General features: G+C 35.6%; 4 protein-coding genes across 7 annotated transcripts; all 4 read right to left on the bottom strand.

Moving 5' to 3' along the window:
- Nucleotides 1-23151: 23151 nt before the first annotated feature.
- On the bottom strand, nt 23152-24392 carry LOC127802356 (uncharacterized). The gene is made up of 3 exons (XM_052338113.1): nt 24237-24392; nt 24073-24134; nt 23152-23479 (listed from the first exon to the last, which is right to left on the bottom strand). Exons 1-3 carry the CDS (start codon nt 24292-24294, stop codon nt 23354-23356), a joined length of 246 nt encoding a protein of 81 aa, XP_052194073.1. The 5' UTR covers nt 24295-24392; the 3' UTR covers nt 23152-23353.
- A 2647-nt stretch (nt 24393-27039) lies between these two features.
- Nucleotides 27040-33462, bottom strand: LOC127802049 (elicitor-responsive protein 3-like). The gene is made up of 5 exons (XM_052337701.1): nt 33228-33462; nt 31914-31979; nt 30123-30249; nt 27606-27720; nt 27040-27253 (listed from the first exon to the last, which is right to left on the bottom strand). Exons 1-5 carry the CDS (start codon nt 33292-33294, stop codon nt 27185-27187), a joined length of 444 nt encoding a protein of 147 aa, XP_052193661.1. The 5' UTR covers nt 33295-33462; the 3' UTR covers nt 27040-27184.
- Nucleotides 33463-34105: 643 nt separating this feature from the next.
- Nucleotides 34106-47629, bottom strand: LOC127802048 (cell division protein FtsY homolog, chloroplastic). Of its 4 annotated transcripts, XR_008023256.1 has the most exons (14): nt 47303-47626; nt 46471-46575; nt 46128-46201; nt 45964-46022; nt 44738-44775; nt 38129-38249; nt 37932-38000; nt 37767-37849; nt 36752-36820; nt 35273-35335; nt 35051-35186; nt 34749-34850; nt 34542-34626; nt 34106-34430 (listed from the first exon to the last, which is right to left on the bottom strand). XR_008023256.1 is itself a non-coding variant. In XM_052337700.1 (12 exons), exons 1-11 carry the CDS (start codon nt 47588-47590, stop codon nt 35073-35075), a joined length of 1083 nt encoding a protein of 360 aa, XP_052193660.1. In that variant the 5' UTR covers nt 47591-47625; the 3' UTR covers nt 34106-34430; nt 35051-35072. The 4 variants fall into 4 exon arrangements, 1 of the variants encoding a protein (XP_052193660.1); XR_008023255.1 differs by lacking the exon at nt 34542-34626; XR_008023257.1 differs by lacking the exons at nt 34542-34626; nt 37932-38000 and having other exon boundaries at nt 47303-47629.
- A 15169-nt stretch (nt 47630-62798) lies between these two features.
- On the bottom strand, nt 62799-67697 carry LOC127802115 (uncharacterized). The gene is given in 5 exon segments (XM_052337807.1): nt 62799-63439; nt 63812-64194; nt 64345-64580; nt 64583-67073; nt 67209-67697. Coding segments are annotated over 5 exon segments (4086 nt in total). The 3' UTR covers nt 62799-62952.
- Nucleotides 67698-72089: the final 4392 nt, after the last annotated feature.

The following is a 72089-nucleotide window of genomic DNA, read 5'->3' as shown; positions in this document are numbered from 1 at the left end:
AAATTTTCCCAAGTCTTAAGCAATTTTCCGATAAGTCCTTCCCTGGTGAGCCTTCGGGACAATAGCTTCCCGAGCCACCTAATAGGTCTCTTGGGATTGGTCTAGCCAAATTCATTTTGCATAAGTTCAAAAATCATTCGAGGTCTCCCAAACCAAAGTCATCTGGTGGCCTTGAAGCCCTCTTTGAGACCATCCGGAGATAGCCATCGGGGTCTCACCTTAAAGACGTTTCCAGGCCCTCTGGCCTCTCTATGCATGCACCTTCCCGGAATAGTCTCCCGACTTGACCGTGGGTCCCATATGTCTATATATAAATATTAGCCTCTTCGAATGCAAATGAATCTTTTGGATCTTTTTTTACCTTTCTCCCAAGAACTCATCCATTACTACTATTCGGGACACTTGGAAGACGCCACCTACATACATACATTGGACACTTACATACTTGTACATTTATCATACTTCTCGGACTATTGTCTGACTTAGGCATCGGAAGGCCCATGTGGGGGAGTCTCTCGCATGCCTTTCTAATGTCCTTTGTGTTCGCAGGCTAAGACAAAGTTGTGATCCTTGAATACTTTTTGGGTTATCCCTCCGTCTTCACCCTGAAGGCCGCATCCGAGCGAGCTATCTTGAAGGCCTTGAAGACCCCTTCCAAGATCTAGTTGTTTTGTCCTTCTTGGACTGTAGCTTCGACTCGATTCGAACCTGATTGACCACACCGATAACATCTCAGACCCTCAGCTCCGGTGAAGGACTCTGTTTTGGCTTATCGCAAACAAATAAATTTAATTGTTGTAGTTTGGAAATCACAATTCGGAGTCATTTGTGGGAAATCAAGCAAAAATTCATCCCTGCTCGATTGCTTTAAGAGTCAGTTGTGCAAAGATGTTGCACTCCCCCTTCATCCTATTGCCTCCTAATAAGCCACACTTTGAATCCTCCAAGAAGGCATTGAGAGCTTTTTACGAGACTTTTCTCCTACTATTATGAGCCTTCCAAGGTTTTTCTCTTGCTATTATGCCAGCCCTCGGGATAAGAACACACCTTCCCACCCTATATCTCTACTAGGTGTCCATGTTGTTCATCAAGGCAGGGATTTCGGCTAGGCAAGTGGGAAGTGAGGAGGATGGTCCCCCTATTGATGAAGGCTAAGTTCAGGAGCACGTCAATTCCCGAACTTGAATTTGATGTCGAAGGGATCATCTTCCCTAGCAATGTCGACCTTGTGGGAAGAGTAATTCCAAAAGGCCAGAATTATGAAGACCTCCCCCACGAGGAAAGTCCTCCTAGGATGTGTCTGCAAAAGCATTCTATGAATCCAAGAGGTGCCTCCCTAAACTTCCTAGCTTCCTTGGGTATATTTATTAGCGTTTTTTGCAGTGGCTCTGCAAAGGCCAAACTATTGATCCAAGAAGACACCTCTATAGCAGCCTTTTTTGCAACCACTCCTGCCACAGTCACAACCCCCTCTTGCCAAAAGTTCCACCTTGGCTCACTTAAGGCCCTATATGAGACAAGCCAGGTGATCGAAAGACTAAGAAGGCCATAAGTGCTTTAAAAACAGAAGGCCTCTCAGCATTATGTCAATCGTTCTAGGAACACCACCCAAGTTATTCCAAGATCAGAAGTAAAAGTTGTCAAGCCACAAGCAGAAGCTATCAAGAGAGGAAACCACTAACTTAAAACTAACTTCTTGTAAACTGCAGACGTAGGTGCCTGTACCGAACCTCAAAAATAAAATGCTACTATGATGTTAAAAAATGTATATAGGGTAACATATATATGTGTGTATCCTTTATTTTGTAGCAACTCGGTGAAAGACTAAGATAAGATTTGGATTAGGGAGATAAAAGGATGGAAACCTTTAGGCCCAACCCAATACTCATCTCTTGTAGTCTCGAATTCAAAGATAGACAGTTGTGAATAAAAAAATATTACAAAATAGAAATATTCCAACAACACCACAAGTCATACAGTATTTTGATAACGATGACAACTCTGTCAAATACTCAACCTAATACAATAATTCCTAAGGGTGGACGTAGGCAAATGGTTGAATCGCCATAACAAAAATTGTTCAACTATCACCACAGTGAAAGGCACTTTGACAGGTAATTATCACTAGAATATTGTCTTTACAAACCATTATAGTTATAATAGAGGATGTAGGCACCAGGCTGAACCGCCAAACTAAACATATTTATTCGATCTTTTAAACATTGGGCACAAAAGTCGTGCCGTGATACATCTCTACATGCAAATGTAGGTGACCGCTAAAATAATAGTGTTTGCCTTTTTACATGGTAACGAAAGTAGGCACCCTGTTGAACCATTTAAAAAAACATATTATAATAACGAAAGTAAGTGCCTCGCCAAATCGCTTCAACAAAACATTATAATTGCAGAAGTAGGCACTCCGTCGAACCGCTTCGACAAAAAAATGATATTTTGATTGTGGACGTAAGTGGCTTAGGAAAAATCCTACTGAACCGCCAAAACAAAATTAGTTGATGTAGATTATCGAACCACATCAACAAAATAGAGCACCTCTTGGTGCACTCTGTGCCACTAAGGCCCATGTCCTCTCCACTCAGAATTCTTTTTATGGGCCCAACGTATTCACATCCTCTCGAACAATTCTATTGTCTTTAGACGCAAAGACTAGGGTCGCTCCCTTAAGAGACTATTCCACTGGCCCTGTGCATCCACACACTAATTAGTGAAAGGAACGGAGTTTTAGAGAATTGTATTTCCTCCTTGCAGGTTGTGGCGCCCCTCCCTCAGGGCCCGAAATTAATTTGGATGAGGTTCAAATAAACTCATTTTTTTCTAATTGTAAGAAAATATAACCATACATTCAAATTACTAAATAAATAAATACCCAAAATATCATTTGTCTCACAATTTTATTACGATCACACAAAAATTATAATTTAAAATAATTTATAAATAAATAAGAGACTTATCATGGCTCGTCACTTGTTCCCAATGGTGATTCCTCCACCAACACCGCATTTCCTTTTGTAGACCCCGAGCTATCTGTATGGTTGGTTGAGAGAGAGGGGGTGAGTCTTAAGACCCAATAAAGGCAATATATATAAAATAGCAAATCATAGTTTATAACAAACATAAAAAATAAAACATGAAGTGATGCATGCATCCAAGCCTGTCCATCTCATCGATCCTGGACTCTTGGTGGCCCCATATGATATTTCCATGGACCTTAACACGAGCTCTATTTAGTCTCCACAATTTATAGTCTCATGCCTAAGCACTTCTCTCTTCTCACATGCAAGCTATGATCACAAATTTTGCATATAAAATATATATTGACCCTTACCGTTTGTTGTTAATGTCTTAATAGGCCTCTTCAAACGTATTTGTTCAAAGTGCACGTCCCCAAAATTCTTCTATAATAAATCCAATAAAAAATTATTTACATAAATAAATTGAAATCAATTTTCATCAAATTTTTATTTATTTCACACCTACCTAAATCCTTAATCACACTTACTTCTTGTCTCTCCCAACTACCACTTCCACATATTCTGATTTATTTTCTAGCTCCTCCTATTTATAATCGTTCCTTCCTTCATGCCCACGTTTAAATCTCTTAAGTCGGATATTTGAGGTACTATCATCATTTATCCCGCCTACTCTGTCTAATCAATTAATTGCTTAATCTCTCCATTATTTCAGAGTTTATTCCATTTGTTGGCTACATGGCTTTAATTTACCTTCAATTGTTATACAATGTGCTGCCTTATCTATTTAATTAATGCTCTCATTCTTGTATTTAATGCTTCACAACCTTCACATGGGTTTAGCACAAGAGCTTCTAATTTACTAACAAGTGGTGCATCAGGGGCATTCACTGTTTCCATTTTCAATCCCCAGTCTCCATGCCAATCCCTACATTAATTGATATAATATTGTGCACACATGGCTACCTCATTCAATTCCTTCTCCTTCAATTTAATAATTATGTATTATATATGTATGCCTTCTCCAATTCTTTCTCCTTAAAGTTTTAATAATATTATTGTTGTTTGTGATACCAAACATCCCAAGGCTATGATGATCATGTGGGCCACTTTTGTGTGGATACAACCCAATGTGCAGGTCACCAAATAGAGAAGCAAGCCCAAAGGGCCTTTGAGGAGGCAGGGCCAATTTTAGCCCAGCAGCTCAGGCCCAAATTGAAGCCCAGCTCGGCCAGCCCTCTCCCAGGTATATAATACTTGTTTCTCGTTTTGTGACCTACTTCTTCTCTGGCCGTTTGCAACTCCGTCCAAAACCCTAGCTTATCCTCTCCTCCTATCTCGCCATTTCTATCTTCTCCGAAAGCCTGGTTCCTTTATCCTCTTTTGACGGATTTTTTGCTGGTTTCGGTTTATCTCTTGATGGCTATAAAACCTATGTGGGTTCGATGGGACGATAGTGTGAAAAAGAAGAGAAACCTAGTTGAACTCGTTGGGTCTCTGTGTGAACCATTTCTGTGTGATCTTCTTGCTGTGTGCTGGTACCGAGCTGGGCCGATTGGACTTCGGTTTGGGAGAGCTTCTCGTTGGTTTGCTGTAGGTGATGATATACAGATCTGAGCCTTGAATAAGCTGCAACCTTCATTGGTATTTTTTAAAAGGGAAGTTTAACTTTCTGTTCTTGTGTTTGTTGCTATCACTTGTGATTCGATTTGTTCGCTACTAACAGAAAGTGTTTTGGCTTTGTGCGAGATTATTTTCCCAACAATTATATATTATATACGCCTCCTCAATTCCACTTGCTTCAACTTTATTATAAATTATACTTAATTTTCAAATTTTCCACAAATCACTATTAATTACTTTTCACAATAAATTTTTAATTTCTCCACTTAAATCCTCAAATTCATCAATTGCCAATAATTCATAAATAAGGCATCTAAATTATAGAAATTATTTTTTCTCAAAATATCGGGTTGTTACATAGGTCCATTGATACTATTCCCTTTCACTGCACTAGGGCACCTAGGATCATGTACCGCTTCTTACGGCCAAACCTTTCCACAAAGGGACTTTATGGGTCTGCATCCTCCCTCCCGCATGGCCCAGGGGCACAGTGGCGACATCACCGATTATGGACAAGACCGCCGAGTCTAAGGCGGTTGGTGGACTCGAGCACACGTCTCACCCTTAGTTGCAAGTGACAACAATGGTACTCTTAGTTGATGTCAGATGCGAGATGATCTGACATTTCTCCTAATATCCATTTGGGAATTCTATATTATGTCTCAGGGCCGGATATTTCATATTGCACTGACATGTATATCGATACCCTTGAGATTATTTTACTCTTTTTAGAAATTTATATATACAACTGTTTTACCCTCCATAACTTGGAGGAGATCAGTACCCTCGTTACACTGGGGAGCCGGATTCTCTTTGTTCCCATGTATATGCAGGAATATAGGTACTCGGACCATGGTCAAAGAAAAGACCCATCCTTATTGGTAATGATTAAATTATTTTTATTTATGCTCCATGCATTCATGTAGTTCATGCACACGTTAAACTCTTGTGTAGCTAACCAAGTTCCAAATCACTACCCAAAAAGAATGCTCATTGTATTTGTGTCTATTCAATTCTCAAAAGTACAAAAAGTATAATGAGTCGAAAACATGGAAAAAGGGGGCAAGGGTAAATCTATCCTAGATCAAGGCCCCAAGAAATCCATCCTCATGTGCAGGGGCTCCCTCTGCAAATCCAAGTCTATGAATTCAATATCTTGTAAAGCCTTTATTGCCTCTATCCCCTAGGGACCCCCTTGATCGGTCGGTGTCTCCAGCTCTGTCACGTATGGGCTCCACAAACCTGCAGGTTTGGCAAGTACCTCTTCATTCAAAAATGCCTCTGGCTCCATGGGGCCGGGATTGCCATATTCTCGCTAGTCATGAATGCCCATGATCATGTTGCTCGAAAAGATAACATAAAAACAAATTGGTGTACGAGCGCATTATTTCCAAGTACCCCTTAGCCAAGTAAAACCCATACTTCATGACACTTAAGGCATGCCTTTCTTTCTCCTTGTGGCACACTCGGGACAACCGATACTCCTTTACTGCCTCAACCTTGATGGCCTCGATGCTCATCCCTCTGAGCTGATCAGATAGCTCATCGGCTCCCATTTTTTCCTTTAGAAATTGGGAGTAGGTGTAATACCCCTGATTTCCTAAGCATTAAATAACTTATGATTTTAGGAATTTTTTTTTTTCCCACAACACATCCACTTATGTACAACATACAATTCCTAAAAATCTCAATTTCACCTTCTCAGCCTATCAAATCTAATGATCGAATGGCTAAGACAGGTGATATTATTATAAATGCAGAAGCTAGATTGAACCTGACATGGTACATAACCATAATGCTTTATTTATCATATAAGAAACTATTTAAGACGTCTACAAAATGAATTACATGGATATCATCTTTCAAAATGATAATCGAATGTCTCAAATATAACCAAAAATATACTCAGGTTTGCATAGGTTTCGTATATAATTTAAGACATGATACACACGACGAAATAAACTTATTCTTCATCTATCTCCTTTCCCTTAGAGCCACTTGTCGAACCTGGAACGTTTGAATATTTTATGAACATAGTCTAATTAGAAGATAAATCTTCTATTGAGAACCCTAAAACAATTTATATACATACATGAATAGGTATAAAATGTATAAGGAAACAACGATCACTATTTCGAAGTGTCTCGTGAACATGTCAACCTTCTCCAACAAGAGCTTTCTCAATAGTGCACGCATAGCGCCTTTCCGAAAGTCCCTAATCATGTCACCTTGGCCCGACCTCATAGAATTCATGCAAACACCACATCTGTTGTCCCTTAGGCTCACAATCTTTCCCACGAGAGCTTTCTCAATGATACACGCATAACACCTCTCGGGAGATATCCAAACTTTTACTTTTAGGCAACAACAAATAGGTACAACAATATGACCACATGGATTTTATAAATGCAACAATTTAAAGCCAACAACATATATTTTCAAGAAAACACGTTTCATATGTGCAATATAATTTCATGCAAGAGAACAATGGGAGTTTGCGTACAGGGATTGTTGGAGTCTCACATAAGAGAAAAATATAGGATTTGGAGTCTAAAAGCCTCTCACCTCGAACGTAGTTAGGATTCCTTGAAATTCATGTCTGATCTCGATTCTCATGCCAGAAGTACTATTGCCCAACCTCGAGTCTCAACGATCCCTAGCCATCATATTTATTCAAAGTAATATCAATATCTATTTTTCCTAATTTTTCCATAATTTTTCTCTATTTCTTCTTATTTTCTCATCAAAAATTCTAAAATAAATACCTCATTAAGGTTTTTCCTAAATTTTTCTCCACCATAAATCATAAATTATTTTTCTAAAAATATGAAAAAAAAATCAGAGAAATACCTAATCCCACGCGCTTGCGCTTGGACTACACATGTAACTTACGCGATAGTCATATTCTTCCTTACTCTGGTGGTCGGCGATTACTTCGATCACAGAACTTCTTGCACCACCTCAAAGCCCTCCTCAAGTCGATCACCTTGGCACCCTTGGGTGCCCAAAACAAGCATCGTAGAAGCCCCAAATTGACCAAAAACAGTTCAGCTCTAGCGATGCTACCTGATTTTCCAGCCACCTTCTCAACCCACTCAAACCTTCATGAAAACACTCCAAATTCTCCATAAATTATGGAAAGACCTCTAGAGAAAAATCCCTATATCAAATATCTCAAAAACACACCAAAACTCAAGCAATATGATGCTCCATAATTGGCCGAAATCCTTTCCTATTTATAGGAAAAATTCGACCACTCCTTGGCTAATAATCGGTCATACCTTCACCCACACGCCTCTTAGGCCAGAGATGGCCATACCCTAGTAAGATATTTTCATCTCATCACCGAATTTTGGCCCATGTGCGATGGCAAGTCTGGCCACCTGCTTCAGTAGTTTTAAAATTTACATTTTTCCCCTTTGCAAATTTCTTGTGCATTTTGGCCGTCTTCCTCAAGTCCTTAAACTTCGATATTTTACCACATGAACCCCTAAGTTCCATGCTTCTCAATTGGCTCGAAAAATTTGAAAAAATATCATTTTCACCCTTTTTTCATCTATAATTGAAAATTACACTTAGGCCGCAAATGCATGTTTTAACCGCAAACCCTTTTGTTTTATCCCGAAACCACTTAAGGGTTCTTCTATTCACAAAATTAGAGCCTCTACAGGGTTTCGTGGATTTCCTGGAAGTCCCTTACCATCATTCGATTTTTCATGCTATAACTTAGTTGTACCAAAAATCGTCTTGAATTTGATTTATTTAGGCATCATAAATCTCATCTTGTGACGCTCGTCGATGTCATACCCTTTTCTTTAGACATCTAAGTTCCGAGGCATTTCCTCCCTTCGATTCGGCGATTTGTTTTACTATCATGTCAATTTTTCGATATTCCCAACTCGTTTAAATTACATGGCAACCTCACAAAAATATGGGGTATTACAGTGGGCGTTGTCCTTCTCCTACACAACTTGTTTTGGCTCAGCAGACAGGGTGGAATTTACCCCTACTAGCATTGCTTCAATTTTTTATATCACTCGACATAGCCTTTTAAGGAGTTTTTCTCCCTCTTTACCTCATCGATTTCATGCTCAAGTCAAAAAATCTACCCCTTGTACTCTTTGAGGTCTCGAACCTTATGTTCAAGCCACCTTATTGCATCTTTTTGGTGAAGGTCGCGGTAGACCTGGCTCTATCTGCCTCAGCCTTGGTCAGGTCTGCCTGAGCATTTGTCGTGGCCATTGCTTGGTGCTATATCCCTTGTTAACCCAATAAAATCCCAAGCATCAGAAGTTGAAATAAATATTAGGGAAGCATTAAAAAGAAATTAGAAGTCTCTCATACCTCAGCCAATATTGTTCCACCATATCCAATTAGCTCTTAGTGCTCCCTGTATACCTCGCCTCATTACGCGACATTATTGAGGTGTACATAAGCCTTACAGCGATGCTTAACTCCAAAATAGAATCAGTGTCCAAGAGCCCTGAGCGAACAAAAAATTCTCGCCTACTTAGGTTTTGTCCCTTTGCTAGCACCACTTTCTGGTGAATTGGGCTCAGGTCGAGAAATAGAGACGGATGAGCCATAGTCTCCGAAGCCAACTCCCTTCGCCTAGGCCACTCAGTTGGTTGCTGAAAAGGTAAATTACTGACAACCCGATTTTGGCCATGGTGCCTCTTTAGCTCATCTTGGTCTCAGCCTCCTCATCGCTTCCCACTCGGTTCGACCAACCGTTATAATAGCCTAAGCCCCTAGACTCAACGACGATGCCAGTGGAATCTCCATTCCTCAATGATCTCGCAAGTAGTAGGAGGAGACGATTGGATATCTGTATAAGAAAATAAAAAAATCATCCGAAAGTGGGTCCATGAAAGTTCCCACTGAGTTGGGACCTACACTTTCTATTTTGGCCCTCTTTCTCCTTTAGGTCCATGAAATCTCTTCTATTCAGCTTCTTTTAATAAATGAGGGGCTTGAGTAGTTTATAGTTGAGTCCTCTGAAGAGACTTCTATGCCCATTGCTCCAATTCATGCTACCTATTCTGGGCAATCACTACAAAAAATCAATGTTTTAATGACGAGTACCTTTCGTCGCAAAAAAGGGCGTTGCTAAAATTTAGCGACGGGATTAACGACAATTTTTTTTAGCGACGGGTATAACCCCATCGCTAAATAGCAGCGGTATAACCCCTGTCACTAATTAGCGACGTAAAACAATTTCGTCGCTAAATTTAGCACATGCCTGCAAAATCAACGCGCACCAGCCCTCGCACGTGACTGCCCTCCCCTCATGCACGCATCGCATGGCAGCACTAGGACAATAATCCCATCAATAATCCCAAGTGCTATACCTTGGAATCAAACCCCCAAGGACCAAGCACCTATATGCGTGCACGCGAGCCAACCGATCTGAAAGCCTCCTTGATTATTAATGTACATAAATTATGTTTATAGTATTTACTTCCAAACTTTTCAGAATTATATTTGCAATCCAAAATTTTCTAAACTTATTTAATGAATATTAATTTTAATATTAATATTAGTAGAGGGAAATGAATATTAATTTTAATTTTAATTTTAATTATAATATTATGAATTTTAGTCCATTAATAATTCAAATAGAACTTTATAAATTATTATATTAGTAGCAAAAAATTATGCTCTTATTTTGATTTTAATTTGTAATTTCATATTTTATTAATTTTGCAACTTAACAACGAAATTTTTCATCACTAATTTTGAATTTAGTTGGAATTTATATAAATTTTACATTTAACTATGAAAAATTCTGTTACCAAATCAAATTTTAAATTTAATTTCAATATTTTATGAATTTCACATTAAAATTTTAATTTATTTTTCTTTTAGTTTTAGCAATGGATCTATTTTGTAGCTAAAGTTTAAAATTTTTTATTTAAATTTAAAATTTAAAATTTTAATTTTTAATTTTTAATTTTAAATTTAATTATTTTTGGTTTTTAGCGATGGATTTGTTCCGTCGCTAAATTTTTAAATTTTAATTTTAACTTTTTTTTTAGCTACAAATTTGTTCATTATCTAAATTTTGATTTTTTTTTTTTTAGCAACGAATATAACCCCGTTGATAAAGTTATATATTTTTAATTTTTTTTATTTTTTAGCAACGAATTTTCTTCTATCGCTAAAGTGCAAATTTTTAATTTAATTTTTTTTTCTTTTTTAGCGATGGATTTGTTCCATCTCTAAAGTTTTAAATTTGTTAAAAATATTAAAAATTATTTAGGGACGAAGTTTCCATCACCAAATTTAGTGACGAGACTTTCTGTTGCTAAATTAAAAAATATATATTTAAAAATAGTAGCAACGGAATATCCGTCGCTAAAAATTATTTTTCTTGTAGTGAATCCTCTCGAGCCATCTCATGTTTATGTAATAAAAACAATCAAATCATCAAAGTCTATCAAAATATTAGTTATAAAATAAGCAAAATGCAGAATAAAAGAGATAAGGGTTAGGGTGAGCACCCCTAGGGTCTGACTCCCCTCTGTACCTATCTTCTTCCCCAGCCACATCCGAGTCCCATATGATATCCACATCTTTGTCTTCATTCTCATCTTCCTCACCATCATCCGACAAATAGGATAGAAGGGATGCAGCTGCCTAGGATCTAGTCGACCTTGAAGGGTCAGCATCATCACCCCCTTTAGCAACCATCCATCCTGCTTCAACAAGGCGTGTGTCATTTATTAAATCTAATAAAATTACTGAACCCTCTTCAGCTAGTTTTTTTATTTCATCCTGGTGATCCTTCATCAATGAATCAACATCTGACGAATCAGATCTCACGTTCCTTATCTTTTTAGTACGCCAATATCGTGATGACCTCTAACATCTTGCGGGCGGTACGACTACCAACCAACTAGTCTCAAAATCATCTAAATAATATAATCTTATAGTGGATCCCTTGGAGAGACAAATTCCTTTTCCTCTCTTTTTGTGCGAGCGCAATAAAAGCAACACAATAGGGATGTGTTAGGTTTCACCCCTCGTTCCTTACACAAAACAAAAAATCTCGTCAGCACAACCCAACCATTTGGATTCAACTAGGCTGGTGCCTAGTATTTTCTCTCTCAAAAATTGCATCCCGGAAAGATTCAATGGAATCCTAAATCTCGCCCGTAAGCTATCTAAGTGTATCACTATTGATCCTCCCCTAACGATAGCAGTCTGCTCCTCTTTCGTAGGACCCCTCGGGTACCATGAGTCAGGGATGCAGAAAGATCAAGAAAAATCTCCAGCATTTCTACTTCTTAAAATCAAGGGACTCATTCGCAGGGAAATGATAATATCAGTAAGAGGTTGCTCATAATCCATTTTACCTCAAATAAGTTAAGTTTTTGGTAAGCAAAAGTCTTTCGGAGATGTAGAAAATCCAGGGCCAAGAGCAACAAAAAGCCTCTGGGATAATCGTAAGTCTTAGGGAAGCTCCGGATGACTTTGACTCTTTGGGAAGAAAATGTGGCCCATTAGGGACCACTTCCTTATCCTTTCAGTACGCCAATATCACGATGACCTCTAACATCCTGCAAGCGATGCAACTATCAACCAACTAGTCTCAAAATCATCTAAATAATCTAATCTTATAGTGGGTTTTTGGAGAGACACGAATTTCTTTTCCCCTCTTATGGTGCGAGCACGATAAATGCATCACAATAGGGACATGATAGGTTCCACCCCTCATTCTTTGCACAAAACAAAAAAAATTGTCAGCACAACCCAGCCATTCGAATGCAACTAGGCCGGTGCCAATATTTCCTCTCTCAAAAACTGCATCCCGAAATGGTGCAATGGAATCCTAAATCCCTCCTGCAAGCTATCTGAGTGTATCGCTATTGATCCTCCTCTAATGACAGCAGTTCACTTCTCTTTCGTAGAACTCCTCTTGTTCCATGAGTTAGGGATGCAGAAAGATCGAGCAAAATCTCTGGAATTTATGCCTCTAAAAATCAAAGGCCTCATCCGCAGGGAGATGATAATATATCAGTAAGAGGTCACTCAGAAGTCATTTTACCTCAGAGTTAAGTTTTTGGTAAGTAGAAGTCTTTCAGAGATTCTAAAAATCCAGGGCCAAGAACAACAAAGAGTTTTCGGGAAGCTCTAGATGACTCTAACTCTTTGGGAAGAAAATGCGGCCCATTAGGGCCTATTTCCTTATTTTTTTCAATACGCCAATATCGTGATGACCTCTAATATCCTGCGAGTGGTGCGACTATCAACCAAGTAGTCTCTAAATCATCTAAATAATCTAATCTTATAGCCTTTAGAGAGACACAATTTTCTTTTCCCCTTTTGTGGTGCGAGCGTGATAAACGCAGTGTAATAGGGACATGGTGGGTTCCACCCCTCATTCCTTGTACAAAACAAAAAATCTCGTCAAGACCGCCCAGCCATTCGGATGCAACTTAGCCTTGTGCCAGTATTTTCTCTCTCAAAAACTGCATCCTGAAAGGGTGCAATGGAATCCTAAATCTCGTCCACAAGCTATCTAAGTGTTAATCCTCCCCTAACAGCAGCAGTTCGCTCCTCTTTCGTAAGACCCCTCAGGTTCCATGAGTCAGGGGATGCAAAAAGATCAAGCAAAATCTTTGGCATTTTTGCCTCTTAAAATCAAGGGCCTATTCCATGGGGAGATGATAATGTCAGTAAGAGTCACTTAGAAGCCATTTTACCTTGAAGGAGTTAAGCTTTTGGTAAGCAGAAATCTTTCGAAGATTCAAAAAATCTAGGGCCAAGAGTAACAAAGAGTTTCCGAGACAATCGGAAGTCTTCAGGAAGCTCCTGATGACTCTTGACTCTTTGGGAAGAAAATGCGGCCCATTAAGGACCATTTCCTATTTATAGTCCAAGCCTTTGGTAAGCTAAGTGTCGTGAGTCTCCCGAAGTCTCTCCCTTGATGAGTCATCGGGCACCCACCTTTGTTTTACTCTTTTCTTTGCCTTTCAACCCAAGGCAAGAATAGAGAGCTATTGTTGTAGGGTGCCCCAAAAATTTTCTAAGTTTTAATCAATTTTATGATAAGTCTTTCCTCGGTGAGCCTTTGAGATAGTAGCCTTATGGGCCACCTGATGGGTTTCTCGAGATTAGTCTAGCCTAATTCATTTTGCGTAAGTCCAGAAACCCTTCGAGGTCTCCCAGACCAAAGCCACCCAGTGGCCCCGAATCCCTCTTCGGGACCATTCAGAGATAGCCATCAGGGCCAGACCCTAAAGACGTCTCCCAGCCCTTCGGCCTCTCTATGCATACACCTCCCAAAAAGAGTTTCCCAGCTTGACAGTGGGTCCCACATGTCCATCTATAAATATTAGCCTCTTCGATACAAATGGATCTTTTGGATTTTTTTAGACCTCTCTCCTAAGAACTCATCCAGACCCCCCTTAACTACTCTTTGGGACACCCAAAAAACGCCACATACATACTTATATTGGACACTTACATACTTGTACATTTCTCATACTTTTCAGACTATTGTCTGACTTAGGCATCGAAGAGCCCGCGCAAGAGAGTTTCTCGCTTGCCTTTTTGACTTCTTTTCTATTTGCAAGTTAAGGCAAAGCTGTGATCCTCAAAGGCTCCTTTTTCTGAAGACTCTTCAGGGCATCCCTCCATCGTCGCCCCAAAGACCATATCCAGGCGAGCTATCTCGAAGGCCCCGAAGACCCCTTTTGAGCTCTAGTTATTTTGGCCCTCTAGGACTACAGTTTCAACCCAATTCGGACTCGATTGACCTCGCTGGCAACATATCAAACCCTCAGCGCCGGTAAAGGACTTTGCTCTGGTTAATCACAAACAAATAAATTTAATTGTTGTAATTTTACAACAACAATTTCAAACATAGAAGATGATCCTTTCATCTAGCACAAATGTCAAAGTTGGCTATTAAAACTTACTTTCTTTTCTTTTATCATTATTGTTATTATATTCCTTGGGTTATAAACAAAGGATAGACAGTAAAAACCCAATGCAAATCCAAACCATCACACCTAAATAATATAGTTGTAATTTAAGATTTCAATAAACCGTTGATTGATTGTGACAATACCAATATACATGCCATGGACTTTGTTTGTGTGTGCAATTTTGTGTACCTCCATTTAACGGTGGTGAACTAACCCCCCGTTAGTTTGGGGGGGGGGGTAAAAAAGTCATTTTGGGAGGTTTCTCTCCCTAAGAAACCCACCTCATTTCTCTATTTCCCTTTCGCTTGCTCTCGACGCCTTTCTCCCGTCGTTGGCCCTCTTGTCGTCGCCTCTTCGCTGCTGCCTAGCCTTGTCGTTACGTCCTCACTGCCTTACTTCATCGTTGCATTCTCCCTCTCTGCAACAGTCAACGAGGTGGCGAGGACGCAATGGCAATTGGCGCACAAGAGACAGTAAGGCGACGACGATGGCGAGGAAAGGAAGGCAGCTAGAAGGGTTGCTGGAGAAAAAGAAGGAATAGAAGAAATGAGAGAGAAGATGAAAGAGACAGGGGCCCCACAAAATTGACGGATATTATGTGCACCTTCGTTAAAGTGGATGCACAAAATCGCACTCTTGATCTGTTCCCCCCCCTCCCCCCCCAATTACCCCACCCCTTTTATGAATTGTTTTTATAGATATTGCTATAATATATTTTAATATCATAATTTTATTTATTGAGCAATTTTGTAAATAAATTACAACTTAAAAATATTTTATAAAGGAATATATATTTAAATAATAATTTATAAATTAATATTACTTTATATATAAAACTAAATATTATATATAATTGTTGTAGATTGATTATAATTACCTTGATTACAATTACAACTATAGTTACAATTATAGTTATTTTTTAATAATTACAACTGTAATCATAATTAACAATTTATTTACTTTTTTAACCGAACAAAATTTGTACCCATTTCATGTTTTTTTTAACGGTGTCCGTCAAATAGGGGTGTAATCGAATCAACTAAATTATTCAAACGAATAGACTGAATTTTTTCTAAAATTGAACAAATCCAATCAAATAGATGCTCAAACTGGATAGACTAAAAAACTTAAAAAAAAAAAGATGAAAATATCAAAAGAATTGAAAAATCGTTCGATATTTTCATTTTTTTTATTTTTTGTTTGATTTGAAAAAATATTAAAAAAAGACATGTTGTTATTGTGGTGGTGGTGGTGGTGTTTTCTTAGACTGCCTAAATCACCAAATTTTAGTTTAACTAATTTCAATCCCATGATGAATCCATTATGGTTTGAAAGATTGACAAAATTCGTGAATTTGTATGATTTAAATACCACTTTTTATACCACTTAAATTGACTACTACACATTCATTCATAATGTATATTTAATACACTTTAATTAATACATATTAACAATGAGGTACAAACATGTACCGAGTAGATTAATTAAAGTCTGTTAGATTCACAAAATAAGCCCTTAATTATATTAGTGCTACTAATGTTAAACTGATGCGATGCATGGGATGTGTAATCACAATAGATGATTTCAATAATCATCTACGAAAGTTAATTAATTATAATCAAATCAAATACTAAAGTATCATATAAATAATCCCATGTAATCACAATAGATGATTTTGTTAATCATCTATGAAAGTTAATTGATCATTATCAAATCAAATACTAAAGTATCATATAAATAACATTCTATTAGAGATTGTTACTAAAACTTTCAAAACCAACATATCTAATCCAAATTTTGAAAAACTTATTTGAAGACCACATTTTGTGGTTGACTTGGTTGATTCTTCATCTCTATCACAAATTAATATCTTCAATCTTGTCCGATTTATAACTCTATAGACTACAACATACAGTTGTCTGAGTAAAAATTGATTTTTTCAGATAAAGTTCGACATGTGAAAGAAATTGACATTGACTCTTATTAATAGTCATAGCATATGATACAACCAAAAGATATTTCTTTCGTTGAAACTTAAAAGGTAATCTTGGGTTTGATAGAGTTAAAGTCACACCAAAACTCGCAAATTAATAAACGCAAATAAAATTATCATTTAACATCGAAAAAAATTATGAGTAAAACATATATACTCTAGATCCTCATGAACAATATCAATGAATGAAACATATTAAAAAAATTATCATTGTATATTCAAATAAAATTATCATTTAACATTTGAAAAAATTATGAATGAAACATACTTTAGGTTCTCAAGCACAATATCAATGAGCTTGTTTGTCCTTTCACAAGATTTTTGACACTTAGCATTGTTTTTACCAATGGCATCTTCAATTATATTTTTAATAAAATTGAAAAAACATATTAGTTATAAGGATATAAATCATTGCATAATCAACTTTATGCTTACCAAACAATTCTTTTTTATCAAGTTCAACTGCACTTAAAATATCAGCAAATAATCTGAAGATAAAATTTTGTATTGGAAAACTTTCATCTATAGTATCTACAACATTAGTCTTTGGTATAAAATTTATCCTATACTTGTGGCTTATAGTCTTGTATTTCATATTGTTGTATCTAATTATAAAATTACACATAAAATATAGTTGTCCTTCACAAATCAATGTTTTGAAAGACCGAACCAACGAACACTTGATTGTTGCATGAATCCTTCCACCCTACAAATTTGATGGCAAAATCTTAAATAATTTATACAAAACAAAAGATATTATAAAAATAATTAACATTAAATTTATAAGGAAAAAAAAACCTGTTTATTCGTGAAAACCATCTCAATGCTATAAGTTTCTAACTTATCTTCAAAGCATGGAATCTCATTGCGTCTTGCTAGCATTGATTTGATTGACAAAATCAACTCTTTCATTCATATTTTAAAAAGACATTCAAAAATTACAGCGTGTTATAGAAAATGGAAAATCTTAACATAAATTCCCTATTTATACACAAAAGCTATTACATTGGAATAACAAATCATTAAATATATTTTATAATTATTGAACTTAACATATTTTTCATAATGCTCTTAACTCTTCTTCAAATGAGAATGAATAATGCTCTTGAAATTTTATTTATGTAATGATAACAAAACTCTGAAAATATGGATTTTGACTTATTTTTCGTTCACTATGTATTAATTTTCTTCCATAATCTTGAAAATGTGATATCCTAAATCTTAATTAGCATTGAAAAATCTATGCATTTTTTGACCAAAATAGAGAGTTCTGGAAAGTAGTTTCAGTTAGTGGACTTTTGTGTTTAATTAATCAGTGCGACTGTTCAAATTACACATTTTTATTTGAGAGTAATGTTAAAAATCATAACTGATGATGGTGTTATCAGTCATATATTGCATCCTCATTGGAGAAGATGTTTGGCAGATAAGACAATAATACATGGTCTTCTTAGTCTCTTCCAAAGAAGAAAAACCACATAACTGATAATACCATCATTAGTCATGACTCTTAGCATTATTCTTTATTTGATGGCAAGATGAAATGCTTGTAGGAAGTATGTTTAGGGGTTTTAATTTATATTTATAAATAAATATAATATAATAAATAGTTTTATTTTAATTAATTAATCATTGCATTTACTTTGATGCAAGTTTTTGAGGGAAAACGGTTCACCATTGCTTACCACTTGGGAAAATATTTTGGCAGATTATCTTGCTTTACTATATTAATAATAAGAAAGATAAAATATTTATAAATAAATATAATATAATAAATAATTTTACTTTAATTAATTAATCACTACCTTTATTTTAATGCAAGTTTTGGAGGAAAACAGTTCACCATTGATTGCCACTTGACAAAATATTTTGGTTAACAATCCTACTTTAATACATTAATAAGATAAGACCATCTCCAACAACAGCGTGATTTTCTTGTTAAGTCAAATTTTGGAGAGCCAATTGTTGGAATTGAGCTCCAATGGTGCTCCTTGTAGCTATTGTTTCTCGCCAAATATTTGTTCAACTTCAGAATACTTGCTACAGTTGGAGAGTCAAATATTTGCTTCATTCCTCACTATCTCTCTCCCCCACCCAACATTCATCAACGCAAATCCAAATTTGGGAGAAGACGGTCGACGACGAGTAGCGATGGCGAAGAACGAGTGTTGCAGGTGCGCTGACGAATTGCAGACATCAGATTTGGCGGCGACAATTAACAATAATGACAATGGCAGCGCGATCTTTTTCTTGCACAAAATCAGTCAAGTTTGTGATTCAATATATATTTTGTCTTTATTTTTATATTAGATGATTGATATTTTGTATATTTGGTTATTGATTTGTGTATGGTAAAATAAATAGAATTAAATTTTAATAATAAATAAAAAAATAAAGAGTGTGATTGAAATAGTATATTTTTTGAAATAAAATTAAAATAAAAAATAAATTATTTATAATATAATAAAGAATGAGATGGAAAATATAGAGGGAGAGTAGGAAATGGAGGAAAGGCAGGCAGGCAGGCAGGAATGAATGAAATGAGGAATGAGAAGAAGCGCGTGAGGGAGTAGAGAGAGAATCATGTGCCAAGTGGACAGTTGAGGTGACCACACTGAAACAATCGGGTTTGGGGGCCCAAACCCGGATGTTGACAATTAATATTTACAAAAATGGGCCTTCAGCATTTCAGCCTACCACACACACACTTTCCCGACCCTGTTTGGGAGCTTAGAAAAAATATCTTCCCCGAGAGAAAGTGACCACACTATCATTTATCCCCTTTCCCCCTCTCTCTCTCTCTCCAAAGCACAAAGCTTAGCTTAGCTTAGCTTGGCTGCTATATATGTCACCGTAGCCCATTGGATTGATATTAGTGGACAACATGACTACTTTAGTCTATTCCTTACTTATTCCTTCTTCTTTTCTTTTCTTTTTTTTTCTCAATTATTGTTACTTTCTATCACATTATAATACAAAATTTCACACTTTACAACTTAATTCAACCAAACCATTAGATTAGAAATTGCCTAAATCTTTAAAGGGGGGTGGGGGGATATGTCATTTTATAAACCAAATCCAGTCATTTCATTACTTTTTTCTTTTTTTTTACCATAAATGGGAAAAAACCTAAATATATATATATACATAGCATGGCAATTTAAAGCAATTTTGTTATGCTTTAGCCTTTAACTAATGAGGTTCAAAGTTTTCTTTAACAAATACAGCTTTATTTTAATTTCAGTTACATCAATCACTCATCTTAATATATTATAGTAATCATTGAAACACTCATTTGACTGCACTGCACTGCACTGCTACTGAACTCCAACTCATATATACAACAAATACAGATTTATTAAAAAGTCAACAATAAAATTAATAGAGACCAACATAACACCAAGATTCGAAAAGGGAATTTCAAAACGAAAGCATAAAATTATTATTATTATTTATTACATAATAGAAGAGCTCAATTGTCCCATCACATTCCATAGTTTTTTATTATATTATCTTATTTTATTCACTTGACTCGCATGTGTTTTTGTATTTTTTTCATTTTAAATTCACAACAAATTACAATGGCACAAAGCACTAGAAAGTAAATGAATGGTTAGATCACACCAAACCAAATAATTTAGTGGTTGTACTCTTTCTATTATTATTATTATTATTATTTTTTATCTCTTTTTTCCCCTTGACAAGTGCAAGAGAGTCCAAGACTTCAAGCCAGAGTTAGTACAGCATAAGAAACCATCACGCGCATGACTTGGAACCAGTTGACATGATGATTTATTATTTTGGTAAATATCTATCTATAAAATAAAAGAAATCTAACTTAGCATAGCAAACCATATGATGAGGGAAATAAGCAAGTCACTTTCTCAGACATTCAGAAAGAGGGAGGGAAAGGGATATTATTCAAAGAAAATGACCCCCCCAGTTGAATAAGGGGAAATTATGTTGGTTGGTGAAACAACTCCCCAACACCTATATTAGTAGTTGAAAATTCATTAATTGGGTGTTTTTAGGCCCAACAACATATATTCTAAAGCACAAACAAGTGTTGCTTTGACTAAGCAATCCACTGCCCATTAATGGAAAACTCTGTCATATCTTCATTTTACCCTTATGGATCGATGGATGGATAGATATATGGGCATTTGACTTCACTACAACTACAAGAAAGGCAATTCAAATTCTGGGCTAGCCTGGCCTGGCTTGTTACTTACACTCAATACACAAAAACACACAAGTATTGGTTCGTTTCGTGAGAGAAAAGACATCACTTGTGCAATGAATCATTGGGGAAAAGAAGACATTATTATTCTCATTGTAACAAAAGATAGGTAGTTCATCATCCCAATCAGATAGATTTGGATTTTTGGAAAGTACAGTTTGCAGGTGCTGATCTCAGAATCCGTAATCCAACTAACAAGATATACCCATCAAATCCAAACAAGATAATCCACTTGCCTAAGCCGCTTGCTAATTTCTTCAACCCATCTTGCTACTTCCTAATCATTCCCCTTATCTTCATAGAGGCCATGGGCATGTCATTTTAACAGTATTTCCCATTATAATTACAGCCTAGAGTGTCAACAATGCACATTGAGAACATCCTTCAGCGATCCACAGAGGGTCTGGCTCCTTTCTGCTAGAAAAGGGACCGGTTCAAGTCTGCTCAGTTGAGTCAGTTCTCTATCAATAAAACTTACATTTCTATTTCAATCATTTGGTGGATAACAGAAGAACACAATTGATCATAAACAAGGTTATCAAAACATGTCATTATGTAGAATGAGAACACCATTTCCCCACCCAACAATGAGATCCTTGCTGAATAGGGATATCTCATTCTTGTAGGTACCGCTTTCACTTGTAAGAATACAAACCAAACATTGAACATTGGGAGAATGGCAACAAGACTCACATTTCCGCCCTTAATTCCCGTGAGAATTGGAACCAGATTTCCATTCTCATCATCATAGTATATGAGGATTTACATGACATTCAACATCAGAGACCAAAATAGACATGTTAACGCATAGATAATATCTGAGTCATAGAATGATGGTATGATCCTATCCCAGCAAATCAACAAAAGTGCATATGCAGAAAAAAAAAAAAAAAAAAACTTTTAAATCATTGAAGGTGCCAACATGCGGCTGCATGCAGCCCTCCCTGTTGCTCTCCTCCCAGGTTTAGTGGGTATTGATGACGATGAACATTGCTTATCCAAATAGAAAAACTATTGATCAATGTCTGTCCAACTATCTATGTAGCTCTATAAGGTCTTTTCTGATATGCCAAGCAATGAACACAACATTCCTCCGCTGCACTATTATCTTCTCTTCATTGAAGCCTTCATCAACTTTGTCTAGCAAAGTCCCAAGGCATCATTACTCAATCAGACGGTTCATGCTTTGAATCCAAGAGACACATAAAACACAATAATTGGTTTTCACAATTGCCATAAACCATCAGTGTCCTAAGAGTACAATAAATATGAAATGCCCAAAAATTCATGACTATTTATTCACAAATGCTCAAAAGAACGTCAGATACACCAAATATATTATACACTCCAACCCCACCTGGTGGGATTAAGGTCTGGTGTTATTGTTGTTGCTGCAGCATATTAAATGCTCAGGAGGTCAGTCAACCTTCAAAGTCTTGCCTTTTAGATACGGCTGAATTGACTCTTTTTGCAGATTGTCTTCAGCTAGGATCTTCCTTACAAACTTTTAACTTTTTAATTTTTTTTCCTTCTTTTATTAGGTCAGGCAGTATCCTAGAGGAGAAGGGGGAAAGTGTACTCTTAAGCAGCATGTAAGAATTCAATGTCTACACAACACTCTTACGAGGACTTCAATCTCCCACAGATAAACTAGACTGGGAACCTCCTACAAAGGAGCTAAACGACTTGAGTCACCATGCATGCTCCAATATGAGCAATCCAGGTGCTTCATCACTGTTAAAATTTTCAACAAACTTGACAAATCTCTTTACCTCAGGTACCTCAAAAGATCTGTCATGATTGGCATTGTCAGCGAATCAAAAGGGAAGCTCTTGATCTCTAAGGATTAGATAAATAAAAAAAAATGCATTTTGAACTGGGAAATATAAAAGGAAGATGGTTGGTGTCACACATGCTGCTTATTCATGGTAGCTCAAAAAGTTAGTTTACCAAAGTAATATAAATTTCTTGTTTATATCCCACGGTAAATAATTCAATATTGCTGATTCTTGTACACAAGAAATTAATCAAATCAATGCAACTGAAACGCTACTCTTAAATTTTGAGAGAGAAAGAGAGTTTTTTTTTTTTTGGTGGGGGGTGATGGGGGATATTTACTTCGATGCCAAACTACAAAAGAATTCAAAATCCACAGATAAAAGAGACATTGAAATTCTTGAGTCCCTCAAATTACACCTTTAAGCCTTTAGTTAGAACTTAAAACTCCAGGTTTGACATCTGTATCTAACATAAATATGCATTTGGACACGCCAAGTGTGTCCGCACAGCATGTAGCACAGAAACACACTGTCCAACCAGAACATGACTGCATACGTAAGCACAATTTTAAAGTAGATTAGACAATTCAAGAAAAACAGTAAAATGGAAGTTATTAATTTCCACATAAATCAAATAATCAATATCTATAAAAGGAAGTGCTAATGAGTACAAAAGTAAAGATAAACTTTTCACTCTCAGTTACACATCCTAAGGTGGCTAATGACGTAGATTCCAGGAGCAAACGGCGCACATTTCATATATTCTCAACATGCGCCACACTCACTCAATGCACAACTTATTTGTCAACTTCCATTGCCTGGGCTGCTTTTGCTTTTGCCAATGGAGTCAACTTGCTCTTCACCTTTTTCTTCCCAACTCGAAATCCACTTGCACCCTTCTTCTTCCTGTCATTTGCATCCACCTAAACAAAATCATCCAAACACAAAGCTTTCTCAACAGATTCCAAAATTAACTAAGAATGTCACAAATGAAAAGAAACTTAGTCAACAGTTTCCATTCACACCAACCACCATTCCTCTTGCATAATAATATAAAAGAAATACGCAAACCCAATAATTTCCGTTCACCTTATATTCCAGAAGAACAGGAGCCACACACATTTTTGTGTACCCATACCCAGAGCTTCCCTTATCTAAAATTTTAGTAGCAAATCTCAACTAAATTGCAAATTCTAAATTCCTATTACTAACCACCTCCAGAGTCTTGCCAGTTTATTCTGAACCCACAATTTCCTTCATTAAATTTAACTATAAACTCAAAATGACTCCATATAGACCAAATATCTTAATGTATACCCAGAAAAAAGTAGCAGCCTTTTTTTATGAAAAACCAAAGACTTGGCATAGCTTCATATTTCAGATTCCACAAGTTAACACGGTAAAGCAGATTGCCAATTGAACCTTTCAAAGTTGATCAAGCACATGAGCAGTTAGTGTACTAGGATATATATATATATATGTATGTATAGGCACATAAACTATATAGGTAGTTTACCTTCATCTTGCTCTTCGTGGCCTGCAGCTTCTTTTCCTTCTTTTCCTTATCTTCTTTCTCTCCTGATAATTTGCATACAGAAATAACAACAAATTTAATGAGACAAGCAATCTAAGAAAAGGGGGAAGTTCATCAAACAAATTTAGGGCAATGAATTTATATACTTTTGAGATCGAAGTCGTGCTGCCTTTTTCGGCGACCTAAGTCGTTTTTCTTCGACATCTTTCTCTCCGAGGATCGGCTTTCTACTTCCTTCTCAAACTGGCTTGAAACCCTAATTGAGAATCCGCCTTCTTTTATTATAATTCTCCATTTTCCTTTCTGAAATGGGCTTGTCGTAGCAATATGATAGGAGCCCACCCAAAGTCATGTCCTTGGGCCTATCATGTGGGCCGGCCCAAGACCATATAACAAAGGACAATAACAATACAAAAAATAATTAACATGTTACTCAAACGTCTCCACAACAATGCCTTCACTGAATGAACTTGAAGAGTTAATATTTAGGTTTTAGAAGATAATAATATATATAGTCTATAATTATAATTGTATAATCAAATACTCACGATTTTGTTATGTTGCTCGCAACATAATATTTGTCCGATATAAATAATTTAAGAATAGAGGCGTGAATCCTATAGGGGTGGTGAGACTCACACGACCATCCCTACTAACTCACATCAGTCAACATAATAAGATTAAAGGTATTGATATTCTTTATTTATTGAACCATATTTAGTACATTAGTGGCCCATTTTTTCTACCCATACTATTGCTTTCTTAATAAGTACCTTTTCTCCATAGGTTATTTAAACTATATGTTTTGTTGATTTTACCTTTATTCCTTGTGGCGGTTTTAATTTTTTTTTTTTTTTAATTTTGTGTACACTTTTCTATCAATTTTAAACGTTAACACCATTTATTATGAGTCAAAACGACATAATTTTTGCTATGGATGTATTTATTTACAGAATTTCCACAATTGAGTTCAATCCAATAAAATATGTGGAGTGGTGGTAGCACAATAATTTGTAATTGTTCCACACCACCTCTATTATTCTTTTACCTTCTACAATGCAATTAGGAGTGAAGAATTAAAAAAAAAAAAAAAAAGTAAATTGTAGCAAGACCCCAATAGTTTAGGTTACACAAACAAATCAAATGTACTTGCGTTTTTTTTTTTTTTTTCTACTTTAAAAATATCTTTGAAGTTCTTATTTATTTATTTTTTATTTGGACACCTTATTAAAAGATATTTAAATTAACAGAAAGAGTGTCTGAGAAAAAAATAAATCACAAGCAGTTCTAGAGACAAGTTTATATTAGAAGAAATTACATATTAGTGATTTAAACAATAGAAAATTTACGTGTAATTTACCCAACCAAAAAATATAAATGTAAGAGACATCCTTTAAATTTTCTCAGCAACTAGGAATCTTTATCACTGCTCATGTCTTAGATATAATCATTGATAGTTCTTGCGGTTTGGCCTGAAATTGCTTCATTGCCATCGTTGGCCCTTATCTAGGACCTCACGCTTGGTCTTCCTAAGGTACGAGTTGAGGTGGTTGACAATTCCAGGTGATTTTTTTTTCTTTTTTTTGTTTTGCTTTGCGAGGCTAATTGATAAAATGCATGTGTCCTAGAGATGAGAAATGGGGTGAGCGACCAATGGGCCAGCCCGCCTCATAACCCGACCTGGCCAGGCCCGTTATTGTAGCGAACAAGTCAGGCCGGCTCGCTTAGCAAAATGAGGGTCATGTCGAGCCAGCAATATGTGGCCTGACTTAGCCCACCAAAATGGCCCGTGGGTTGGCCCACCAACTAACTCACTAAAATGATTTGGCCCGGCCCACCAAAAAATAAAAAAATATTTAAAAAATTATGTTTCTTGTAAACATAATTTTATTGTAATATTTGTAAACATAATGTTTATTATGTTTGGAAACATAATATTTACTGTAAAAATCATAATTTTACAAACATCAAAATTATAAGTAAACATTAATAAATATATTTTAAAAGATATTAGTTACATTTGAAAAATAATAAAAAAAATATTTAAAAAAATATTTTAAAAAAAATTAAAAATAAATGGCTCAACGACCGACCCAGATAGCCAGGCACACGGGCTGACCCTGCCCAACAGGCCCACGGGCCAGCCCAGCAGGCCCATGGCCAGGCCTCGCTCACTTTGTCCCATTTATTAAGGGTCACGAGGCTGTGCTGGGCCCAAGTTGCCATTTCCTTGGCCCGACCCGTCTCTGTCATGGGCCAATTTTTGGTATTGGCATGAATCTACTATTTTTACCGTGTCCCCTAACAATATTTGGTATTGGCATGAATCTATTATTTCTTTGCATTCATTTATTTTTTGGTTAACAATTAGAAAACGTATTTCTACTCTTACTCGTATTAATTTTTATTCATCTCTTTCAAATAGATGTTTTCTTTGTGGGAAGCAAGAGAGCAACATAATCACATGTTTTATTCTCATCAAATGCTATCTTATTTTCGTCGTTCTAAGAAATTTGAATGACCTTAACGTGGATAAGAGACAAATATCTTATGAGCAGTGATAATGTATAGTGACAAAAATCTTTAGTAGAGGTGAAACACGTGAAGTTGATTGTGATCCTCTCTAAGTCTTTATTTGGTGAGTAAGCAGTTATCTTCAGCACAAAATATTAAACCTTATAATAGGGAGAGTAGACATATGATGATTAGGAGTTCCAAATTTAAAGTGAAGCCTTATAAATATTTGTCTAATATTTGTATATATTCTTTCTGTTAAGGGAATATAAATATATTGATAGTTTAGATATATTTTTTTTTCATTGTGAGACTCAAAATATGCCTTAGCATAAACTATTGATACTTTGTGATTTTTTTCAATAAAATATTTACTTTAAAAAAAAAAATCAATAGTCTAAACCTAAAAATAAAAATTAAAAAAAAACGATTGAATAGGTTTTAGTGGATGCAATGATATATTGTCAACCAAAACTCCAACAAAAGCAGGAGGAAATTAAATACAGAAATTGAAACGCATGCTGACTTTCACTCTAAAGGTCAAACATCTTTGTCTGGTCATCCAAATTTCTCTGTAAGATTAGTACAGAGCTGACTGTTTCCATCCACCAAAGTCCTCCATCTCCCGATCACGCCCCGTCGTCTCCCTCTGCATATGCCAACCAATTAAGACTTTTTTTTAGAGGGATAGCGCAAGAACCCTCCCTGTTCACCTTTTCGTGTGTTTTTGGTACATATATTTATAGTTTTTTTTTTTTTTCATGTATTAGATAAAAGCAATTTTAAGTTAACACTTTGGTTATGTAGGTGTTGTGTTATTTCAGATCCTTCATTGTCGTCTTGGTCAAAATTCAGGGTGGGTCAATTTTGATCCACATTTAAATGTTTCTAATAGTGATATAACCAAATAATGAATTTCAAATTTCAAATTTAAATGAACAAATGACAAATTAAATAATGCTATTCGAACCCAACTTAAGTGGGTTTATTATTAGTATTACCTCTGGGGTGAAAGTGAGGCCAAGTCTGACCTCTCCGTAGTATTGCTGGTCCTTCACAACATTGTAGGAAGTTGGTGGAATCTTGCCTTCCCGGAACAATGCTTCTAATGGGATGCTGCAACAAGCACCATTCTATCATTTTCATGGGGGCAAATTAAAATCCAGGTAATCTAAATAATAATAATAATAATAAACATATGACCAAAAGCTTTCTAAGTTGTACTTTCACCACCAAAGGTTATCACAATTGCTAAAATTGTCTTTTTTTTTTTTTTTGAATAATCTTTCATTACGAGCATCTTCACTTATTGATCCCAGAATATAATGAAAGAATTAAATCAAGAAATTTAGTAGCCATCGATTTAAATTCTAGAATAATAAACTCCAAACGAAATCATCAGGACTACCAAGCCAAGCTACGCCCTAAAGACAAATTGTTTTCACTCTTGTTTGTATAATCTCTAGGGGAAAACTTTTTCAGATTTCAACATAATTTTGTTTACATTTTGGGAATTGGAGTAGAAGTCCAACTTCCAAGGCAAAACCATTCTATTATTGAGCCAATTATTACTAAAATTATTTTTAATTTTGCTACTTCTACACAGGCGCGCACTCAAATAATGAAAATACCTCTCACCCAATTGCAAAATTACTTCCCATTTTCTTGCCTTTTCTCTCTTTTCTCTCTCCCCTCTCCATAACTATCTCCACCAACTACCTCTCGCCGCCTTCCTCTCACGCACTAACTACCGTTGCATCCTTCCTCTTCATCGCAAAGAGGGAGAATGCAATGGCAGTTGATGCACAAGAGGCGATTGATAGAGACAACCATGAAAAGGGAAAAGAGAGAAGAGAAGGAAAATGACCAAAGAAATTGAATGAGATATTTTTCATCATTTGAGCGCGTGCGTGTGTGAAGCTATTGGTAATTGTGTAGGTGCAAGTAGCAAAATTCAATTACTTTACAATATAATAGCTTACTCTTAGTATTATTGCTATTAAAATCAAATTGGGCAAGATATTGGTTTATTATCCTAATTTATTGCTTCAGAAATTTACATATATATCAGATGTATTAATATCACTGTTCATATTATATTAATATATTTTGACAATTGTAAAAACATCGGAATAAGAAAAAAAGCATGAATCTATAATTATAATTAATACGAACAAAAACTAAAGAAGACGGGGCGCTAAAAAATGGAGTCAGTTTAAATATTCACCTTTCGTTTCTTTTTTTTTTCCTTTTATTTTTTTTGAAAAGTCTAATTTGTTCCTCTATTAAGAAAAGAGATTTTTAAAAATTATGAGCTATTTAGTATTCAAATAAAAATTAACATCAGTTGGTTTTAATTTTCTTTTTTTTTTCCTAGTAAAATTATTCAATTTTGACTAGTTTAAACGGAACTTCATTTTAACTAGTTTAGTAATTATTGGCATTTTAAAAAAATTTAAAAAATGATTTCAGTAATTAAAAGATCAAATTTTATAATTTCAAACTAATTAAAAATATAAAAAGTTGGCTAAGTCGTTTAAATCTCATCATCAGACTTGCATTGAGTTTGATATAACCAGGCAATGGTTGTAGATTTTAAGAAAACGGAGTCAAACTGGTTAAATCTTTGATTTTTTCTCTTTGTTTTTTTCTCATAAAGACTAATTTTTTGCCCATTTATTAAAGAAAAGAGGTCTTTTAAAAATTGTGATGTGAGTCATTTAGCACTTCAGATCAAATATAACATCATCTATTTTTTTATGAACCAATAAAATCAATGAATTTTGATGATTCATACACATTTGTGATATCATTTTTTTTTTTCAAATTTGTCCAACCAATTGCTGGTTAACCAACATAAATTTTGAACATCGTGTAATTTTGAACAGTATGTACACGATGAAGAGCATAATCTATAGCTTTATATATATATATATATATATTGATCACTTAAATAATATTATTTAATTTATACTAAATAACATTAATATGACAATTCAAATATAATAATATAAGACCTATCCTATCAAATTGTTGTGTTAAAAAAATTAAATAGATAAGTGTCACATAATTATTATATTTAAGTTGGCACATCAACGTTGTTTGGTATAAATTAAATGTTATTTAAAAAATTAAAACTATATATATATATATATCAGCATAAAATTGATTTTTTTCAATAATTATTAGATTAGATTTAATGCTCAGAGCATTTTGAATTTTATTATTTTTTCCACTCCTAATTCAAAGTAAGGCTATTATCATATCAACGAACGAATAAATTCCGCTTCCTTCAGCCCGATAGAAAGTGTTTTATGCCAGTCAGTCTCATCTCTTTGTATGCATATGAATGCGTTGATGGTGTTTCGAATTTTTTAATTGATTCCTAAAATACGAATGTTAGAAACAAAAATCAAATGGGCCCTAAATTTTGATATTGCCACATCTTATATTCTTATCAGCATTATCTGATGATAACAAGTATATGTAGAAATATAAAACGGGGGAAGATTACTTACATAGCCTCCCCAACAAAATCATCCTCGCTAAAGCCATCGCTGTCCATAATTTTGATGCGGAGTTCCGAAACACCATCCGAGAGATTAAATATAAAGGTCTCATTCCACGTAGGACTGCATCCCTTACCTGCACAATTTATATACCAATAATAAAAAAGACAAAACAAGGACAGCAAATTGTGGTTGCGGGTTCACTCATCAATACGACAAAATAATTAATTAATAATAATAATAATAATAATAAATAGCAAATTTAGGCCATTTTGAGGGAGTTTTTAGTTAAAAAATAAAAACCTAGTAGGTGTTTGACAACGCTGTGTTCATTTTTAATTTTTCTCCTACCCTCAAAGTTAATGATGACTGAAGGTGATGCCAAAAATTGCTAGCAACTGCTTTGGGAGTCGCCAACTTCAATGGTGGCCGCGACGACCATGGTAGTTAAAACAAGTCCTAAATTTGGATACTATAGATAAGATAAACTTAATCAAACTAAATATATAAGTTTAACCACAACTCAGGTTGCACTCTAAATGATATTAGAATGTAGATAGATATAATATAATTCAAATTTGATTTTTTTCCAAATCTCAACATCCTCCCTCGAGCTCAAGTTGGTAGAAGAGAAAACAATTTTAAGTTTACAAAAAAGATAACAAGGACAAGGGTTCTATTTGATCAGCTATGACGGAAAGAACTTGGTTGAATCATCTGGGATGATGACAACAAATATGAATCAAGAAGAAGATCAGAAATGAGAGATTTGAAACGATGGCTTCAATCGGTAACAAGATGTCCAATGGCAAATCTAAAACAATCTCAAATCTAAACCAACAAGAAGATGTCCAATGGTTAATTTTAAGACCATTGCAAATCTGAACCAGCAAGATCTCCAATGATAGTTCTGAAAACTATGACAGCAAATCTAAACCAGCGACAAGTGCAAAGATAGATCTGAAACTATGATTGTGTAAATCTAAACTAGCAACAAGGGCGGTAATGGCAGATCTGAAAACAACAATTGTATATCTTAATCAGCAACAAAGCCCGGAATTGCAGGTTTGAAAACGACCGAGAGAAGTCCTCAACTGATTCCAATGACCAGTGAGAAAGCGAGAAAGATCGAGATGCCTAGTGAGAAGGTGAGAACAAGACCCAACCTTATGGAAAACGATGTTAACCGAAGTCATCCCCTATGTTCATAAACTGGGGAGAGGGGAATAAGCTAATAATCAAGTTGAAAGATCAAATGACACCACAATACAAAAATTAATAGTTAAAAAAAAGTTTATTAACTTACCCATTGAAGTTGAATATAGACATTCTTATCAAACATAAATGACACCATAATCCCATTATAATATTTTATAAGTTTATATTGAAAGTAATTTATTCTTTTTGTTGATTAACAAGAGCTTATGCTTATTTTGGAATAGTTTATAAGCTATACAAAAATAAGTCACTCTCTAAATATGTTATGCTCTACCAGCTTTTAAAATAAGCTATTCAAAAAAACTTACAAGTTAAGTAGCTGATAAGCTCTTTTAACTTTGCAAACAAATAAAAAAGAACTCAAAATATTAAAGATCTTATGAACTCCATTTAACCAAAAAAATAAACCCAAACACCCTCCTGGTCACTAATCACAATGAAATGAAATGATCAATTACCGTTATTTGCTTGCTTTCAGGCTCACCTTTAATTACGTTTATTTTCAAGGATCCAAACAAAAAGCTACGTTCTGTTCCAAATTGAAAAAGGTTATAAAAGTAGTAATTGTAGCCATAAACTTACCTGATGCAACGCTGCTTTTCCGCTCTTGAGTCCGACAAGTGATAATGGCGTAAGGGTCCATATTAGCTGTTCATCCACAACCAATCTCAGTAACAAAAAAAAAAAAATGTACAAGCAAATTACATTAAAAAAAACGAGTTAACTACTTCGGATATAACAATTGTCACACAAACGAAAACACCCGAGAAAAATTATTTGAAAGGTGAAAAATATTCATCACATTAAAATGTTAGATTACAAAAAAAAAAATCTGGAGATAATATTAATACACTCAAAAGTGATATTAACAAAAGACAAAAATGCTCTTCGGTCGTCTTCTTCCTACTCCAGCGATGTTAATTCTTCTTATTCCAGCCATGTTATAGGAAAATATCACGACTCTTCCTTTAACCTCATTTTTTAGAGTAAATATTATCACTCACAATCCCTTGCATACAATGTTACAGGAAAATAGAATATAATCTACTGAATAATAAAATAAGTGATCATTCATGTTTCAAATTAGTTGGAAATATTCCAGATATCAATTTAAGAATTCAACTACAGGAGTACGTCAATTTCTATTAAACAGTATTGAACATTCAAAACGTTCCAGAAACGAGAATACCATAAAATCTGCAAATAAAAAACATTCAGATTATGTTTTGACCAGATCAGAGGATTATATAACACATTAATAAAGTGAACAGAAGATAATCCCCAATCGAAATATGAAAATCCAATAGAACTTGAGGGTCATCAAATCCTTCATTCTGTAACCATGATGATTTAAGGAGACACGTCCAACGATCTGACCACAATTTTACTCCTGATTGCTGCATTTTCCATACCTTAATTTCATTAGGAAACAAAAGTAAACGGATGCCAAACTAATCCGATCTCTCCAACAACTTGTACAAAAGTAAAAAGTCTAAAATGGAAGCCCGCGTGACCTTGATCTTGAATCCAGTTGGTCGACTATAATGCAACCAGAGTTAGCCTATACCTTCGATGTCAATCTCTGTTTGAAAACCTCATAGCCCTTTCACCAAATAAAGTACGAATGTTATCCGACTGTTGAACTTCTATGATTTTCTTTCCTACGTTTCTTCACGAAGCAGATATAAGACAAAATCGGATCCTCACAGATCCAAATGATCACCAAATTTAAAAGATCCAAAAAAAAAAAAAAAGTCAAAACGCGGCGTGATGTATGAAATATTCAATTAAGATACAACGATCAACCAGAATGACCAGACAGGTAAAAATGTATGTATATATATGTGCGATCTTACAACAAAGACCGAGGAAGGGGAGGTTATGAACGAAACTTACTGAGAAAATCGGTGTTCTCGAGGCCTTTGGCACATACCAGTAGAACTTCGAGCGTTCCCTGAGACATCTTTGGATCGCCGAACGTAGACAGAGAAAAGAGAACCAGAGATCACAAAAATTCTACTTCCCAGCCTCTCCCTCCCTCTCTCTGTGGAGGATTGTTTGAACCTGGTCTGGCGGACACACACACAGACGCACATATATATATGTACATTGGGTTGGGTTAAGAGTTTGTCTCCGCCTCTCTCTCTCTCTCTCTCTCTGGATCTTGGATTTCTAAAATCAAGCTCGTTGGATGGGGAAATCGAGGAAATATATTTTTTTATTCATTTTCTATTTTTTTCCCCTAAGTTTACGTTATATGGAAATAATAATAATAATAATAATAATAATAATAATAATAATAATAATAATAATAATCTGCATGATAATGATAATAATCTTGCTTCGCTAGAAATTAGAATAGGAAGAAAATCATTTTTGTCTCCAACATTACAATACATTACTTTGTAAAAAATACCATTTTCACCAGTCTTGAATCCCTATCTTGTAAGCTTTCAATTACAATATAATGTGGAATATACCATTTCGGGTTGCTTTTCTTCCTTGTATTAAAATAAATAAATAAAAGAAACAAAAATTAAAGTTGCAATCATTTCCACGAGTTCTAAAAAAAAACCATAAGAAACCACGGGGGCATCAGGTAAGAACAATTGTAAGAGAAAACAAAAGAGGAAGAATATGGTTTAAGAAAGCAAGTCTTCAGACATAATAGGGGGAGGGGTTGGATATGGATATATGCAGACAGTAATTCCACTTGTAGTACCATCTTTTTAGCTCAAAATGGATTATTAGCTTATTTCGAAGCACCAACAGTGTAACACTCTTTAACCATTTTTAACAATTCATTCATTAGCGAGTGATGCATAAATCAGTACAAATGTAAAATCGAGTGAAGCTACAAAACCTTTATTACTAACCAACATGATATGCTACCACCATCTTATGCCCTTCCCTTGACCATTTGTGTAGAGACTCAAAAAACAGCAAGAAAACCTGTCATCGCTCTGTTTTTGAAGGTCAAAATTCAGAATAACCCTCCGCGTTTACATGCAACTAAGATGTTCTTGCTTACTCGATCGCCTGGCTTGACTTGAGCTTGGTATGTTGCAGAGCTTCCGATGGATTATGAAGAGGAGAGCCCTGTGCAAGAAGAAATATCTCAGTACCTCAGTAGACATCTTCAAGAGCATATCAGTTACAAAATCATCTTGAGTTGCTTTCCAAGAATTTTAATATTGTTAAAGAGCATACCATTTTTTATCAAAGAAATGCCATAAAGGGGGCAAACGTAGTACAAACAAACCCACACCCTCAAAAACTGAAACAGAGCCTGAAACTAAAATGGGCTCATCCAGAAAAAGTGAGACAAAGAATAGAAAAAGTAAGGTGAAACCCATTTCGACAAAACAAGGAGAGGAAAATAGAGCCTTTTAAGGACAAGAATGGAGTGCTCCAAACCTTGTAAGAATCTAGAATTCCTCTCCTTTCACAAGTGCCACATGTTGAAGAGCTTATTGATGGAATTAGGATATGGTTCAACAGAAGAATTGTTCGTGACGCCTGAAGGAAAATTACATAGCTATAGTTGATATTACACGTAAAAATTCTACCAATTATTAGGAGCATTGTGAACTATTCTAATAAGGACTGATGTATAATACGAGATGAGAAAATTTCGGGCATAATATAATTTGTCAGTTCATGCTACTATTCGGGGCTTTTGGTGAAATGCACCAAATATAAGGAAACAGGGAACCTACCAACCAACACTCTTTTCCAGCCTCACGAAAATACAGCCTCAATAAATGCCTCATCATCAAAGGGTTGGAGGTCTTCTACGCCTTCCCCCACACCCACAAACTTTACAGGAATGCCAAGCTCATCAACCACACTGACCTGTAGTAACATGCATATTTATTCTGCATGCATGTATCAGCATAGAACATAAATTTACAAGAAATCTCAAAAAAATGCACGTTTACCACACAGCCACCTCTGGCGGAACCATCAAGCTTTGTCAAAATTAAACCTGTAATGCCAACTACCTGCAATGAAGATTCATCAAATTAGAAACAGAATCGCTTTGTACAATGGAAGTATATCAACATGTATATCAAGATTTGTGTTTGATTTTGGCCGGTAAGCACAACTTAGAAATTTCACTAAGTGAACTGTATGATTCTATTGTATTAATAAAACATCAGACATGGCATAACCAGTCTGACTAAGAACAATGCAAGACATAAAATAGATAAAATGAAGGTATGCAAAATCCCTTCTTCTCAACACTTCTCCCCCAACCCCAGGAAAACACAAATGCAGCAAAAGATTGCAAATCGTGTAGAGAGACCACAGAAGATAATCAACGGCATACCCTGCTCAGTGTATGCTACATTTGATAAATCGAAAGAGGAATATTCGTATGCTGTCTTATCACAGCTGTAAAGGCCTAATGGAAGGTGGTTTTCCCACTCTTCACATGTTCATGCAAAATGACAAAAAAGTATAATTTCATGGTGGTTCTGGTGCTGCTAGATGTGCTGTTAATCCATGTGCCAAGGAAATGCATGGAGTTGATGCTTGTGGAAACTGTAAGATGTGATAGCTGGAGGGTGGTGCCTTCACCTTTTATTATTATTCACTATTCAAATTTCTTTTCTTTTTCTTAATTCTACACCCACACTTCCCTGCTGATGTGCGGCCAGTAGGCCAGTAGGAAGGAGGAATGCTGAAGACTTTTTTTTGGACACTTTAGATGGCAGAATTGAGTTCCCATCTCCATTCTTGCTACAATGAAAGATTGGTGCTTTGGAGATGGAACACTGAAGACTATTTTTGTAGTTCATCATATATGGCTGAATTGAGTCGCGTCTTCATTCTTGCTACAGTGGAAGATGGGTGATCTGGAGATTTCAACCATCCAATCAAAGGATAAGGAAAAGTAAGGTGGCAGAAGAAGAAAAGGGCAGTTCTTGAGAGTAAATTTGAGTTATCTTATTTCCAAAAGATACAGCCTACTTCAGGTAAGGTAGAACAAAAATGGATTCAACCATGTTTTAAGCAAAACATGCAGAGACATCAACTGATCTGGGATACTGATGGCAATCTCCAATGCCAGTACATTTTAGACTTTATCCATAGCTGATTCAACACTATTTTGATACATGACATTAACTTTGCTTGCTGTAGAAAAGTCTTAACCTATTTAACCTTTTTCTTGGAAAAAATTAACGTTCTTTTTTTTTTTTTTTTTTGAAAAAATTATACTTAAAGAACAACTTTACCATTACACCAAGACTCTTCTTTTTGTCTATACTATTTAACTTGATCAGTTTATTTATAACCCAATATCTGGCCTTAAAGGACAAGAGATGTGTCATACAAAGATATACAAGAATATAGACACTCTCCACAACAATCATTCTTACAAGGAAATGCAAGGAAAGGCACAGGGAGATTACCTCATTGAACTCCCTAGCTTGTGGAAGCATGTTCAAGCCAGTTGTTCCATCCAGAACTAACAGGATTTCCTGAAAACAAAGTTGATAATAGCAGATAAAATGAGATACCATATGACTTGTAAGGTACAAGAACTTGGCAAAGTTGAAAAAAAAAAAAAAAAAAGGTATCTACATCAATAGTCCAGTTGCAACGAATGCAAAGCATGCACCAATCTCGCGACACCAAGATAAAACCAAAAACAAGCAGCGGACACAAACAGATGAAGCAGAACTTATTGTCACAAAGGGCTGCAGCAGAAACCAATTAGAATGCTGCATGCTAATTTTGGGTAATCAAGAAGGGGAAAAGGGAGATGAAGTAATCATCAATGAAGAGTCAACATTTTAGACACATCCAAAGATTTCTAACAGACATCAAATTATTATCTCCAAAGCGTAATGTCTAGCAAGAAGTATGTACTCCCAGCAAGCCAATCTGGGACGTCAGGGACAGGTGCCAGTATGAATTCTTTTTATCAGCCGCTTGCCTAACCAACCAAGAAAGTCTAGAATCAACTAGAAAACTGCAAGATTATAGCTGGCTTACTTTAAGATGCCAACAGGAGATGTACATGATAAAGAATACAGCCTCGACCACATATAGCAGCAATATGAATTCAATTTACCCAAAAGAGTTTGATATGATTAACAATCGATCACACAGTAGTACCACAAAATTTCTTTCAAAACCATATAAAAGCTCGTTCCATTAAGTGCCAATACTTTTATGTACCAATGGACATAATTTGACTGATAGTATACACCTAAGAACAAATCCATGTGGAATAGTTTCTCCATCAATCAAATGACAGCTTCCAGTTGATTGGATCATTGAGAGAATAACATCACAAGACTTGAGCAGAAACCAGAGCCTACAAGGATGAACAATTCAAAACTCTAGCTCTGAACATAGAATGAAATATGTCCTTTCCCTAGTATTACATGTTCAAGAGAAAGGAGTGAAACTCAAGCTTACATTGGGTGCACCAGAAACGACTTTACCAACAGCTTTCTTGCATGCAATCAATTCTTCCATCAGACTATAATTAGTGTGCAGACCTGAAGAAATAAGATCATTTTAATGAGCAATTGCCAAAGAATCAAATAAAATTAATGGCCTGTAAAAGTTGTCCACACTCACGCCCAGATGTGTCACATAAAACAACATCAAATCCTTCTTCTTTCCCTCTTTTCACAGCCTGTGAAAGAACTATCCAAGAAGAACTTCAAAATCACAAGTTAGCATTATTACCATGCCAACAATATGTTTGGAACAATCTGATTAGACAGGGAAAATGCTGAAGTGTAATTCATCAGCTTCCTTGACTAGCTATCTACCTGATGATGCTTTGGCCTTGTCCTTTTCAGCCACAACAATTTCACATCCTGTCCTCTCAGCCCAAATCTCCAGTTGATCACTAGCAGCTGCTCTAAATGTATCACCTGCCGCCATCAGTATCTGATTCAATGCCAAAAAAGCAATGATGATGAGCTCCTAGGCACAAAACATACTCAACTTGCGGCAATAAAAGTACGAGGAGATCCTAAAATATGAAAACTCAGACTCTACATCTAAAAATACTATTGACCTCCTGTGGTAAATGATCAACAAACACAGCAGGTGAAGAGTACAGTGTTAGGAACCTAGGGGTATAAGGGACAAATGGGGCTATAACTAACAAAGGGTTGTGTTGTAAGCAGTTAGGGGCTTAGGAGTTAGCTGAATGATTGTTAGGGAGTTAGGAGAGAGCCTATAAGAAGGCTTGTGTAATAGCTGAAGGGATTATCGAATAATACATGAATGTTTTCCATATTCTCTCTCTCTAGTCTATCTTTCTCCAATTCTCCATACATCTCTCTCTTGCTCTCCCTCTTTCTGTTTTGTTTCCCTCCCCATTCTGTTCTTCTTCTTCTAAATTCCTATTCAAACCCTAGAAAACCCTAGTGTCTTAAAAATGGTATCAGAGCCTTCTTTGGCGGCTTTTGGCACGCAATTAGAAGGTGACAAAACGTCCGTTCAGCAACAACAGAATGGCAGAAGGAACACGCCTGAAACAATTGGAGCTTCACCTTGAGAACCTTGACGGATTAATGGGGCAGACACAAGAAGACGTTAGGGCCCAACGAGAAGACATGGCGATCCAGAGGGAAGATGTAGCTGCCATCAAAGACAATATACGGGAGCTAGAAAAGGCCAACTTTTATGGACAGAAGATAGATCGCATGTTTGCGATCATGTCGACATGGCCACAATTCCGATCGCAAGAAGAATCCGTTCCAAGAATGGAGACAGACATGATGGGCGATGGAATATTACTGCGATCAGGCGGACTGAGGGGAATAGAGGAAAGGACTACATGGGAACGTGAAACCCATGGCAAAAATCACGGGCCAAGGCATGGGGGCCACCCACCAACACCAAGATTGGAAATTCCAATCTTGGATGGAACAAAATTCCGATAACGAGAAGTGGACTCAAGTACAAGGTGGTGTGGGCAAACCAGGGCGGTCGCAATTAGGGCAGGAGTTCCGACAAATTCAATACGATACTGTTCAAGGATGGGGATTGGGGAGATGGCGAAAGGATTAAAGGGGAAAGGCGATATTCTCAGTCAAAAATTAGATCATTAATGATATTGATTTCACTGAAATTCCAGATCTCTTTACCAAAGGAATTTTTTCCAAGATCTATAGCAGAAATGATTCTAGCAAAAAATGGAATCCTACCCAAAACCTCTGACTTGCAAAAAGTGGATGAACTACTTGCAAAGGATTGGATAGGAATCGAGAGTTGCAATGAAGAATTCAATACTCCTAATTTGCAGCAAAAAGTCGATAAATTAGCTGAAGAGAATCAGGCAAGTCCGGATACCAAGGAAGAAATGGCATATACTGGAGACAGTAATGTGACACCCTTGAAAGAGGTAACTGTGGTAGAAGAACCTACGATTGATGCCAAAAATCAAGAAGCTGGAAAGGTAGCTAAGTCAAATTTTGAAGATCTTAAATCTATTTCTTTTGAAGCAACAGGACTGGAAGACATTGATTCCTTATTGATTCCTTAGGAAAACTAACTGCGACACCAATGACGGAGAAGCTTGCTGAAGAAGAACTATTGGTGAATGGGAGCAAGCGGGAAAAAGCTACGGAGGAGCAAAGGAAACAATTGAAGCAACTCTATACTGCTCAATTGTTGTATCTGGGGGAAATTACTGATATTGTGGCAGTGGAACTGGTCTTAGCAGAGGTTAAGGAAATTACTAGAACTAACAAATCAAGGGAAAAAGAGATACTTGGCATGGAGATCTTCGTGGTATACATTTTATGTTTGCAGAAAAAACAAAAGAAAAAGAAGACCAGAGGAAGGAGGAAAAGGCTGAAGAGGAGAAAAAAAGAAAGAAGAACGAAACAGCTAGTGAAAGTGGGGATTGGATGACAAACAGGGCAAGTCAATGTGAGTTCTTGAGGACAAGAACTCTCTGAAGGGGTGGGGATTGTTAGGAACCTAGGAGTATAAGGGACAAATGGGGCTACAACTAACAAAGGGTTGTGTTGTAAGCAGTTAGGGGGTTAGGAGTTAGCTGAATGATTGTAAGGGAGTTAGGAGAGAGCCTATAAGAAGGCTTGTGTAATAGCTAAAGGGATTATCGAATAATATATGAATGTTTTCCATATTCTCTCTCTCTAGTCTATCTTTCTCCAATCTCCCTCTTTCTGTTCTGTTTCCCTCCCCATTCTGTTCTTCTTCTTCTAAATTCCTATTCAAACCCTAGGGTCTTAACATACAGCATCTAACGCTCATGATAGACATTACATTTTCAATTCCTCAGTGCACAAATCTAATATCAAATTGATGCAAGAACATATTCTTTGATTTATTAGTGTTTTGATTTTCTTATTTTAGCTTATTAATGCCACCCAACCTAACTTACTTAAGATAGCAGCAGTTCTGATGATGAATAATTTGTTAGCTTCTGGTTAGCATTTATGTATTAGGTTTTAGTTAGTATTTATATTATTAGCTTTAATAAGTAGTCGTGATTTTTTAATATAGATGGATGGCTGAGATTAGGAATCCTGCTTTGTGGTCAATGGCTAGAATTTATTATTGTTTTAACCCTAGTATAAATAGTCTTTTGACACACTTCGTAGATAGATGTTTTTACTCTAATTCAACTTTCCATCTTTGATTTTCATATCAGCATTCCATCTAGACGAGCCTGTTTTGGCCTGCTTTTTCATTTTAAAAGAGCTTTTAATAATACTAGAAAAATGTTGTGTTGAATAATTTTTTTATCATTCTATTGAAAATCATACCTTAACTAGCAATGAGTAATGTACAATTTAAAATCATACACAAGATTGAATAATACAATAAAAATTATTGCACTAAAATACTTCAAAGAATAAATTCACAGTGAATAATACCTCAACTAACAAATTTAATCATTGTCATTCTTTAATTACTGGCATTATTCTTTCCATCAATTCAATCTTCAATTGCTAGGTCTTTGTTAGCCACTATTAAATAATTGATATGTCTGTTCCACTTAGTTGTGATGTCTAATAATAATATTTTAAAATTTAGACATTAAAAATTTAAAACTGGATGGAATTATACGTACCAACTATTTCTGGTCTTAGTTCACCAGTATTTAGTAGTTGGTACATAGATTCCATCTAGTTTTAATGTCTAATAGTAATCTCTTAGGCATTAAAAATTTAAAAATAAATGGAGGTCTATATACCAAATACTTAATAATTGATGGCAGTATCAAAATGATATGATATGTTGAACGTTAAAGCATTTTTATACTCCCAAAAACTATTTCATGGTCGATGTTTAAAATTTCATCTAGCTTTAATGTCAAATAAAAATCTTTTATAGACCATACCCATCGACCTTATTTCATTTTTCCAATTTTTGAAAATGAAAATGGGCATGCCCTATAAAAGACCATTATAAGACATAACATCTAATTGAAACTCAAACTACCAATCATTAAACAATTGCTGGGACTAGATGTATAAAATGGCTATAACTGTATGAGAGAGAGTTTGAGAGAGCAAGAGATGAGAGATGAAAGGTCCATTTGTTGGACCTCTATTTATAGAACAGGGAGCAGGGGAGGGGGGAATCTAATTCCCTAGAGGTCTACAGCCTAAGGGCTAGGCTGCAGCCTTGTGGGGAAAAACCACAATGTCCGGGCTACTCTGGGCCTATCAGGACTTGTGGGCCATTCCAGGTCCAGGAAGCCCCAGAATGACACTTTTCATTCTGAGCCATGTCGGGCCATGGCCCATTTGACACCTTTAGTTCCATCTTTGATTTTACACTGTTTTAGCCAAATTCTGTACTTGCATAGCAGATTCTTCCTCACACTTTATCACAAATTCCTAGTCCCTGTAATTGCATGATGATGCATACAAAGAGCAGGGCTCACGTGATCATTCTCATCTGACTGGATCTTTCCACCACCTACATCAGCAATTGAATAGCATCATCTTTTTTATTACTTTCTTTAACCCTTCATCAAGAAAACACACAGAACTAGTTGCAAACAGTTTTTACTTATAATACTGTTAAAAACTGTTAGAAATGATTCATAAGTCTTAAACTAAATTAACTAATAGAAGCATAATGGATCTAGAAACCAGGATAGGTGAAGGAATTTCCCCAAGCAGATAATAGGATGCCCACCAACTTATGTTAATACTAATCAACTTTGATCTCAAACCCACATCAGTATCTCCCAGAACCAGTCACAATCCAACATGTCACATCCCAAGCATGTAAGTGATGCCAGTTGGTCTGTCTTGAGCTCGCCTTTCTTTGGGAACCATGTTAACTCTGAAAGTTACCACACTTGGTTTTATAAGATTTTGATGGTGCCAAATATTGCATGAAGCTTTGATGAAAAAGATGTTAAAATATCTCAGTGTTTTCAAGGATGAAACCCTTCAAATCTTCTATCATGGATCTTCCTAGTTCTTTGAGTATTACCAAAAGAAAAATTTCTCAAGATACTAAAGGGTATGTACAGTCTTTTCTTTGACTTGAAAATGTTTTTGGAAGAAAAATCACTAAACTCAATTCAGCTACTTAATATTGTAGAGTCAGTTTCAGTATTTTAATCATATTTTTTATCAAGGCATATGATTGAAAAGATTCTTGTGGCACTGAAATGAAACTCAAGGATTTACAACATTGTATCACATGTTTAATAAATTTGAATGTTTTAAAGCCAAAAATATGCCAGAAGTTGACTGAGAAAATCTGAAGGAAAGGATAAACTCCATTAGCACTGTGTCAAATCCAAACATACAGCTGTCCATTCTATTGAGGCAACATCTCCAGCATAGGCGTCAACAATTTAGTCTGAAATTTTAGAAAAAAAATAAGCAGAAATGGCTAGTTCTGCAAAAGATGCTTTCGTACTAACAAAGTCGCAAACTTTAAAAGGCCTCCAGACTCTCATCTATTCCAAGAGATTAACCTTCTATTTATTGAATCCAACATTATTCAGTCAGTAAGTCAAACTCTTGAATATTATTGTACAGTCAGTATAAGATATTAACTCCAAAATAATTAGGAATGAATGATGGCAAGGCCTTATTAATTAATTAGTATTGCATGATTTTTGAGAATCACCTGGCCAAAAAGTATGAGAATTTTGCATGAAAAATGCCGTCTGTTTTTGAGGGACATATTTTTCGATAAAATCTAATGTCATAAAAAATGACTAGTACCTGAAAGCTAGTAGGTGAAAGGTGCTAGGTGGTCCTCCCAGAAATGGGAATTGATTTCTGGGATACTACCACTTGCTAATGCAGAACCATGAGAGGAGAAGATAGGGTACAGAGTGACTAAAACAGTTTTTTTTTTTTTTTTGTAAGTAACTAAAACAGTTTGTTGAAGGATTCTGAGAGAGAAATTGAGCAGAGTGACGAAGTGCTAAAAATTAAATATCAACCTCACTGGTCCATTCACCACAGGGGGAAATCTGGATGGTTTGCCCATGTGTAGAGTGATCCCTTCAATCCCACTGATTCTCTTTTGAACTGGGCATAAGAAAACACCCCCTCAAGAAAGGGAGGTCCTTATAAAGGACCTTCAACTCTGGCTACTTGAACCTAAGTAGCCCCAAGGGAGGAAAAATTTTGAGTCCCTCCTTAAGGATAAGTGTTAAGACTATATCACTCAGCATCTGCTCAATCAAAGATAGGGGATTGCAACCTCAAGGTAGTCCCATGGAAGGACCTAGGTGTCAAGGGACTCTAAACTCAAAGTTAAGTTACCAAGTTCGAGGGATCTTGGATTTCAGGGGATGAATACAAGGTTTAAGCAACCTTGTGTTCAAAGGAGGGATGCAGCCAACTTCAAGGAGATACCGACAAAAGTTTGGTCTACAAAGTTGTGAAAGTTTCTTAAGAAAAAGCAGATATAGACTTGGTTGAAGCCGAACCACCATAAATCATTGGTATTGCTCTCTTCTCCAACAACTCTTTATTTGTTACTTCTATATTTGGATGTATATCCATAATATTATCATTTCATCCACATTTTGTGACTTATATCAAATAATGTGCTTCATATATTATATAAGCTGTTGAACTTGTCTTAAATATTTTCACTATATACTTGAAGTTTTTGCTTGTGATTGGTGTTGGATTAGAACTTTGGAAATAAACCTAGCTAAGCTATCTGCCCTAGCATACCTGTAACTAGGCCAACAAACCTGAAATCAAATTTATATTGCAATGCAATAAAAATGAGAGATAAACCAACTTGAGTAGTTGACATTGCATTCTATGTCAAAATGACAAATGCTCTGTCAAGTCAATTGGAAAATTCTGTAAGACCAAAATTCTTCTTTAGTTTACAAGTTCTAGTAAATCATTTAGCACATCATTGCACAATAAGATATAAGGGCAACAGCATCTCACCTTAGCCCCTTCCTTCTTCAATCTGTGTGCCAGCTTACCTGCATGAAGAAATACACCAGTTATATAATTTCTTGTATCTTCAGTACTTGAAGGGATAACAAGTCAATTTGTAATTATAATGGTCCCACAGAGAGATCTTCTGGAGTACATATGCAAGTAGCTGATCTAAATTACTTTTCAGTACCTAATAATAGATCCACCAAGACAAGGAGGTCCTTGAGTGTAATCCAAACAAATACACCAAACTAGGCCTTGCAAGGCCAAAAATGGTTATGTCTTCCATGCAAAAACATATTTTTGTTCCATATCACGGGCTGTTCAGTAAATTAGTAAATCACGTTTTGTTCTTGTTGCACATCTTGCAAGAGAGAAGATGAAGTAGGACTGAATTCTCCTAAATCGTCAATTGGCCAACTAGGAATTAAAAAACTTGCTTGCTCATATCAAGTGACTCTGAATGCTGAAGTAGGGCTTGTAATATGTACATTGATTAATCAAAAAGATAAGAACATGTGAAAAATGAAAACATCAGAAAGAAGTATAAACCATCTTTTTAGGGCAGCTACACAGGTGAGCTAGAAGTTGCATACCCATCACATAAATAACTGTTTCATAAGAAACAAAACATTTTCATTGCTGTAACCAGTCAATCAGGATTTGTTTTTGCTGCTCTATACATATTTAAAGGCAATGCAGTTTTCATTTTTCAAAATAATCGATGAAAAATGAACCACCTACAAAACGTCTCATTTTTCATTGATTATTTGATGAAGAAAATGCATTCACTGTACAAACTTGGCATCTATTCCAAGAAGTCATTAAAAACTCACCCATGTGAGTATTAAATAGATTTGAGAAAGTGTCAATGTGTATTTACATGTCAAATACATTTCAAACTCATTTTTGAGGATGGGGCTAGATTTTGTATTTTAAATACTCGTTAAGTATTTAGGGTAAAACAATAATTACAAACTTATATATATATATATATACACACACATAATGACAACCAAAGGCACACGACCTTGTATTTGCAAACAAATATAGAACACATCCATAAAATGAAAGTATTATAGATAGAAATGAAGTAAATCATCTCTTTTTACACTAATTGTTGGGTACATTCAACTAGATATCAGCCGCATCAGATAACAACAATAATCTTACTAACTGTCAGGTAAAACTCATGCATAACTTACAAACATAACATGCGTTCTATATCTTACCAAGAGATGTAGTTTTTCCACCTCCATTAACACCCACAATCATTATAACAGCTGGTTTCCTGGTATTAAAAATAAAAAATAAAACAGTAGAATTTAATGTTTGACCCCTTCCAAATAACAAGCACCAACAAATAATTTTCAAAAATTCCTAAAGTAACCCAAACCTGAATCCAAGTTGAAGATCTGTTTTACTCCCTTTCTTAGATAATAAATCCAACACACTTCTCTTCAAAGCATCCTTCACCAATCAAAATTCACACTCCGGAATATTGTAAAACAAAATCAAACAATGCATGTCTGTTCTAATGGAAAGAACTTCAACAACAATTAGAACACAAGAAACTGAAACTAAACCACCCGAATACTAGTATAATTCTTCAAAATTGAATGAACAAAAATTAACAATGGGAAATACTAGAATGTGAAATTCTTATCTTTCCTTTCCCTAAGTATCTTAGCAACCAAAATGCATCACATTTGTTCAATCTAAAAGTGTAAAATATTTACCTTTATCTCACTTCCTGATTTGAGCTTCCCACCATATATATCCTCCCGCAAGCTCTCTACAATCTTAACAGTGATCTTTGGTCCAAAATCAGCCACCAGCAGAGCCTGAAATGAAAATAGAAGCCCCAAATTAAAACCCTAATCAAGACCCTTGATGTATTTTCTTCAGAATTTAGACAACATGCAAACGACCAGACTCAAATTTCCCATACCCACTTGCCTAATATTATGAATCACCAGCATTTCATATGGTATTAGTACGAATAAAATAAGTTTTTTTTTTTTTTTTTTTTTTTTTTTTTCGGGGGGGGGGAGCATAAACAATCCACTTCCTTTCGAAATTTCATGAACATCTTTTCTTTTTTTGGGGGGGGAACATTTATTCGCATTATCACCAAGCTACTACAAAGCACCAAAAACTTTAAATCAAGTTTGGGCTCTGTAGCGCACCTAACATGAGTTGATTTTAAGAGTTCGTAAATTTACCAAACGCCGTGTTAACCGTGTTTGGCACTGAACTCACCTGAACGCAGGTGCAAACTCAATGCCAAACGGGGTGACATTTGCTGGCTCCGTGAATCTCAAATTAATTCTTTACAAACTTAAAAATTCCAAACTACTCCATATAGACGGGGTTAATTTGCACAAACCAACGCCAGAAAATCACAGGAAACCCTAAAATTCAAAACATTCACCTCACTTCTCTTCAAAGCCCGATCAACTCACAACCAATAACTATAACCTATTTCATTGCATATTCAAATTCAAGCATACATATGTATGTTCAATCAGATATACGTTTGTACTCGCATAACTGCGAATATGTATATACCTCTTCCAACTCGTCGAGAATGCGGTCGGTGTCGGAGAGGTTCCAGTACAGGAGGAGCTCGTCGATGACGGCGAGGTTAGTGCGGGTCTTGGAGAACCCGGAGACGAGCTTGTCGACGTCGCTCTTGGCTTTCTCTTTGATCAACCGGCCGAGTCGGGTGAAGAAGCCGGTTTGGCCGGCCGAGCATCTGAACCGGGAAGGGAATGGTACGGCGACAGGGTTCGGTGAGGGACGGGTTCGAGGGAGGTTGAAGAGCACCGTGCCGGTGGAAGAAGGAACAGAGGCCATTGTTGCTTGTTACAGCTTCTCTGCTTGCGCTCTGCTCAAATGTGGATAGCATGCATCCAAGCGACGTCGTTTCAGTCAAGCATACCAAGTTTCAGGCTGATGGTGACAGTTTAATTTAGGGGGCGTGAGAAATTTTAAGATTCTATGATAGGTTTAAAATTTATATTTTCATATTTAATATAATTCTTTTATAAAAAAAATCTGAAAAATAAAATTTTTGAGAATAATTTTAAAGTAACTTTCCACAAAAAGATTTTTATAAAGGGGATTAGGAATCCAAATTTTTTATAGACTTTGGAAATATTTTTAATAAAGAAAAAAATTAAAACCGTAATGACTCAATTTTTTTTTTTACATCATAAAAAAAATTAAATATTATAAACATAAATTCATCTAATACAATTATTAAGGGCTTATTCAATCATAATTCCTAAAAAAGTTTAATAAAGTTCAACATAATAAAATACAATAATTTTACCCTTACACACGGAATACTCCCAAAGACTTTTTTAGTCGGGATTGCTCCGTTCACAAATTTATCCAAAGAGGATCAAACTCCACTAGACTCACCCTCGACATTTGTTTTCCTTTTACCTTGAATGATATGAAAGCAAATATGAGTCGAAAGGTTAAGCAAGTATAATTGTAAATTGGACGCAAATCAATGGGAATCGAAACAAGCAATAGATTTACTTATTTACATTAAACACACTCACGTTATACTTCACCAAATCATATAAAAATATAAACATCCATAAATGCACACATATAGCCTTTGGGCCCATAAGTCATACTAGCACTAAGACCTAAAATATGTACCTGACCTATAGTCATATATTTGCAAAAATAAATATTAAACATTAAATTATGGACCCAAGTCCTTCCTCCAATAAGACTTACGTTTACCTAACTTTCGGCATAATAGCTGTCCAATACGAGCCAGATCTCCCTCGCGTCAAACTTTCGTCTACCGAGCTTATGGTACAATAACCATCATCATATTCACTTAAACAGTTTCGAAGAATAAAAATTCATACAAGATAATACAAGATAATCATATGCTCATACATGATCATATATTATGCATCTCATCATGTTCGTGAATATACATTTATAACGTATAGTCCCAATCATAATTAACCATAACGTAAAATCAATTAATATACATATTAATAACCAATAAGATTTATGAATATATCATATATATATATATATATCATATGCTTGAACTAATTAAACAGAATAAAAGAAAAAGAAAGAAATAAAAATATAATCACTTAAAAATACATTAGTTAGAGTTCCACCTTGTCATCTTGAGCTACACAAAAGGGTATTATGACCAAAATATCTCTCGCTTCTATGCGCCTCATGAGGGATATTTTTGTCATTGGTACACCTTTGTGTAGCGCAAAGTGTACATAAAGGTGTACCAATAGCATTATTCATATTATTATTATTATTATTATTATTATTATTATTATTATTATTATTATTATTATTATTATCTTGTAATGACCCTAAATTGAGTCTAAGTGTTTTTAATATTTAATTTTAGCTCACGGGCATTCTAGATGTGGGTCTAAGTATTTTAGTATTTAATGAAACTTCTTTGAGGGCGTAGAAATAATTTTAGGTTAAACAATTTTATTTATAGTTTATGTGGTCAGAAGATAAGTGTGTGGGTTTAATTTTTAGAATTTAGAAATAATGTAATGGGCCGCAATTAACTAGTTAATGAGGTCATGGGTTTGACCAAGGTTGGAAATTAAGCCTAGTGGGCTTGATATATATATATATGAAGTATATGTGGCTTGGGCTTAGGCCCATGGTGATAAATAATTCAAAAATAATGAAATTGGTGGTGTAATAAAAATAAAACAAAATATAATAATAATAATAATAATAATAATAATAATTAATTAATTAATTAAGTTAGCATTTGTCAATAAAGCTCCTAAATATTTTTCTCTATTATATGAGAAGAGGGGCATGTTGGTAAAATTTTAGAATTGACGTGCAATTTGTACAACCTTTTTGTGTACAGAGATTTTCTAAATTAAGTGCATATTGCCCCTTCTTTTCTTCACTATTTCATTTCTTTCCTCACTCCCCAGCGCCTTCTTATGCTTCATCTTCCTCCTTCTTATGGTACTCTCTGCATATCTCTCTCTCTACTGTTGAAGCTCAATAAGGAGAAGACTCATCCAACCTCAGGCAAGTTTCTTTTGCCTTCTCATTCACGTTATGAAATTTTTGTGTATTTCAGCTCTTCTTGGGTGACTGTTCATCGCCTCTGTAAATGTATACACACACATATGTATATATCCATACCCCTGCCTCCTGATTAACTTTTTCCTCTTGCTATAGCATCATTTACTTCTTATTTTCTACGAATGGCTACCCTTGGTTTAGTAGATAGCTGTATAGATATATACCCTCATATGAATCACCACTTGTATATATATAAATACACGCTTACAGCCATGCTCTATTCCAGTCAAGCAAACCCATTTATACACACACACGCATGTATATATATATATTGTATATGTGACCAGAGAGGCCATTGTAGGCTCTTAATCGCTGCCATTTTTTAGGAAGCTTCCCCTGTTTCGATCAGATTTTTCCTCATTGTGTGATCAAATGGCCTTTGTGTGTATATATATATATATATTCATATATACATATATAAATAGCCATTGTTGTCCAGCCAAGTGACCCACTTGTATCTCTATCTATATATATACATATACGAATAGCCTCCATTGATGGCCCAGTCGAGTGACCCACATATATATTTGTATACATATACATACCTAATCAGCTCCACTGTTATCCCAATCGAGTGACCCACATATACATCTATACACATATACATAATCGATTAACTATCTTTGAATGCCCTATTTCTGTTCCAACCAACCCATCGTTTATATACTCATTCATATGTTCATATATGCGCGTCAGTGCAGTCTCTCTTTATCTCTCTTTCTGTTTTATTTAAATCCCTCCCTGCACACTCACTGTAAACATAAGACACCTAAATAATATATATATATGTTATATATATTTAATACTCTCTGTAAGTTAAAAGTAAGTGTAAGGCACTTAAAATATATATATGTATATATATATATATATATGTTTAATACTCTTTGTAAGTTTAAAAGCACCCAAATAATATATATATGTATACACATGTTTAACACCCACGCACCCGTTTAAAAGCACCCAAATAATATATATATGTATACACATGTTTAACACCCACGCACCCATCTTATATTGCCACGAGCATAATTTAATTATCGATTAAATAATTTCTGAATATGCCCAAATTTATGAGAATTCATATCAAAATTTTCCTTGTATTTTTTTTAAATAGTCATTATAATGTGACCAGTAAATTAAATGTCACTGTGTGTAAAGATTAATAGAGTCAATGTACTTGATGTGGTTCTTTTAATTGCATGGGAACTTAAATCATAAATTTAAGACTTTTTGTGGAGGTGTACTTGTCATCAATACGTGGTATTAAACCATGTGGATACTTTTTTATGCATTTGAGAGCATGACATCAAGGTGGGTAACATTGCATGATTTCATAAATGGCATGTTACAATATGATATATATACTATTGTTATTAAATTTTGGGCGAAGGGAAATGTACCCTAGAGCACCTGGCGCGGGACGAGGTGGCCATAGCCCAACATGTTAGCTCCATATTATTTGTGAATTTTTATTTACATTAATGCACTTTAGCATATGTTGTTTGATGGCTTGCGAGCCTATGAAATTTGATTCTAATACTAAATTTTATATGCACATTTGCATAGTAATATATGGTGACATAATACATTTAATTGAAATTGATAAAGTCATAAATTATGAATATTGTATAAAACTGTTGAGTTCTTGATTACTCTTTTTGGTGTTACCATATTCTTGATTCTTGTTTGCTATTCATTGCTCTCGAACTTGCTGAGTCTTGTGGCCCACTTAATCTTCCTTGCCATTCTAGGTAAAGGGAAGGTTGTTGGGGGGCGAGTCCAGTGAGACTAAGGCCATAGAGATAGTGGTGTACGGAAACACATCTTAACTTGAAGATCCTATTTAGCATTTTAGTGAGACTTGAGATGAAATGATTTTTATTTTGTTAGTTAACATTAGAGTCTCTTAATTATTTTGTATGGCCTTCGAGCCCTAAACTTATGAGATATTAGAAGTGTAACTGAACCTTAAATTAGTTTCCGCTGCTAGTGATAAATTGAGTTGTTTGTTTTATTATGATTTATTCTATATCATTTCTGTGATAATCTCCTTTCGAATATCCTATACTAACGAAAATATTTGAAAGTGAGCCCTTACATATCCTGGGTATCACATGGGAGATTATCTCTCATTTCAATTTCCTGTTTGTAGCTCGCATGATTATGCAAGCTGTCTCATCACTATTTTACTTTATTTTATTTTATTCTTATACCATACAATATCATGTACGTATATATATAGATATATAAGCATGTTTTCATTTTTATTTTTATTTTGTTATACCCGATGATTTATAATTCTTTCTTTTTCTAATAACATATAATATACTAACTGTACTGGTTATAAAAGTAATTTTATTCGTGTATATAATTTTTATAACAATAAGAGGGAAATTTAAAGACTATTGAAATGTTAGTACCACCAATAGTATTAATGAAGTAAATAATCAACCTAACCTATATTATAAAATCACCCATATTATTTGAACAGAATATCATGACATAAATATATTTAATCATGGATCAAATAGATAGAGAAGCTTGGATCACTAAGAAAAAATATAGAGCTTACTATGATAAAGGACACCACCTTTTAAAAATATAGGATGAATCGAAACTCTACTATTGTGCCAAAGAAATGGGAGAAAGAAATTAAGTTTTTCGCCCAAGCTTGCGGTAGTGTGCTGCAAGCCCCCTCAATTGGTCGCATGAGCTCGCGGCAGTGTGCCGCAAGCTCACAGCACACTGCCGCAAGCTTCCCCAACTGGCCGCATGGGCTCGCAGCACAATCCAAGTGTGCCGCGAGCCCAACTGCATAGGCACGCGACACATTGCCGCAAGCACCCAAGCTTGCGGCAAGCCAAAGCCATGCGCACCTGCTTAGAGGGCCTTGCGGCCAACCCAACCCTATGGCATGCCCAAAGGCTTGCGGCAGTGTGCGTCTTCCAAAAAAGCCAAGAGTCCCACTCGGCAAGCATCGTTTGTCGACACCAGCCACCCTTGAAAATCGCGCCCTATAAATACCCAGTTACAGGACATTAAGGAGGACTTCCAACTTCGGTAAAACTTGACACTTTGAATACACTTTTACTATTTTCGTGAATAGTCATTGGGATTCGAGATTGATTTTGGTATCGGAGGGTTTTCGCGGGGAAGATTCTCGCTGGCCTTCTAATCCATTTTTTGAGAAGCAACAGGGCTAAATCCTTGCGACGAGACCTAGTGGCAAATCCTTGCGGCGAGACCTAATGACAAGAGCTTGTGGCGAAGGCTAGTGGCGAGGGCTTGAGGCAAGAACTTGTGGTGAAGGCTAGTGACGAGAGCTTGAGGCAAGACCCCGCAGTGAGAGCTAGTGGCAAGAGCTTGAGGCAAGATCTCGCGGCGAGACCTAGTGACAAGAGCTTGAGGCAAGATCTCACGGCGAGACCTAGTGGTAAGAGCTTGAGGCAAGAGCTTGTGGCGAAAACTAGTGGCGAAAGCTAGTGGCAGGAGCTACTGGCGAATCCTTGCGGCGAGCATCCTAACGGCAACCTCCTTTGAGGCGACATCTCTTACGGCAACCCAACTTCACCCGACACCGAGCTCGAGTAGACTCCATCTCACAAATTTTAATTGTTGTATTTTGACAACAACACCTACTTTCAAGATTAAATATGATAGACATGCAAGAATTATAATATTAAATTTATTCAAAAAGAAAGAAAGAAATTTTCTAAAATAGAAAAGAGGTTTAAGAACTAAAGAAAAATACAAAATGAAGAGAGTATGAATTTGTATCTAAAAATTTAGATAAAAAGAGTGTAAACACTTGCCTCAAAGTAAAAGAGATATAAGAACTTGTAAGGGATTAAGAACTTACCTTAATATTTTCTCATTTGTGTTCGTAGTGAACTTATAAACTATTAAGATATGAGAAATAAATCTGATGAATAATCAGATAGGCAAAACAGAAGAAGGAAGAAAAGAGATGGAACAAAGGCAGCTAAAAATTTATAATATATATTAACATACCCACATGGATATCATTGTCATTATAATTTTAGAGATCAAGTCTCCAATTGAGATTTCCTATGCGCATGATTAGGCCTGCCAATCTCACTTTCCATTGCCTCTTTTGCTTAATTTTTGACCACTATTACTGACCTTTACATGCCATGAACCCACACACACCAACATATTTATTTATATATATATATAAAATGTTTGAGATGGTAGCACGTGGGAGCCTCTCCCATTTCCTTGCTTATATATATAACACACAACATATTTATTAAATTACTATTAATATAACGTATCATAATAAGGACCACTTTATTTCAGAATTATCTTCACTTCTTTTACTTTATTATATATATATTATTCATTATACATCAATTATTATAATATTTTATATATCTTAAAATGATCATTTAAACCTTAAAAGTTTCACAACTTCCTATCCCTACCTCAATCAAAGATACGATAAATTTAATATCTTTCAATAAATTCTTCAAAAACACAAATTTCTAATTAATCATAGAAATACAAGAATTCATTTTCTCCTCAAAATACTGGGATGTTACAAAAATACCCCTTATCTTTTTATGATTTCATACAAACATATTATATATATTATAATATATTTATATTATTTATTATAAAATATTATATATATTAAAATAAATATTCATACAAATATATATTATGTATATATACACATGCATATATATACATAATGTGTAAAAAGATATTTTTTTTTACTTTCTAAAGATATGGGTCTCAATATTTTATATAATAGAAGAAATTTATCATTTTTAAACAAAAAATCTAATAAGGGTAATTTTGAAAAAAGAATATGAATTCTAAAAAATATTACATTTAAACCAAATATAAAAATATAAGATTCTCAGAAAAAAAATACTCAATATTCCTAGAAATATTTAAACATAACCAAATATATAATTGCATAAATTTTGGAAATTAAAAATTTTTAAGAGCATTATCAGGAATCATGAATATCAAGAATTTAAAAACTTTTCTAAAAAATTTCACGGTAATATTATGCAAAAAATCATTGAAATTATGGTTGGTTGGTTTCAAACACATTTCATGATAATTTGAAATGTGTTTTTAAATTAAATTCTTAATAATGATTTGATTCTTTTTTAAATTATAATTAAACTATTTTGTGCATGAAATTATTCGACCTACAATTTTACGATATATAATGGAAAATAATTAAAAATTCATTCAATAATATGTAAGATGTGAACTAATGTGCAAGGACATTTTAATTTTTAAAATATTAAAATTTATCGATAATAATTAGTATTTATTAAAATTCACATATATAATCTTATTTTTGTGACTCCATTATTTTACTTGAAAATCAATCAAAATTAATAGCTTTCTACCCAAATAGAAAATTCAAATCATAAAAGACTTTGATTTATTAGGTAGTCATTTGGTTTCATAGTTTAACGAAACATAAAATTCAAATTAAATAGTTTTGAGTAATTTTTAAAATTGTCAATTATTAGAATTAGTTTTGAGTTAACTTTTAAAATTGTCAAACAATAGTTGACAATTAATTTTGTAAAATTGCAATTTAACTGTTTATAACAGTTTGGTTTGGTTTGTATGAGTGGTTTGATTTTTCTTCTTCACCCCAACTTAATATTTTTAAAAATAAATTTCACATGATATTCTTGAGATTATCGTTCTTACGTGATCTCCATGACTAAATTGCATCCATTACCTTTGTATTTTTTAAAATAAAATATATCTATTTTTCTTATTAATAGGGTAAGTAAAATGACTATTCTTTTTTTAAATATTTAAAGATATTTTATCTCTCTTTTTCTTTTCTTTCTACCTTTTTTATCTTTCTTTTGTTAGGGTGAAAAATAACGAAACGACAATTTTATTCCGTTATTATCCCCATATCGTTCCGTTATTTTTCACCCTCACAAAAACAATGAGGGTGATGATCACCCCGTTAAAGGGGGTGAACAAAATGGCTCTCTATCAATTATCACACAATAATGGGTATAGAGTAGAATGGTCACCTCTATTGATAGTTGATTATTGCACGACTGGCGATTATGTTTATCCTTTTATACACACAACAAATATAAAAAAGAATAATCACTAGCAAATCTAGAAATCTAGATTTAAAAACAATAGAGACAACGATCATTTGTCGATGAATGCTTGGAATGAAGGTTATCTCTCTCTCTCTCTCTCTGATCAATAAGATCATTGTCAGATACTGGAGATTTAAGGTCTGTTTGAATGAAACCTACATTTCCTCTAGTTCATGGAATTAGGACCTAGAAGAAATATAGGTTCCGTGAACAAAACCTAGATCCAATGGTACTGGCAAACATCAATTGTCAACCACCTTTAGTAGTTTTTAATTTTTTATTATATTAATTATTGAGATTTTTAATAAAATTAACTATCATTAGTAATTAATAATAGAGAGTATGTAATGCATTATAACAAACCTCAAGGAAGATTAGCATGATTTTCAAAAACATAGACATGTCAATGCAACTTAGAATGATATGTGAAATTTACCCTACTTTTAAAGATAATAACCTTTTGTCTTGATTTTTATAACAATGGGTCAATTTCCTTATGTAGAAAAAAATAATTAATTTTTTTCAAAATCCCAAAAATAACCTTCTTCATTTTTTTCCCCATGTCCACTTTCTCATTTGTAATAATAAAAAAAAATAGAAACAATACAAAAATTACTAGTGGTGCCATCAACCATTATTGAGAGCGAGTTGTCACCATGGGATCAATCTAGATAAAATATCTTCTCGATCTAGGTAAAGAAACTTAATTTGGATTCATTTTACATCTTAAGTGCAAAAAGTGAAATTCCTCACCTTAAGAGCCCCCCACACATTGCCCCACGCATGTGAGAAGGGTTAATCACGGTACACTACAATGCACCAGATAGGAGGCATAATGCATGGTGTCCACAAGGAGCCATCCCTACAAGAGGGTGAAACTCTCACACTGTAGCTTCCATGACTCGAACCTGCATCATTGGTTGCAATCTGCTACTTAATAACCAACTGTGCTACGCCCATGAGAACTACTTTTACATCTTGATCAAACTTAGAAGAGAGAAATAAAGATTTACCACTAAAACGTTTTCTCTTATAACCTTTAGCAAACATCCTAGCCTCTCTTAGTATCTTTTTAGCTCTTACTATTGTGGAATATCAACAATCCACCAATCATTGAGATGGGTTTCTTCATAAACCCATTCAATAATGTCACAAGAAAAAAAAAAGTAATTAAGAGGTGAGAAAAAATAGTGGAGAGAGAGAAAAAGATAAATAAAGTAAATAGAAATATGATTAGTTTAACGACAACAAACCATCAAGTATCAGGCGTTGTCAAATCATTAGCGCAAGAAAAAAGGAAAGAGATCCAAAGTAGGTAAAATGAATAATTTTCATGATGACTTAATGGTAAAAGATATCCATATTATTTTTGAAAACACAAAGTATTAGATATTTTTTTTACTAAACCTTAAAAGTGTTATGTGTAATTTACCCTTTCATTGTTTTGGTATAGAACGAAAACATAAATTCCACAACACCTCTCTAATTTATGAGTGATAATATTGATGCTCATTTGTGTTATTGTGGGTCATTGACATACTTCATTTTTAATTCATTAAATATCTGTGAAATATACAATTACTCTTAATAGGGTCGGTCCTGGACCTAGGTAGTCGCTTAGAACCCATGCCCATTTCAAGCCACTTAGGAGGCTATGCCCATTTTAATTTTTAGATTTTAAATTAATTAAAAATAGTAAATTTAAAAATTGAAGAGACGTTAGGGGCATATCCATTTCAAGCCATTAAAATTTTTTAATTAATCTCAATCTCCCACATTCCTTTTATCAATAATTAATCGCATGCGCATCACTACAAATTTTTAATTAATCTCAATTTCTCACATTCCTTTATCAACAATCAATCTCATTCCCATGTGTATGGCAATGGCACACATCCCCTTACAACTATTCCATGTATTTTTTAATTAATCTCAATCTCCCCCTTGTATGATTATATCACAATTATTTTTATGCGCCTCTGCGATTCCATCGTCTTTCTCAATTCCTCTCATTCTCAATTTCTTATCCATCCATTGTCATTGGCATCTGCCATCAATCTGCGCAGGCGTAGGTCCTCAATTCAATCGATTTTACAACTATGCTTTCTCTTCAGCGATTCCATTTTTGTCATCATTATCCCATTGTGTGACTTATTAGGTATATCTTTTATTTTTTTTATTAGCCCTTAAATTATCAATTAATTTTGTGTATATATTTCAATATTTGTGATCACTATGTTATTAGTGAATCTACACTAATAGATTGAGAATGGTGTCTATTGAAAAATATATGTTGGAACAAATTAATCGTAATAGTTTAATTGTTAATTTTTTATCTAAAAATGCTAAAAGAGGAAATTTAAAGTGAAATATTGTGAATTTTATATAATAACAAAATTTTATTTTTTTTAATTTTATTTTTAAATATAGTCGTAGAGGGTCCCATAAAAAATTTCGCTTACTCGGCCCTGACTCTTAATAATTTGTATTATAAATAACATTAGTTGTTGTTGAGTCAACTTGTTCATATTAATTAAGTTTTGATGATTAACAAAAATATTTTTATGATATAAATATTTTTTCTTACTCGTGCAAAAAGTAAATTTATTCTGATTTAAAAGAGAATTGCTTTTAGACATGTTTTCTTATTTTAATCATTTATGTCTCAAAACCTTATATTTGAATTTTTAAATTTTGAATTAAAAGAGAATTGTTTTTAGACATGTTTTCTCTTACTCATACAAAAAGTAAATTTATTTTAAATTAAAAGACTTTTAGACATGTTTTCTTATTTTAATCATTTATGTCTTAAAAGCTTATATTTGAATTAAAAGAGAATTATTTTTAGATATGTTTTATCTTATTCATACAAAAAGTAAATTTATTTTGAATTAAAGGAGATTATTTTTAAATATATTTTCTTGTTTTAATCATTTATGTCTCAAAAGGTTATATTTAAATTTTTAAATCTTGATTTATTATATAAAAAATAAATTTATTTTGAATTAAAGGTGAGACATATTTTCTTATTGTTTGAGAAAGTCTAAACATTTTTTGAATTTCAAACTTCATATTAACCATTTCTTTAATGGCTAAAATATTTATAAATACCCCAAACTCTTTTTTTTGAGTATCCAAGTACTTCCATTGCATATCCAAAGCACCTGAAAGCTTTCAAATGCTTTCAAACAAAGCATCCAAGGCTCTTGAAATATTATTGCACATCTACCGAAGAGCCACAAGGCAAGAGAAGAAAAATTCTTCAAGTCTTCTACAACAAATCTGAACTTCTCTATTTGATGTTACAAATTTATTTATTTATTTAAATATTATTACCTTGTATAATTTGTTCTTAATTGCGTATTTGTGTCTAAGTGTGGACAAATTATTTATAACATTTAAATTACTATTATAGATTATATAGGTTTCTTAGAACCATTAAAATCTAGGTGAATCTAGTTTCCAAGATAAGATAGGAAGAAAACTTTAGTGTAGTAGTTGCCTAGAACCCGTTGTAATCTAGGTATGTATCTAGTTTTCAAGGTGAGATAGTGTGAAAATCTTGGTGAAATTATTTTAGTGGAACCCTAAGGGTGGTTAGACTTTGGGAGAGTGGACTACGTATGTGTGAAGACATCGAACCACTATAAATTGTGTTGTGCCTTATTGTATTTATTTTCGTTATATCTGTGGTTTAAATTTATTATTAATCTTAAATATAATTTATTATATTTATCAAATATATATTTTTAAAAAAAATTATTAATCAAGAATATTTATTAAAATTGAGAAAAATTTTAATCACTCAATTCACCTCCGTCTTGAGTGATCATACCCTAAGGGACCAACAACCGTAAATCTTAATTTATTTGATTTAATTAAGGCAAGGCTTGACTAACAAGCTTAGTGAGTGAAGGGTGGGGTTAATTACACCAATAATAACCCAACTTTGCATTATATTACTATTTGGTCATTAAACTTTGAAATGTTACCTGTTAGTCACTGATATTTCAAAACGGTTACTGCTTAATCACTGAACTTTGAAATGTTACCTGTTAGTCACTGATATTTCAAAACTGTTACTGCTTAGTTACTGAACTTTAAAATGTTACCTATTAGTCACTGATATTTCAAAACTGTTACATTGAACTTTAAAATATTACCTGTTAGTCACTAATATTTCAAAACTGTTTCTCATTCGTCACTCGTGAACTTAAAGTTCAATTACTATCGAGTGACGGGTGAAAAACGATTTTGAAATATTAATGACTAGCAGGTAATATTTTAAAGTTCAGTGTAACAGTTTTGAAATATTAGTGACTAATAGGTATCATTTTAAAGTTCAGTGACTAAGTAGTAATAATTTTAAAATATCAGTAACTAATAGGTAACATTTCAAAGTTCAGTGACTAAACAGTAACCGTTTTGAAATATCAGTGACTAACAGGTAACATTTCAAAGTTCATTGACCAAACAGTAATAGAATACAAAGTTGAGTTATTATTAGTGTAATTAACCCGTGAAGGGTGTGTGAGCAAAAAGAGTAAATCTCAGAGACCTTTATTACTATTTATAAAACACATGAGATCTTTGCACAAATAGCTTAAATCGCAAGAAATGTGAGAGGAATTTATTCAAAAATTATTCCAACTTATAATATAAAATTTCTCTTTAAAGATAAAATACCTGTAAGGGCCCACTCCCGAATGTGCCCGCTAGCATAGGACATTCGAAAGGAGGTCATCACAAGGATGATATAGAACAATACCTCATAATAAACACCCATATTTATCTATTCTCACGCAGCGGAATATCAATAACTTTCGTTACAAACCAATGTTGATACATCTAGGCTTTTAGGCCATACAAACCGAATATGAGGCTTTAATGTAAAACAACAATTTAAAATCTCATCAATCTACATCACCAAAACGCAACTAGGATCTCCGAGTTGAGTGCCTCTATACACCACTACCCTTGGGTTGTAGTCCCACTGGACTCGCCCTTAATGACTGCTTTACCTTTACCCGGAATGGCATAAGAAGATCAAGTGAGCCACAAGGCTCAGCAAGTTCTAGTACAAAGGAGCAGTATGAAGAAAGAGAAATCATGATGACACCGAGATGAGTGTACAACGACTTCATATCAATATTCAATTATATAAGTCGGAAATCATATCTCATAAAATTATAAATTTCAATTTTTTTGTTCATGTATAATCATACAAGTGCATACATCATAAGTATAAATCCCATAGGCTCATAAGCCACGATGCAAAATATGCGTTAATCATCATATCAGTAAATCAACACATAACGTATCGAGCACAACCTGCCGGGCTATGGCCACCTCGTCCCGCGTCAGGCGCTCCTAGGGTACCCTTTATTTCCGCGCAAAATAATAAGTGCGCTAAGAACATATATATATGAGCATCATGTACATGTATGCATCATGTATGCATTTACCAGCAATGTAAAATTTAAATTCTCGTTCTCAATATACATTTAATACCATTGAAGAATGTTATGGCAAAATTTGTTATTTTTCCACCATACAATCGCTCTAATACATTAAGTAAATGTTTAATTAATATTAATAAAAATTTTCGGATGGGTACTGTAGCGGGGTACTATACGGATAGGGTATGATACTGTAGCAAGATACTGTATGTATACTGTACGAATACGATATTATACTATAGCGAGATACTATATAGTATTGTATCGAGATACTATATAGGTACTGTATGGTACTGTATCGAGATACTGTATTGAGATACTGTATAGGTACTGTATCGAGATACTGTATAGGTACTGTATTGAGATACTATATAGGTACTGTATTGAGATATTGTATAGGTACTGTATGGTACTATATTGAGATACTGTATAGGTACTGTATCGAGATACTGTATAGGTACTGTATGGTACTGTAGCATCCGAATTTTTCACACATTAACTTGATATTTTTCCACAATTTCATGGGACATTCGAGTATAGACATTAATTATCCAGACATCATTCACATATAAGATATACCAATAAATACACTACAATGAGCAATGAAGGTGAACAAACTCCCATCATAATGGAGGTGAAAAATGCCATTCACAGAATAATATTGGGGTGAATCAAACCCCTTTTGAGACATCAAATAGACTCACAATATTTAGGAATTTTATACTATGTAGATTGAAAAATTTTAATAGAGATGCTACACATGGAAGGGGAGAAAAATAAAAGAAGAAGAAGAAGGGATACTTGCCTGAGGATGAATAAATCAAGATGAAGCACCCGCACAGAAGCTCCAATTGCCACCGAAATTTAATAGAATAGAAACAGTAGAGGAGAAAAAGAATGCGTATCAGATGAGGAAGAAGAAGAAGAAGAATAGAATAAGAAGAAGAGAAGAAGTCGGGAGGGAGAAGAAGAAAAGGAGATAAAGAGGAAGAAAAAGAAGGTGTAAAAAAAAAGTGAAAGAAGAAAGTAGGAGTAAAAGGAAAAAGAAGAAGTAAAAGGAGGAGTGAAAGAAGAAATGAGAAGTAAAATAGGGAGTGAAAAACAATAAAGAATAAGTGAAAGAAAAGGTGAAAGAAGAAAAAGAAATGGGGGTTGGGAAGTAATGATGCGTAGATGGTGGGTGTTTATTTATTTATTTATTTATTTATTTTTTGTATTGGGCTTAAGCCCAAATAAATGGCCCATCTTCTATTTCCTTAAAGGCCCAAGCCCGACTCTTAGCCCACTTGCCTTAAATAAATTGAAGCCCAACTCATTATCCCATCCATTTAATTTAAACCCATACATACAAGCCCATAGATCTATTTCAACATTAAGAATCAATTTTGCTCAACTTATATAATAACTAAAATAAGTTAATACATCATTCTAAAATTCTAGACCCAATAATGGGTCGTTACAATTTCTCCCCCCCTTCAAAGAATTTGGTCCCCAAATTCCTGTCTGGTCACTCGAATAGCTGGGGGAAACGACGCCTCATCTCCTCCTCGCGCTCCCAGGTAGCCTCATCTAAAGAGTGACGCTGCCACTGAATTTTAACAAATGGAATCGATCGATTTCGTAGCACTTTCTCTTTCCTCTCCAAAATACTAACAGGTTTCTCCTCGTATGTGACATCCTCCTTGACTTCTATAGTCTGATAGTCGATGATATGCTGGGGATTTGGCACGTACTTCCTTAACATGGACACATGGAAGACATTATGAACGCCAGCTAACTGTGGTGGCAAGGCCAACCTATAGGCCAAAGGGCCAACTCGTTCCAAGATTTCAAACGGTCCAATATAGCGAGGACTAAGCTTCCCCGACACCCCAAATCTGCGTACGCCCTTTATGGGCATCACTCTCAGCCATACGTGGTCCCTAGCTGAGAACTCCAAGTCTCGACGTCTTTTATCCGCATAGCTCTTTTGACGGTCCTGTGCGACCTTCATTCTAGCCCTGATAATCCGAATCTTTTCTGATGTCTGCTCAACAATCTCTGGCCCCAATAATGCTCTGTCTCCAATCTCCTCCCAACAAATGGGTGATCTACACGGCCTGCCGTAAAGTGCCTCATAAGGCGGCATACCAATACTAGAGTGGTGACTGTTGTTGTAAGCGAATTCTACTAGTGGCAGATGATCATCCCAACTACCCTGGAAATCCAACACACATGCCCTCAATATGTCCTCTAATGTCTGGATGGTCCTCTCTGACTGTCCATCTGTCTGAGGGTGGAACGCGGTACTAAACTTTAGCTTCGTCCCCAAAGCATCTTGCAACGCTCCCTAAAAGTGTGAAGTAAATCGAGGGTCCCGATCCGACACGATACTAGAGGGAACTCCATGTAATCTCACCACTTCCTCCACATATAACTTCGCAAGGTGGTTCAAACGGTAAGTCTTCTTAATCGGTAGGAAATGGTCTGATTTCGTCAAACGGTCTACTATCACCCAAATAGCATCGCACCCCTTCGCTGTCCTTAGTAGCCCTGACACGAAGTCCATGGATATGTTATCCCACTTCCACTCTGGAATGGGCAACGACCGTAGGAGACCTGCTGGTTTTTGATGTTCTGCCTTAACCTGCTGGCACACTGCACACTGGGATACATATATTGCCACATCTCTCTTCAGACCATCCCACCAAAACTGCCTCCGTAGATTCTGATACATCTTCGTCGTGCCGGGGTGAATCGTATAGCGGGACTTATGAGCCTCTGCCAAAATCTCGTTCCTGATCTCCGCATCATCTGGTACACAAATCCGATCTTGGAATAGTAGCATCCCATCGCCCCTTTGGCTGAAACCCACTGGGGAAAACTTCCCCACATCTGCCAAGATCTGGGCCAACTTCACATCGTGTGATTGTTGCACCCTAATCTGTTCCATCACATTAGGTTGTACCCTTAGGTACGAACAATACCCCGTAGGTCTCTCTTCGGGTCCAGAGATAGATAACTCCCCCATCTGACTCAAAAGCATCCATTCCTGGGTCTTCATAGCCGCCATATAAGCCCCTCGGCGACTCAATGCGTCGGCCACCACGTTGGCCTTCCCCGGATGGTACAAGATCTCACAATCATAGTCCTGCAAAGCTCCATCCACCTACGTTGCCTCATGTTCAACTCCTTCTGGGAGAAAAGGTACTTTAAACTTTTATGGTCAGTATAAATCTCCACCTTCTCTCCATAGAGGTAATGCCTCCAAATCTTGAGAGCAAACACTACTGCCGCTAACTCCAAGTCATGGGTAGGGTAGTTCACCTCATGTTTCTTCAATTGTCTCGAGGCATAGGCTTTCACTCGTCCATCCTGCATCAATACACATCCGAGACCTGAGTGTGACGCATCACTGAAGATGGAAAATGTCTCTCCACTCCTAGGAATAGCCAATACCGGTGCTGAGGTTAGCCTCTTCTTCAACTCCTCAAAGCTACGCTCACAAGCCTCGTTCCATTCGTACTTGACTTCCTTCCGAGTCAACTTTGTCATAGGAGAGGAAAGCCTAGAGAAACCCTCAATGAATCTTCTGTAGTAACCTGCTAGCCCCAAAAAGCTCTTGATGCCGGTTACTGTAGTTGGTTGTGGCCACTCAATCACTGCCTTCACTTTTTCAGGGTCTACTGAAATACCCTCACCAGATACTACGTGTCCCAAGAAGCCAACCTGTCGCTGCCAAAAATCACACTTACTGAACTTGGCATACAACTGCCTCTCCCTCAGCCTCTGCAATGCCAGCCTAAGGTGGGTCTCATGGTCCTCCAAACTCGACGAGTAGATGAGTATGTCATCAATGAACACTATAACAAAGCTATCCAAATACTCTCTAAACACCCTGTTCATCAAATCCATGAAGACTGCCGGGGCATTAGTCAACCCAAATGGCATGACCACAAACTCGTAATGGCCGTACCTAATGCGAAAAGTAGTCTTCTTTACATCTTCTTCTCTGACCCTCACCTGATGGTATCCAGACCTCAAGTCAATCTTCGAAAAGACGGATGCTCCACGTAACTGGTCCAACAAGTCATCAACACGGGGGAGGGGATACTTGTTCTTCAACGTCACCTGATTCAACTGCCGGTAGTCAATGCATAATCTCATGGATCCATCCTTCTTCCTCACGAATAAAACTGGAGCACCCCAAGATGAGGCACTCGGGCGGATGAATCCCTTCTCAATCAATTCCTCCAACTGCACCTTTAGCTCTTTCAATTCATTTGGAGCCATCCTGTAAAGAGCCCTAGAAACTGGCTGCGTACCTGGTACTAAGTCAATAGAGAACTCAACCTCCCTCGATGGCGGCAATCCTGGCAACTCTTCAAGAAATACATCGGGAAATTCACAGACCACCGAAATATCTGGCAATTCCATCTTGTCCTCATTACCAATCGTCACTAAAGCCAAATATGCCTCGCAACCATGTCGCATTAATTTCTCCGCCTTCATCACCGAAATCAAAGGTGTGGAGCTCATTGGTTTAATGCCTCTATACACAACAATTGGCTGATGAGGCAACTCAAAATGAATTACCTTGTGCCGACAATCAACCTTAGCATAGTGTTGGGATAGCCAGTCCATGAGATCAAAATCTTTTATGTCTAGCACCACCAAATTCCTCGAAAACTCCTTATCGTGCACCATGATTTTACAATCCCTATACACCTCACTACCCACCATTTTTGTATCTCCCGGAGTAGTCACAATCAAATAATATGGTAACAATGTACTGGAAATTGGAATATGACATACCACCCGAGGTGCAACAAAAGAGTGTGTGGATCCCGTATCAAATAAAACACAAACATCAATATCATATAAGGATAAGATACCTTGCATTGTGTCTTTCCCTTGCTCTGCTTCAGCTGTAGTCAAGGCGAACACTCCCCCCTGGATGTGGGGTCTATCAGCATCTGCGGTGCTCTGTCCTGATGGTAGTGCCAATGATGGTGCCATCCCCTGAAGTCTAGGCACTGACTGCCTCTGCCCAGATCTATCACTCTGATACCCCGGCCTTTGGCCTCCTCGCTGGGGTGGCACTGAACAAACGTTGGCCTTATGGCCCTTGCGCCCACATTTAAAACATGTCACCTCCTGGTTGCCTGCTCTACCTGACCCCTGAGGGCAGTCCCTCTGTACGTGCCCCGCCTGACCACAAGTGTAACATATCACCCCTCTGTCATAGCGGCATGGGTCACGATGCCTCTTTCCACATGTCTTGCATGGGGGGATGTCTGGCGTGCCTCTCGAAAGCCCTGGTGCACCCTTCCTCTTCCTGTCATTGCCCTGTCCCTGGGCTGAGCCTGACCCCCTAGTAGCTGTCAGGGCTGCTCTCAGCTCACTCATCTCTCTCTCAATGATGTATGCCCGATGTACCAGTGTAGAATAGTCAGTGAACTGCGCACCTGCCAGCTGAAATCGAATCTCCACTCGCAACCCTCTCAAGAACTTGGTCGCTTTCTTCTCATCAGTGTCTACTAACTCGGGGGCAAAGCGTGCTAGGGAGGTGAACTCCTCCTCATACTGAGCCACTGACATGTTGCCCTGGGTCAACTCGATGAACTCGTATGTCTTCTGGCTACGAACCTAGGCGGGAAAATAATTGGCGTTGAAGAGCTCCCTAAATTCAGCCTAAGATGGCTCCCTGTTCCTGAATCGCAGTCTGGCCGTCTCCCACCACCTCTCAGCTACTCCCCGAAATAGGTATGTGGCCAGCTGTACCTTCTGTGCATCAGTGCATCCTATGGTCCGCAGATGTTTCTCTATTGCCATCAGCCACTCTTCTGCAACCAGAACGTCGTTTCCCCCTCTGAATTCTGATGGCCTGAGTGCCATGAAGTTCCTCACCAACTGACTGCCAGCATTACCATCCATACCCTGAGGCTCGACCTCCTGCTGCACTGGGTTCGACGTCTGACTACTAACATTTTCTTGTAAGATTGGCTCATTCCCTGCTACCGGCGGCACCTGTCCTGGCCTGCCTTGATGGGCCATGAATTCCTCGAAATGCCTCAACATGGAAGCCATCGTGCCCCTCAACTCACTAACCTCTTGGCGCAACTCTGCCACTGAATCTGTAGGAGTAGGCGATGCTGGGGGTGGTGTAGGGTTAGGTACAGGTGCAGGCTCCGGAATGGGATCAGGACCTGGAGCAAGAATTGCCCGATTGCCTCGGGCGCGTGTCGGCGGCCTTCCTCGACGTCCACTCATTTCCTGTACAACCAAAAGACCTTTTAGTACTCCATCTTAACTTAGTCTTACTAGACTACTAAACACACATCTACTCTACCCACCAATCCTAAGTGTACAGAGACTCTCCTCACTCCTATACCTAATCGCTCTGATACCAAAACTGTAAAGGCCCACTCCCGAATGTGCCCGCTAGCATAGGACATTCGAAAGGAGGTCATCACAAGGATGATATAGAACAATACCTCATAATAAACACACACATTTATCTATTTTCACACAGCGGAATATCAATAACTTTCGTTACAAACCAATGTTGATACATCTAGGCTCTTAGGCCATACAAACCGAATATGAGGCTTTAATGTAAAACAACAATTTAAAATCTCATCAATCTACCTCACCAAAACGCAACTAGGATCTCCGAGTTGAGTGCCTCTATACACCACTACCCTTGGGTTGTAGTCCCACTGGAGTCACCCTTAATGACTGCTTTACCTTTACCTGGAATGGCATAAGAAGATCAAGTGAGCCACAAGGCTCAGCAAGTTCTAGTACAAAGGAGCAGTATGAAGAAAGAGAAATCATGATGACACCGAGATGAGTGTACAACGACTTCATATCAATATTCAATTATATAAGTCGGAAATCATATCTCATAAAATTATAAATTTTAATTTTTTTGTTCATGTATAATCATACAAGTGCATACATTATAAGTATAAATCCCATAGGCTCATAAGCCACGATGCAAAATATGCGTTAATCATCATATCAGTAAATCAACACATAACGTATCAAGTACAACCTGCCGGGCTATGGCCACCTCGTCCCGCGTCAGGCGCTCCTAGGGTACCCTTTATTTCCGCGCAAAATAATAAGTGCGCTAAGAACATATATATATGAGCATCATGTAGATGTATGCATCATGTATGCATTTACCAGCAATGTAAAATTTAAATTCTCGTTCTCAATATACATTTAATACCATTGAAGAATGTTATGGCAAAATTTGTTATTTTTCCACCATATAATCGCTCTAATACATTAAGTAAATGTTTAATTAATATTAATAAAAATTTTCGGATGGGTACTGTAGCGGGGTACTATACGGATAGGGTATGATACTGTAGCAAGATACTGTATGTATACTGTATGAATACGGTATTATACTATAGCGAGATACTATATAGTATTGTATCGAGATACTGTATTCAGATACTGTATAGGTACTGTATGGTACTGTATCGAGATACTGTATAGGTACTGTATTGAGATACTATATAGGTACTGTATTGAGATATTGTATAGGTACTGTATGGTACTATATTGAGATACTGTATAGGTATTGTATCGAGATACTGTATAGGTACTGTATGGTACTGTAGTATCCGAATTTTTCACACATTAACTTGATATTTTTCCACAATTTCATGGGACATTCGGGTATAGACATTAATTATCCAGACATCATTCACATATAAGATATACCAATAAATACACTACAATGAGCAATGAAGGTGAACAAACTCCCATCATAATGGAGGTGAAAAATGCCATTCACAGAATAATATTGGGGTGAATCAAACCCTTTTTGAGACATCAAATAGACTCACAATATTTAGGAATTTTATACTATGTAGATAGAAAAATTTTAATAGAGATGCTACACATGGAAGGGGAGAAAAATAAAAGAAGGAGAAGAAGGGATACTTGCCTGAGGATGAATAAATCAAGATGAAGCACCTGCACAGAAGCTCCAATTGCCACAGAAAATTTAACAGAATAGAAGCAGTAGAGGAGAAAAAGAATGCGTATCAGATGAGGAAGAAGAAGAAGAAGAATAGAATAAGAAGAAGAAGAAGAAGTCGGGAGGGAGAAGAAGAAAAGGAGATAAAGAGGAAGAAAAAGAAGGTGTAAAAAAGAAGTGAAAGAAGAAAGTAGGAGTAAAAGGAAAAAGAAGAAGTAAAAGGAGGAGTGAAAGAAGAAAGGAGAAGTAAAAGAGGGAGTGAAAAAAAATAAAGAAGAAGTGAAAGAAAAGGTGAAAGAAGAAAAAGAAAAGGGGGTTGGGAAGTAATGATGCGTAGATGGTGGGTGTTTATTTATTTATTTATTTATTTTTTTTTTTGTATTGGGCTTAAGCCCAAATAAATGGCCCATCTTCTATTTCCTTAAAGGCCCAAGCCCAACTCTTAGCCCACTTGCCTTAAATAAATTGAAGCCCAACTCATTATCCCATCCATTTAATTTAAACCCATACATACAAGCCCATAGATCTATTTCAACATTAAGAATCAATTTTGCTCAACTTATATAATAACTAAAATAAGTTAATACATCATTCTAAAATTCTAGACCCAATAATGAGTCGTTACAATACCAAACTCCGCCTGGAGATGTTATCCACTGTCGGTCCCAAGCCCGGATAAAGGAAGAGGGTTGTGTTAGATAGCCGTTAGCCAACGTAAAACTTAGTCGGATCCAAAACATGAACTCTAGACAAATTATAAAAAATCGTTTGTGTGTGGGCGTAACCCTTCATAGCGACGCGCTACATTTCCCCTGTGTAGTGTCAAGTGAGCGAGGACCGCTGCATCAACGCCCGGATGTAGTGACAAATGAGCAAGGGTTCCTGCATTTGCTTGGACGGATGTGGGTAAAGAAGTTAGTCCAAAATCAAAATCAAAATCAAAACCAAAATCAAAATCAAAAACAAAATCAAATTCAAAGTCAAAGCCAAAAACAAAATCATAGATTAAGGATTGGGTCATGGAACATAGGAACATTAACAGGCAAAGCTATGGAAGTGGTAGATGCGATGGTTAGGAGAAAAATTAATATTATGTGCCTTTAAGAAACGAGATGAGTAGGCAAAAAAATAAAAACTTTATCAGAAACTGGATATAAAATATGGTACACAGGAAATGATCGAGTGAAAAATGGAGTGGGGATTATTATGGATAAAAACTTAGTAGATGAAGTAGTGGATGTAAAGAGAATAGGGGATAGGATTATTATGTTGAAGGTTAGTCTAGAAAGAATAACTATGAATATCTTTAGTATATATGCACCACAAGCGGGGTTAGGTGATGAGATAAAAGCAAAATTTTGGGAGGACCTAGAAGGACTCATACAAATGATACGAAGAGGAGAGAAAGTGATTATATGAGGTGACTTAAATAGGCACGTGGGTAGAGACGGAAACGGCTATAGAGAGGTTCATGGAGGGTATGGATTCGGAAAAATTAATAATGAGGGTAAGTTTATTCTAGATTTTGCTATGGCATATGGGCTCATCATAACCAATACTAGGTTCAAAAAATGGGGCGAACACTTAATCACATATAAAAATATCACATCAAGCACCCAAATAGATTATTTCCCCATGAGACAAGAGGATCGGTTATGTTGTAGGGATTGTAAGGTGATACCGGGAGAGTGTTTGACTACTCAACATAGACTTCTAGTACTTGACATCCAAGTAAGAAATTGGAAGAGAAAAAATCACATAAAACAAAATCCAAGAATCAGATGGTGGGATTTAAAAGGGGAGAAATAACTAATCTTCAAAGAAAAATTAAAGGGTAGAAGAGAATGGAATGGAAAAGGACAAACAAACCAAATGTGGAAAGAAATGGCTAACGCCCTGAGAAGCACGACAAAGGTAGTCCTTGGAGAGACAAATGGTAGAGCTCCTAACCTTAAGGAGTCTTGGTGGTGGAATGAAAAGGTACAATTGAAAATTAAAAATAAAAAAACTTGCTATAAGGCTGTATATCAATGCAACAATGAAGAAAATCAAAAAAATTATAAAGAAGCAAAAAAGGTAGCAAAAAGAGCTGTTAGTGAAGTAAGGTCAAAATCATATGAGAATCTATATAAACGACTTGATACAAAAGATGGAGAAATGGATATATATAAATTAACTAAAGCAAGAGAAAGAAAAACATGAGATTTAAATCAAGTGAAATGCATAAAAGATGAATATCAAAATGTATTAGTGAATGAGGGAGCGATTAAGGAGAGATGGAAGGAGTATTTCACAAAATTATTCAATGATGGTTGCGACACAAGAGTTAGGTTGGGACATCTTAGTAACTCCGAAGGGAACGTGAGCTATACATTTTATCGACGCATAAGTTCAAATGAAATAAGGCAAGCATTAAAAAAGATGAAAAATCATAAGGCGTTGGGACCAGATAATATACCAATAGAAGCATGGAAATGTATGGGAGAATAGGGCATCTCCTAGCTAATGCAATTATTTAACGCGATCCTTAAATAAAAAAAGATGCCAGATAAGTGGAGGAAGAGTATTTTGGTTCCTATATATAAGAATAAAGGAGATGTTTAAAACTGTGAAAATTACAGAGGAATTAAGCTAATGAGTCATACCATGAAATTTTGGGAGAG

Source organism: Diospyros lotus, chromosome 5 (genome assembly GCF_014633365.1).
Source record: "Diospyros lotus cultivar Yz01 chromosome 5, ASM1463336v1, whole genome shotgun sequence".
Lineage (NCBI taxonomy): Eukaryota > Viridiplantae > Streptophyta > Magnoliopsida > Ericales > Ebenaceae > Diospyros > Diospyros lotus.
Note: the sequence above shows the minus strand (reverse complement) of the source record. Positions and strands in the feature narration are given on the sequence as shown.

Bases quoted from the DNA above. Each gene is read 5' to 3' on its own strand.
- LOC127802356 (XM_052338113.1), bottom strand. From the start codon at position 24,294: ATGTCGAAGAAAAACGACTTAGGTCGCCGAAAAAGGCAGCACGACTTC. The intron at 24,135-24,236 runs GTATATAAATTC...GCAAATTATCAG, and splicing joins GCACGACTTCGATCTCAAAA to GAGAGAAAGAAGATAAGGAA. The intron at 23,480-24,072 runs GTAAACTACCTA...GATTTTGTTTAG, and splicing joins CCACGAAGAGCAAGATGAAG to GTGGATGCAAATGACAGGAA.
- LOC127802049 (XM_052337701.1), bottom strand. From the start codon at position 33,294: ATGTCTCAGGGAACGCTCGAAGTTCTACTGGTATGTGCCAAAGGCCTC. The intron at 31,980-33,227 runs GTAAGTTTCGTT...GTGGATGAACAG, and splicing joins CGAGAACACCGATTTTCTCA to CTAATATGGACCCTTACGCC. The intron at 27,721-30,122 runs GTAAGTAATCTT...TGCTTGTTGCAG, and splicing joins GATTTTGTTGGGGAGGCTAT to CATCCCATTAGAAGCATTGT.
- LOC127802048 (XM_052337700.1), bottom strand. From the start codon at position 47,590: ATGGCCTCTGTTCCTTCTTCCACCGGCACGGTGCTCTTCAACCTCCCT. The intron at 46,023-46,127 runs GTTTGGGTTACT...TTTTAATACCAG, and splicing joins GATCTTCAACTTGGATTCAG to GAAACCAGCTGTTATAATGA. The intron at 36,821-37,766 runs GTAAGCTTGAGT...CTTTGTTTTCAG, and splicing joins TCGTTTCTGGTGCACCCAAT to GAAATCCTGTTAGTTCTGGA.